Source organism: Phyllobates terribilis, unplaced genomic scaffold (assembly GCF_046119375.1).
Source record: "Phyllobates terribilis strain yellow unplaced genomic scaffold, ASM4611937v1 Scaffold_13__5_contigs__length_258822181, whole genome shotgun sequence".
Taxonomy (NCBI): Eukaryota; Metazoa; Chordata; class Amphibia; order Anura; family Dendrobatidae; genus Phyllobates; species Phyllobates terribilis.
The window spans coordinates 108776468-108848556 of NW_027362773.1; the positions used below are offsets into that span (position 1 = coordinate 108776468).

Here is a 72089-nt window from a genome sequence, read left to right on the forward strand (position 1 = left end):
GATAAATCCCCTGGCCAGATTCTCCTCTATGTACTCAGACATGGCCCGGGTTTCTGCCGCAGACAACGGATAAATACGCCCACGGGGTGGAGTGGCGCCGGGTACCAGGTCGATCGGGCAATCATATGGCCTATGAGGTGGCAATGTCTCTGCTTCCTTCTTACCAAAGACGTCAGCATAGGGCCAGTAAGGAGCCGGAAGACCGGGTAAATTAGCTGGGATAGGTGGAGGACGAACCGGACGAACCGGAACCAGGCAGGTCTTATGGCAGGCCGGCCCCCACCGGAGTACTTCACCGGAATGCCAGTTCAACACGGGTTCATGTGTCTGGAGCCAAGGTAGACCTAGCAATAGGGAGTGGGAGAGTCCGGACAACACATGGAAGGAGATTACCTCAGAGTGCAGCATTCCCACCTGCAGGGTTATGGGTTCCGTGACGAGCAGGATGGTCACCGGAAGGAGTCTTCCATCCACGGAGGCGACTGACAAAGGTTCAGCCAGAGACTTGGTGGGAATACGGTATTTCTCAACCAGGGACTGAGAGATGAGGTTTCCAGCGGATCCAGAGTCCAGGTGGGCGAGTTCAAAGTGACGGTTCTCTCCCCAGGAGATAGATACAGACAAAGTCAGGGTTGGAGAGGACTTATTTTTGTCTAGGGCGACCTCTCCGAGCGGTCCTAGACACTGGAGTTTCCCGGCCTCTCCGGGCAGGAACGAATCAGGTGCTCCTTACTGCCACAATAGAAGCAAATGCCCTCGGCTCGGCGTGACTCTTGGCGAGATTTGACCAACTTGGTCTGGTCGATCTGCATGGACTCGGGTGAGTGCGCCCGGGGAGTGACAGAAGAGGAGACAGGTTTCTGGAAAGTAGGAGCTAGGCGGGGAAACCTTCTCTCACGGGTGGTCTCTTTGGTACGTTCTTGAAACCGGATGTCAATCCGGGTAGCCAGAGACACCAGGTCATCCAGGGTGGTAGGAATGTCCCGACCGGCGAGCTCATCTTTAATCCGACCGGAAAGGCCCTCCCAGAAGACGGACACCAGGGCCTCATTATCCCAGGCAAGCTCAGAAGCGAGGGTGCGGAATCGTATGGCATATTGGCCCACGGTGAGACTCCCTTGGTGGAGACGTAGCAAAGAGGAGGCAGATGAGGTCTTTCGTCCCGGCTCATCGAAGACCCTTCGGAAAGCAGTGAGGAAAGACGACAGGTCGGACACCAGGGGATCCCCTCTCTCCCACAGAGGGTTAAGCCATGCCAGTGCCTCCCCAGTGAGATGGAACATGATGAATGCCACTTTGGCTCGGTCGGAGATAAACTGGTGGGCCAGGAGTTCAAAGTGCAGGGTGCACTGGTTTATGAAGCCCCGAGCTTGAGCGGGGTCGCCTCCGAAGCGAGGAGGTGCAGAAAGCCGGGGACTGGGGCAGGATGCCATGGTATTGGTGGGCAGCGGCGCTGCCGGGTTGCGAGTCATGACACTAGCGGTGGTTGCTGGTGGAGCAGTCAGAGTGTCCAGGCGAGAGTTGACATTCCGCAGGTGGCTCAGGATGGACTACTGTTGGGACCTCTGACGGGATAGTTCATGGCATAGGTCCGAGAGCGAGGGAGTTTGGGTGCCACCGGGTTCCATGGCCCGAGCAAACTGTAACGGGTCTGGGAGGTGGAACCTCTGAGCAACTATACAAGGGGGCAGTCCTTGTAAGGAAACGGGTGGCTCCCAGGGAAGGCGGGCAGGTAATCATGGCTAGTGACGGGGACAGTCTCTGGGTAGAAGGGCAGGAGGACACGGCAGGTGACGGGGACAGTCTCTGGGTTGAAGGGCAGGAGGTCACGGCAAGTGACGGGGAGAGTCTCTGGGTAGAAGGGCAGGAGGTCACGGCAAGTGACGGGGACAGTCTCTTGACAGGCGGGTGGTCACGGCAAGTGACGGCAGAGCCTCCAGGTAGGCTAGCAGGCAGGTAGCAGGTGGACGCTCCCAGGTGAGCGGGCAAGAGTCTCTGGACTGGCCGGTGGTCACAGCAAGTGACGGCTCCAGGTAGGCTAGCAGGCAGGTAGCAGAGAAGCGCTCCCAGGTGAGCGGGCAAGAGTCTCTGGACAGGCAGGAGGTCACGGCACGTGACGGCAGAGCCTCCAGGTAGGCTAGCAGGCAGGTAGCAGGTGAGCGCTCCCAGGTGAGCGGGCAAGAGTCTCTGGATAGGCAGGTGGTCACAGCACGTGACGGCGGAGCCTCCAGGTAGGCTAACAGACAGGTAGCAGGTGAGCGCTCCCAGGTGAGCGGGCAAGAGTCTCTGGACAGGCAGGTGGTCACAGCACGTGACGGCGGAGCCTCCAGGTAGGCTAGCAGGCAGGTAGCAGGTGAGCGCTCCCAGGTGAGCGGGCAGACTGATCCATAGACAGACTGGCAGGGCTGGTAGGCAGACTGTCGGACCGCAGATAGATAAGTAACAGGCAGGAATCTGGCAGGTGACTGGCAGGTGACTGGCAGGTAACTGGCAGGTAACTGGCAGGTAACTGGTAACGGGACCTGAGGGCTGAAGCAGAGTTGAAAGGCTTTGCAACAACATTGCTCAGGCACCTCCATTTTGGAGGAGGTGCCTTATATATGGTGAGGTCCTCCGGCCATTGGCCGGGGACTCCTTAGGACGGCGCGCGTGGCCCCTTTAAGAGAGGGGGAGCGCGCGCGCGCGCGCCCTAAGCACAGAGGCCGGGAAGCAGCGCGCGCTGCCAGCAGAGCGGGAGGAAGCCGCCGGGCACGGAGCGGAGAGGTGAGGGGAACGGCGTCCCTGCCTAGCAGGAGGCAGGGACGCCAACGCTACACTCTATAATCGATACAGGGGCATAGTGAACCGTCTTTCTTTTTTACGAAGAAGAATCTGGCTCCAGCCGGGGAGGTAGATTTCTGGATGAATCCCCTAGCCAGATTTTCTTCGATGTACTCCGAAAGGCCCGGGTTTCGGCCAACGACAACGGGTAAATACGCCCACGGGGTGGAGTGGCACCGGGTGCCAGGTCGATAGGGCAATCATATGGCCTATGAGGTGGCAGTGTCTCTGCTTCCTTCTTGTCGAAGACATCTGCATAGGACCAGTAAGGTGACGGTAGACCAGGTAAATTAGCCGGAGTAGCCGGAGGTCGAGCCGGGGGAACCGGGACCAGGCAGGTCTCATGGCAATCCTGCCCCCAACGGAGCACCTCACCGGATTGTCAATTCAGAACGGGTTCATGTCTCTGTAGCCAGGGTAGACCTAGCAAAAGGGAGTGAGAGAGTCTGGAAAGCACATGGAAGGAGATCCTCTCTGAGTGCAGCATTCCCATCTGAAGGGTTACGGGCTCAGTGACGAGCAAGATGGTCACCGGAAGGAGTCTTCCATCCACGGAAGCGACTGCCAATAGTTCAGCCAGAGGTTTGGTAGGAATCTGATACTTCTCTACAAGGGACTGGGAAATGAGATTCCCAGCGGCTCTGGAATCCAGATGGGCGGTTTCAAAGAAGCGGTTCTCTCCACAGGAAATAGAGACGGTTAAAGTCAAGAACCGAGAGGATTTACTCTTGCCTAGGACGACCTCTCCGAGCGGTCCTAGACACTGGAGTTTCCCGGCTTCACCGGACAGGAACGGATCAGGTGCTCCTTACTACCACAGTAGAAACAGCTCCCTTCGGGTCGGCGTGTTTCTTGTCGAGACTTGACCATCTTGGTCTGGTCGATCTGCATAGGTTCGGGCGAGCGTGCCCGGGGAGTTGCTGGTTGGGAAGCAGGTTTCTGGAAAACCGGAGCAAGATGAGGAAATCTTCTCTCCCGGGTAGTCTCCTTAGCACGTTCTAGGAAACGGATGTCAATCTGGGTAGCCAGTGACACCAGGTCATCCAGGGTGGTAGGAATGTCCCGGCCGGCTAGCTCGTCCTTAATCCGACCGGAAAGACCCTCCCGGAAGGTGGACACCAGGGCCTTGTTGTCCCAGGCAAGCTCAGAAGCGAGGGTACGGAACTGTATGGCATACTGGCCCACGGTGAAATTCCTTTGGCGGAGACGAAGCAATGAGGAGGCAGTAGAAATCCTTCGTCCGGGCTCATCGAAGACCCTCCAGAAGGCAGTGAGGAAAGCCGGAAGATCGGACACCAGGGAATCCCCTCTCTCCCATAGAGTGTTTTAGCCATGCCAATGCTTCCCCGGTGAGGTGAGACATGATGAACGCCACCTTGGCCCGGTCGGAGGGAGACTGATGTGCCAGAAGTTCAAAGTGCAGTGTGCACTGGTTCAGAAAACCCCGACATAATACGGGGTCACCCCCGAAACGAGGAGGCGCAGAAAGCCGGGGTCCTAGGCTGGATGCCGTGGTATTGGTAGGCAGCGGCGTCGCCGGAGCGGGTGTCGCTCGGCTCGAGGCGGGCACAGGTGGGACAGACAGCGTGTCCAGGCAAGAGTTGACAGACCGCAGGTAGGTCAGGATGGTTTCCTGTTGGGATCTCTGACGAGAAACCTCCTGGTACAGGTCAGCAAGCGAAGGAGCCTGGGGGCCACCGGGTTTCATGGCCCATGCAAACTGTTACGGATCCGGGTGGTGGAACCTCTGTGCTGCGGAGCAAAGTGGGACCAGAGGGGGGTAACTAGGTATCAACTCGGACTGACCAAGGTCACACGGCGGCTCAGTCGACTCCGTGAACCAGGGAAGGACCGAGCAGAGGGACCAGGTGCTACTCTGGGCCTGTCCTTGTATGAGAGCAGGTGACTCCTAAGGGTAACTGGCAGGAGCCTCCGGGTAAGCACGGCAGGTAACTAGAAGGTAGGCTGACTGATAGGCACAGCAGGTAACTGGTAGGAGCCTCCAGGTAGGCTGGCTGATAGGCATGGCAGGTAACTGGTACGATCTCCGGGTAGGCAGGCAAGCCAGGCCCATAGACAGACTGGCGGGTTTGGATCGTAGGCAGACCGTCGGGCTGGAGAGTACACTTGGCTGGCGGAGACAGGTAGTCAGGCTGGCAGACAGGACTGGTAGTCAGGCTCGCGGACTGGACTGGTAGTCAGGCTGGCGGACAGGACTGGTAGTCAGACTGGCGGACTGGACTGGTAGTCAGGCTGGCGGACTGGACTGGTAGTCAGGCTGGCGGACTGGACTGGTAGTCAGACTAGCAGCGGGACCTGAGGGCTGAAGCAGAGTTTAGGACACAAAGCTACAACTGTTAGAACACTCCTGTTAGTTTTTTCTATCTTGTGTTTTGCGGTCACGTGACCATCTGCCTATATATTCCAGCTCCGCCCTTCTGGCTTTGCCGGACTTCAGTGTTGTTTGACTGTTTTGCTAGCCTGGTGCTTTGGTGCCTATCTCTGTCAGTTTGCTTGGTCCTCTTGGACCTCTAGTACTTTTTGTCAGTTTGTCTTTTGTGTTCTACAACAATTTCTTTTTAGGAGGTGTCCCATTTTTGTCCCAGTCCTTAGTTCTTTTAGGGACCCCTCCCTTAATTCTATAGGTCTTCGTTCAGACTAGCCGAGGACGAAGGCGGGTCTGTTCACTAGGAACAGGCAGCCTGCTACATCGTAGGGATTCAGCTTAGTCTTACTGTAGGGATAGCTTTCCCCTATCTTTCCTTAGTTCTTGTTGCAGATCATAACAGTAAGTCCAGCCCAAAAAAGACTAAAAGGAAAGAAATTCGGGGATCAGTATGGTTTCCATCCAGGACTTGGCTCAACGCCTGCAGGGATTGTCTCTGGAGGTGGTTGAGCTTCAGCAACATGTGAGTAGCTGTCCTGGAGCGCATTTTGTCGAACCCAAGGTAGGACTGCCTGATGTTTTTTTATGGTAAACAGCAAGATTTTTTTTTCTTTAAAAATGCTTGTTTGTTATATTTTTGTTTGAGACCAAGATCCTCTGGGAATGAATCACAGCGCATTGGTTTTATTATGTCACTTTTGCGCAACGAACCACAGGGGTGGGCCTTTTCTCTCCAGCCTAATGATCCGTGTTTAAGTTCTGTTGAAGAATTTTTTGCTGCTATGGGGCTATTATATGACGATCCTGATTGAATCTCATCTGCTGAATCAGAACCTAGGCGTTTGAATCAGGGGTCAGATGATGTTGAAAATTATTGCACACACTTCAGGAGATGGGCCTCAGAAGTTAAATGGAATGATTCTGCGCTGAGATGTTTATTTCTTGCTGGTCTGAGTGAAAGGGTTAAGGATTTGCTAATTGCATTCCCTGCACCTGAGACTCTGCAGGAAGCTATGCAGTTAGTTGTTCGTGTGGACAGGAGACTGAGGTCTAGGGTGAATGATGTAAAAACTCCTGTAACGTCAGGTCCTAGTTCCCAGAAAATCTGCTCTGACAGCGGAGAACCAGTGGAGGTGGGGGCGATGTCACTCCGCTCTCAGGAAAAAGACCGGAGATTCGCCGAGGGATTGTGTCTTTATTGTGGTAAAGGTGACCATTTGATTAAGTATTGTGAGCGTAGTTTAAGTAAAGAAAAAAAAAGGTCAGTTACGCCTGTATAGCTTGTTTACGCTCTGCAGGAGTATTTCTTTCTGGGAGTACTACTCTGCAGGGAGATTTTATAGAATTTTAGGTATTTGTGGATTGTGGTTCAACACTTAATGTGATTGATAAAGGGTTTTTGGAAAACATTAAATTGAAATCCAAACCTTTGTCATCACCTATTTCTGTGGTTGCAATTGATAACACTCCTTTGAAATGTATTACTCACAAGACTGCTGCATTTCCTCTCACTATCAATGGAGTTCACCAAGAAATTTTGGATTTGGTTGCTTTGGATAATTTACCCTCTCCAGTTGTTCTAGGATTGCCTTGGTTAAAACTGCACAATCCTTTATTGGACTGGTCTACTAATGTGATTAAGTCTTGGAGTCCGAAGTGCTATGATAAATGTTGTAATAGTCGCATTGCGGCTGTGGAAAAAGTGGAATTACCTGTACCTATTCAAGATTTTTGGAGGGTTTTTTTGGAGGAGGAGTCACGAGTTTTACCTCCTCATAGGGATTATGATTGCGCCATTGAGTTTGTTCCAGGAGCTACTCTTCCCAAGAGTCGCTTGTTTAATCTGACTATCCCTGAAAGAAAGGCCTTGGAGGAGTACATACAGACTAGCCTGGCTGCTGGTCACATTAGACCTTCTAAGTCACCTGTGGCAGTTGGATTCTTCTTTGTTAAAAAAAAGGACGGCAGTTTACGTCCATGTCTGGATTTTCGTGAAATTAATAAGATTACCGTAAGCAATTCCTACCCGTTACCGTTAATTCCTGACTTGTTTAACCAGTTAGTGGGAGCCAAGTGGTTCTCCAAAATTGATCTCTGGGGGGCATACAATTTGTTACATGTGAAGGAGGGTGATGAATGGAAAACTGCTTTTAACACTCCGGTAGGTCATTTTGAGAATTTGGTGATGCCTTTTGGTCTTACCAATGCACCTGCATTTTTTCAGAACCTTATTAATGACATCCTGAGACCTCTGACTGGTAAGAATGTGGTTATGTATTTGGATGACATTTTGATTTATTCACCAGATCTGGAGTCCCATTGGCAGAGCGTACGTGAAGTTTTGCAGTTATTGGGTGATAATTCACTCTTTGCTAAGCTGGAGAAATGTGAGTTCGCTGTGCAGAAAATTAGTTTTTTGGGCTACATTGTCTCCAGCGAGGGCTTTGAGATGGACCCTGTGAAGTTTCAGGCTGTGCAGGAATGGCCTAGGCCTATTGGTTTGAAATCTATACAGAGATTTTTGGGTTTTGCCAATTATTACAGGAAATTCATTAAGAATTTTTCTGTAATTGTTAAACCTCTAACCGATCTCACCAGGAAAGGTGCGAATACGGCCCAGTGGACTACTGAGGTCATTGAAGTGTTTGAGTATCTCAAAGAGAGGTTCAGTTCTGCCCCTTATGCAGCCTGATGAGACCAAGCCTTTTTTGGTCGAGGTCGATGCTTCATCGGTGGGGGTCGGAGCAGTTTTGTCTCAGGAGAGACATCCTTGTGACTTCTTTTCGAAAAAAATTTCGGAAACCGAACTGAATTATGATGTTGGAAATCGGGAGTTGTTGGCTATTAAACTCGCGTTTGAACATTGGCGTCATTTTTTGGAAGGCGCTAGATTTCCTATTCAGGTTTTCACAGATCATAAGAATTTGATCTATCTGGAGGCTGCCAAGCGCTTGAATGCCCGTCAAGCTAGGTGGGCACTTTTTTTTTCTCGGTTTCATTTTTCTGTTACCTATATCCCTGGTACTAAGAATGTTAAAGCCGATGCTTTATCTCGCAGCTTCTCTCCTACGGTCGGTGCCGAGGAGGAGGAGAGCATTTTACAGAAAGGAGTTGTGGTGGCGGCTTTGGACTCCGTTTTGGAGAATGGGATTCTGAAAGCTCAAGATGATGCTCCATCTAACACTCCCCATGGGAGGTTGTTCGTGCCTAGAGCCTTTAGGAGAGATTTGTTTGTGGAGTGTCATGAGTCTCTGTTGGCAGGCCATCCAGGAATTTCGAAGACTAAGAGATTGATCAGTCGCAGTTTTTGCTGGCCTGGTGGCAGAAGGAAGTCATCAAGTGGGTGTGTCAGTGTACTTTGTGCGCTAGGTCAAAGGCTTCACATACTCCTGCTGCGGGGTTGCTTTGCCCTCTGGAGGTTCCTAGTGCGCCTTGGACGCATCTCACTATGGATTTTATTACTGATCTTCCTGTGTCCGAGGGTTTTACTGTCATCTGGGTGGTCGTGGACCGTTTTAGTAAGATGTGTCATTTGGTTCCATTCATTAAGTTGCCCTGCGCCAAGACACTCGCTAAGGCGTTTGTTAAGGAGATTGTCAAGCTCCATGGCGTTCCCACGGATATTGTTTCTGATAGAGGACCTCAGTTTGTGGCTCGCTTTTGGCGTGCTTTTTGTGACAGGTTGGGAGTCCATTTGTCATTTTCGTCTGGTTATCATCCTGAGTCTAATGGACAGACTGAAAGAAAGAACCAGGATGTTGAGCAGTTTTTGCATTGTTTTGTGGCGGACAATCAAGAGGTGTGGTCGGAGTTTCTGCCTCTCGCAGAATTTGCTCTTAACTATTATACATCCTCCTCTGCTGGGTGTTCTCCTTTTTTTTGCTGTACTGGGAGACATCCATCTTTTGGTTCGTTCTCCAAATTGGGGTCGGCGGTGCAGGAGGAGGAGAATTTTTTCGGTGATTTGGAGAAAGTTTGGACTAATGTACGTTGTAACCTTCAAGAGGCTAACAAAAAGTCCAAGAAGTATTTTGACAGGAAACGTAAAGAGGTTTTGTTTACTGTGGGTGACATGGTTTGGTTGTCCTCGAAGAACCTGCGGTTGAGGTTTCCTTCTAAAAAACTGGGTCCTAAGTTTGTGGGTCCATTTAAAGTGCTTCAGGTTGTTAACCAGTCTGCTGTTAGGTTGGATGTCCCTACTTCCTGGAAGACTAATCCTGTGTTTCATGTTTCCTTGTTGAAAAAGGCTGACGTATCTGATATGGTCGTCACTGTCACAGTTCCTCCTGTGGTGGAAGACGGCGAATATGAAATTTCTCGTATCTTGAATTCTAGATGGCATAGAGGGAGATTACAGTATCTTGTCTCCTGGAAGGGTTTCGGTCCCGAAGACAACTCCTGGGTAAGAACGCATGATGTCTCTGCTCCTAGGCTTGTTAAAGCTTTCCACAGTAGGTTTCCGGATAGGCCTGGGCCTGGAGAATCCGGAGGATCCTCATAAAAGAGGGGGTACTGTTAGAACCCTCCTGTTAGTTTTTTCTATCTTGTGTTTTGCGGTCACGTGACCATCTGCCTATATATTCCAGCTCCACCCTTCTGACTTTGCTGGACTTCAGTGTTGTTTGACTGTTTTGCTAGCCTGGTGCTTCGGTGCCTATCTCTGTCAGTTTGCTTGGTCCTCTTGGACCTCTCATACTTTTTGTCAGTTTGTCTTTTGTGTTCTACAACAATTTCTGTTTAGGGGGTGTCCCATTTTTGTCCCAGTCCTTAGTTCTTTTAGGGACCCCTCCCTTAATTCTATAGGTCTTCGTTCAGACTAGCCGAGGACGAAGGCGGGTCTGTTCACTAGGAACAGGCAGCCCGCTACATCGTAGGGATTCAGCTTAGTCTTACTGTAGGGACAGCTTTCCCCTATCTTTCCTTAGTTCTTGTTGCAGATCATAACAACAACCTTGCACGGGCACCTCCATTTTGGAGGTGCCATTTATATGAGAGGTCCTCCGGGTATCGGCCGGGGACTACTTAGGACGGCGCGCGCGCGCTCCCCCACTCTTAAAGGGGCCGCGCGCGCCATCCTAAAGAGTCCCCGGCCTAAGCACAGTGCCCGGGAAGCTGAGCGCGCCGGCAGCAGCAGCAGGAGAGCCGGAAGACGCCGGGCCGGGAGCGCGGCGGTAAGAGGGACGGCGTCTCTGCCTCTCAGGGGGCATAAACGCCGATACTACACTTCTGAGGATAAGTTTATCCGAGTCACCAGCCTCGGAAATCGCAGGTTATCAGCAGCTCAGATTAGAGACCAGGTCAATGCCACACAGAGTTCTAGCAGCAGACACATCTCTACAACAACTGTTAAGAGGAGACTTTGTGCAGCAGGCCTTCATGGTAAAATAGCTGCTAGGAAACCACTGCTAAGGACAGGCAACAAGCAGAAGAGACTTGTTTGGGCTAAAGAACACAAGGAATGGACATTAGACCAGTGGAAATCTGTGCTTTGGTCTGATGAGTCCAAATTTGAGATCTTTGGTTCCAACCACCGTGTCTTTGTGCGACGCAGAAAAGTTGAACGGATGGACTCTACATGCCTGGTTCCCACCGTGAAGCATGGAGGAGGAGGTGTGATGGTGTGGGGGTGCTTTGCTGTGTTATGCACAAGCCCGGACTGACTGGCGTGAGCATGATTAGTGATCCCATTGGACCATGAAACGAGGAGTGCCTGGAGGGGTGTAACTAAGTATCAACTCGGACCGACCAAGGTCACATGGCGGCTCAGTCGACTCCGTGAACCAGGGAGGAACCGAGCAGAGGGACCAGGTGCTACTCCAGGTCAGACCCTGGTCACAGCTGTTGACCCACACCGGGGAATGCAGGAACAGGCAGGTTAGGCTGGCATACAGACAGGTGGGTACTGGCAGGCACGGCTGGTATGCAGACAGGTGGGTATTGGCAGGCACGGCTGGTATGCAGACAGGTGGGCACTGGCAGGCACGGCTGGCATGCAGACAGGTGGGCACTGGCAGGCACGGCTGGCATGCAGACAGGCGGGTACTGGCAGGTAGGAACGCAGGCAGGATAGGGACCAATACAGACTGGGACACAGGAACGGAGCCGCAGGTGCGGTAGACAAGCAGAGCAGAGCAAAACCTGCAGATGCGGTAGACAAGCAAAGCAGAGCAAAACCTGCAGATGCGGTAGACAAGCAGAGCAGAGCAAAACCACAGGTGCGGTGGACAAGCAGATCAGAGCGAAACTGCAGGTGCGGTGAACAAGCAGGGCAGAGCAAAACCGCAGGTGCGGTGAACAAGCAGAACTAGATACACACAAGGTACTTACAATGAAGTAGCGAGTGTACACAAAACTCACAAACAGAAGTTCAGAGACAACGAGTTGGAGTTAGGTGCAGGTTCAGACACTGCAGGAAAAGGGAAGGTTCGGACATAGAGAGAAACAGGTAACGGGCTATGACACAGTTCAGACAGGAGCTGAACCAGTAATAAGATATAGGAACGAGCCTGGGAACTCAGCCCTCATGGTGGCGGAGACAGACTAGAAGTCACAGATACAGGTAACAGGCCTGGGTATACAGCCCCCAGGGGCGGAAACAGACAAGATACAGGACAGGACCTGGCAACTCAGTTGCACAGAACACACTGAATCAAAGTGTTGCTCAGGCACCCCCTACTGTCTGGAGGAGGTTTAAGTATCCAGTGACTCACAGCAATAGGCTGGGGAGGCATTAGGAGTGCGCACACAGTAACTATAAGAATCAGGCAGTAGCCGGGCCGCCGCCCTAAGCAATCAGACAAGAGACACAGTCAGTACTGGAGCAAAGTGGGCAGCCTGGATTGATAGGTAAGATGGCGGTCTTGCAAGGTGAGAGGTGGTAAGCCATGCCAGCACGCCGCCAGGGATGTTACAGTACCCCCCCCTTGAGGTTGGGAAGAGATGTATTCTATGGAGCATTGTCATCCTGTGTGGATTCTGTGTGGGCAGAAGCCTCTTCTGGCTGGGAAACTGGTGGGCTACCTACACGCATCACCAATGGGGACTGCTCCAGGATATTGGGAAGGGAAGCTTTAGCAGAAGCTTCAGGGTTAGGGTCATCGAAGAGCATTAGAAAGGCCACCAGGAAGGCCTGCAGGTCGGAGGCAATAGGATCCCATGCTTCCCATAGGGGGGGGGGTGATCCACTTCAAGGCATCACCCGCTAAGTAGGACATCATGAATGCTACTTTAACCCGATCAGTGGGAAAATAGTGAGCATAGAATTTGAAATGCAGCATACATTGCTCCACAAACGAACGGCTTTGTTTTGGATCCCCATAGTACCGTGGTGGATCCGCAGGAACGAGTGCTGATTGCTCCATTTGGGCTGGTGCGTAAATCGCCTGGACCTCAGCGTGAGAAAAAATTTTTTCCTTGGTGCATGTATTCGCCAGACAAGAATTCAAATGTCTCCGAGAGCGAAGGATCGTGGGGCTCAACGGGGACCATGGCCTGAGCAAACTGTTACGCACACGCCCGGACTGACTGGCGTGAGCATGATTAGTGATCCCACTGGACCATGAACTGAGGAGTGTCTGGAGGGGCGTAACTAAGTATCAACTCGGTCCGACCAAGGTCACACGGCGGCTCAGTCGACTCCGTGAACCAGGGAGGAACTGAGCAGAGGGACCAGGTGCTACTCCAGGTCAGACCCCGGTCACGGCTGTTGACCCACACTGGGGAATGCAGGAACAGACAGGTTAGGCTGGCATACAGACAGGTAGGTACTGGCAGGCACGGCTGGTATGCAGATAGGTGGGTATTGGCAGGCACGGCTGGTATGCAGACAGATGGGCACTGGTCGGCACGGCTGGCCTGCAGACAGGTGGGCACTGGCAGGCACGGCTGGCATGCAGACAGGCGGGTACTGGCAGGTAAGAACACAGGCAGGATAGGGACCATGACAGACTAGGACACAGGAAAGGAGCCCCAGGTGCAGTAGACAAGCAGAGCAGAGCAAAACCCGCAGATGCGGTAGACAAGTAGAGCAGAGCAAAACCCGCAGGTGCGGTTGACAAGCAGGGCAGAGCAAAACCCGCAGGTGCGGTAGACAAGCAGAGCAGGGAAAAACCCGCAGGTGCAGTAGACAAGCAGAGCAGAGCAAAACCCGCAGGTGCGGTAGACAAGCAGAGCAGAGTAAAACCCACAGGTGCGGTAGACAAGTGGAGCAGAGCAAAACCCGCAGGTGCGGTAGACAAGCAGAGCAGAGCAAAACCCGCAGATGCGATAGACAAGTAGGGCAGAGCAAAACCCGCAGATGCGGTAGACAAGCAGAGCAGAGCAAAACCCGCAGATGCGGTAGACAAGTAGAGCAGAGCAAAACCCGCAGGTGCGGTAGACAAGCAGAGCAGAGCAAAGCCCGCAGGTGCGGTAAACAAGCAGAGCAGAGCAAAACCCGCACGTGCGATAGACAAGCAGAGCAGAGCAAAGCCTGCGGGTGTGGTAAACAAGCAGAGTAGAGCAAAACCCGCAGGTGTGGTAGACAAGCAGAGCAGAGCAAAACCCGCAGGTGCGGTAAACCAGCAGAGCAAAACCCGCAGGTGCGGTGAACAAGCTGAGCAGAGCGAAACCGCAGGTGCGATGAACAAGCTGAGCAGAGCGAAACCGCCGGTGCGGTGAACATGCAGGGCGGAGCAGAGCGAAACCGCCGGTGCAGTGGACAAGCAGAGCGGAGCGAAACCGCAGGTGTGGTGGACAAGCAGAGCAGAGCAAAACCGCAGGTGCGGTGAACAAGCAGAGCAGAGCGAAACCGCAGGTGCGGTGGACAAGCAGAGCAGAGCAAAACCGCAGGTGCGGTGAACAAGCAGGGCAGAGCAAAACCGCTGGTGCGGTGAACAAGCAGAACTAGATACACACAAGGTGCTTACAATGAAGTAGCGAGTGTACACAAAACTCACAAACAGAAGTTCAGAGACAACAAGTTGGAGTTAGGTGCAGGTTCAGACACTGCAGGAAAAGGGAAGGTTCGGACATAGAGAGAAACAGGTAACGGGCTAGGACACAGTTCAGACAGGAGCTGAACCAGTAATAAGATATAATAACGAGCCTGGGAACTCAGCCCTCATGGTGGCGGAGACAGACTAGAAGTCACAGATACAGGTAACAGGCCTGGGTATACAGCCCCCAGGGGCGGAAACAGACAAGATACAGGACAGGACCTGGCAACTCAGTTGCACAGAACACACTGAATCAAAGTGTTGCTCAGGCACCCCCTACTGGGTGGAGGAGGTTTAAGTATCCAGTGACTCACAGCAATAGGCTGGGGAGGCATTAGGAGTGCGCACGCAGTAACTATAAGAATCAGGCAGTAGCCGCGCCGCCGCCCTAAACAATCAGACAAGAGACACAGCCGGTACTGGAGCAAAGTGTGCACCTTCTCATTTAAAGATTTTTCTGTATTTTCATGACTATGAAAATTGTACATTCACACTGAAGGCATCAAAACTATGAATTAACACATGTGGAATTATATACTTAACAAAAAAGTGTGAAACAACTGAAAATATGTCTTATATTCTAGGTTCTTCAAAGTAGCCACCTTTTGCTTTGATGACTGCTTTGCACACTCTTGGCATTCTCTTGATGAGCTTCAAGAGGTAGTCACCGGAAATGGTTTTCACTTCACAGGTGTGCCCTGTCAGGTTTAATACATGGGATTTCTTGCCTTATAAATGGGGTTGGGACCATCAGTTGTGTTGTGCATAAGTCAGGTGGATACACAGCTGATAGTCCTATTGAATAGACTGTTAGAATTTGTATTATGGCAAGAAAAAAGCAGCTAAGTAAAGAAAAACGATTGGCCATCATTACTTTAAGAAATGAAGGTCAGTCAGTCCGAAAAATTGGGCAAACTTTGAAAGTGTCCCCAAGTGCAGTTGCAAAAACCATCAAGCGCTACAAAGAAACTGGCTCACATGAGGACTGCCCCAGGAAAGGAAGACCAAGAGTCACCTCTGCTTCTGAGGATAAGCTTATCCGAGTCACCAGCCTCAGAAATCGCAGGTTAACAGCAGCTCAGATTAGAGACCAGGCCACTGCCACACAGAGTTCTAGCAGCGGACACATCTCTTCAACAACTGTTAAGAGGAGACTTTGAGCAGCAGGCCTTCATGGTAAAATAGCTGCTAGGAAACCACTGCTAAGGACAGGCAACAAGCAGAAGACTCTTGTATGGGCTAAAGAACACACGTCTTTGTGCGACGCAGAAGAGGTGAACGGATGGACTCTGCATGCATGGTTCCCACCGTGAAGCATGGAGGAGGAGGTGTGATGGTGTGGGGGTGCTTTGCTGGTGACACTGTTGGGGATTTATTCAAAATTGAAGGCATACTGAACCAGCATGGCTACCACAGCATCTTGCAGCGCCATGCTATTCCATCCGGTTTGTGTTTAGTTGGACCATCATTTATTTTTCAACAGGACAATGACCCCAAACACACCTCCAGGCTTTGTGAGGGCTTTTTGACCAATAAGGAGAGAGATGGGGTGCTACGCCAGATGACCTGGCCTCCACAGTAACAAGACCTGAACCCAATCGAGATGGTTTGGGGTGAGCTGGACCGCAGATTGAAGGCAAAAGGGCCAACAAGTGCTAAGCATCTCTGGGAACTCCTTCAAGATTGTTGGAAGACCATTTCCGGTGACTACCTCTTGAAGCTCATCAAGAGAATGCCAAGAGTGTGCAAAGCAGTCATCAAAGCAAAAGGTGGCTACTTTGAAGAACCAAGAATATAAGACATATTTTCAGTTGTTTTACACTTTTTTGTTAAGTATATAATTCCACATGTGTTAATTCATAGTTTTGATGCCTTCAGTGTGAATGTACAATTTTCAAAGTCATGAAAATACAGAAAAATCTTTAAATGAGAAGGTGTGTCCAAACTTTTGGTCTGTACTGTATATTCACATATATGCTTGAAGGACAAACGTTGTCAGATGATTTACAATGAGGAAAAAGGGTACAATTTATATTAAAGAGTGTAGGTAACATGCAATATATTCATCATAAGGCTTCTAATGGGAATATCAATGTAAGCTCATGGAGTCACTGATCCCATATGGTGTCATGGTCCGTCATAGAGTTAGTTACAAGAGGAGTAGCAGCAAAGAAACTCTATTACAGGTAAGTAGGAACAATTAGACACAGAACAAACGGTTCAAATAGCAAAAATGGCGTAGGGAACACTGAAGGATTACATACCTGGCGTGAAGGGAATAGTGCATGGACTAGGAACCGCGAAAAAGCGCCGTGTGGTGGAAAGAAGGAAGGACTATATAAAGGACTATATATATAGGACTATATATATATTATATAGGACTAGTGCGTTGGTGGAAGCGGTGAAAGAACGCCGGTGTATATCCGGTCATGCGCAGTATGGCCATACTGACTTCCGGTGCGCGTGCTGGAACGCAAAGGGAGACAGTGGAACGCAAGTCACTTCCGGACATGCGCAGTATATACGCTACACTGGAAGTAAGTGGATAGACTTTACTTAAGGTGTAAATCAGTGGAAAGAGGTTATACTCAATCAAGAGCAGAATAACGCAGGGTGAGCCAACCTTAGGAGGGGCTATAGGAGATGAATACTTGAAAAACAGATTATATTATATTAAATTGCAAAATAAGGAGGGGGATCCTGAAGAGTCAAAGAAAAAAATGCATGGGATTCGTTACGGAGGTCCCTGGGAACCTTAATTAGTAACCTACAAGACAAAGAAAAATAATCAGTAACATGAAATATATTCAATTATTATAAAATGGCAAACAATCTAGTCATCCATACTGAAAGCCCAGTGAATGACCCACAACTTAAAACTTTAATCAGTAGCATAGAATTATCCGCTAAACCCTGGTTTATTATCCTATCCAATAGACACTGGACAGAGTGAGTTTTATGTCATATAGGTAGAGGGATTTTTGGGGGCGATATAGGAATTTTTTATTCATCTTGTGCGTCATACTCCCTATTAAGTCCTTTCGGAGTGAGGATCTGTAGCGTATGTATCCAGTATAGCTCACGTTTTTTGAGGTTTTGAATCCGGTTGCTCCCCTGTCTATTTGGCGGAATGTGATCAATTACTTGATACCTTAGTTGTGAAATGTTGTGGGACATAGCTAGAAAATGTGCTGGTATAGGTAACATCGTGCGTCCACAACGAATTGTCGATTTGTGTTGTGAAATACGGTCTCGGATATGTTGGGTGGTCTCACCAACATATGCGAGACCGCATGGACACTTAATTAGATACACCACATACGTGGAATCACAAGAGAAATATTCTTTAATAGAATAACGTTTGCCAAAATGAGGATGTGTAAAAGTAACATAGTTTTTAAGGTTGAAGGAAGACTAAGTCCATCTAGTTCAACCCATAGCCTAACATGTTGATCCAGAGGAAGGCAAAAAAAAAACATGTGGTAAACACTAAGCTCCACATTGGGGAAAAAAAATCCTTCCTGACTCCATACGACAATCAGACTAGTTCCCTGGATCAACGCCCTATCAAGGAATCTAGTATTTATAACCTGTAATATTATACTTTTCAAGAAAGGCATCCATGCCCTTCTTAAATTTTAACAGTGAATCACTCATTACAACATCATGCGGCAGAGAGTTCCATAGTCTCACTGCTCTTACAGTAAAGAATCCCCGTCTGTGATTATGATTAAACCTTCTTTCCTCTAGACGTAGAAGATGCCCCCTTGTCCCCGTCTCAGGCCTCAGAGTAAAAAGATCAGTAGAAAGCTCTTTGTACTGTCCCCTCATATACTTGTACATAGTAATAAGATCACCCCTAAGCCTTCTTTTTTCCACAGTAAATAACCCCAAGTGTAATAACCTGTCTTGGTATTGCAGACCCCCAGTCCTCTAATAACCTTGGTCGCTCTTCTCTGCCCCCGCTCTAGTTCAGCTATGTCTTTCTTATACACCGGAGACCAGAACTGTACACAGTATTCTAAGTGTGGTCGCACTAATGACTTGTATAGAGGTAAAATTATGTTCTCCTCATGAGCATCTATGCCTCTTTTAATGCATCCCATTATTTTATTTGCCTTTGCAGAAGCAGCCTGACACTGGCCACTACACTGAGCTTGTCGTCCACCAATACACTCAGGTCTTTTTCAGTAACAGTTTTGCCATGTGTTTTACAATTAAGCTTATAATTATACATTTTATTTCCTCTGCCCAAGTGCATTACCTTACATTTATCCCCATTAAAGCTCATTTGCCATTTATCAGCCCAAGCTTCTAGTTTACATAGATCCTCCTGTAATATAAAATTGTCCTCCTCTGTATTGATTACCCTGCAGAGTTTAGTGTCATTAATAAATATGTTAAAAAGAAGTGGGCCCAATACTGACCCCTGTGGTACCCCACTGTTAACTGAGACCCGGTTTGAGTGTTTTCCATTAATAGCCACCCTTTGTTTCCTATCACTGAGCCAATTCTTAACCCACATACATATATTTTCCCCTATCCCCATTGTTCTCATTTTGTGTATCAACCTTTTGTGTGGAACCGTATCAAAAGCTTTTGAAAAGTCCATATACACAACATCCACTGCATTTCCTTGGTCCAGTCCGGAACTTGCCTCCTCATAAAAACTGATCAGATTAGTTTGACAGGAACGGTCCCTCGTAAACCCATGTTGATATTGGGTCATGAGGTTATTCTTCTTCAGATACTCTATTATAGCATCTCTTAGGAAACCCTCCAGGATTTTACCCACAGTAGAGGTTAAGCTTACCGGCCTATATCTATGACGTTACTTAATTCCTGCAGTACTCGCGGGTGTATCCCATCCAGGCCCGGTGATTTGTCAACTTTAGTGATTTTTAGATGCCGCCATACTTCCTGCTGGGTTAAGCAAGTGACATTTACTGGAGAATTTTTGTTATCACTAATCATGTTTTCTGTCATGCGATTTTCTTGTGTAAATACGGTTGAAAAAAAATCATTTAGCATATTGGCTTTTTCCTCATCCTCATCCACCATTTCACCCAGACTATTTTTAAGGGGGCCAACACTATCATTTTTTAGTTTTTTACTATTTATATAGTTAAAGAATATTTTGGGGTTATTTTTACTTTCTCTGGCAATAATTCTCTCTGCCTAAATCTTTGCTGCCTTGATTTGTTTTTTACATAATTTATTTAATTTTCTATATTTATTTAATGCCTCATCACTACCTACTTGCTTTAGTTCTCTAAATGCTTTCTTTTTGTCACTTATTGCGCCCCTTACAGCTCTATTTAGCCATAGTGGTTTCCTCCTATTTCTAGCATGTTTATTCCCAAGGGGTATATATTGTGCACAGGTCCTATTCAGGATGTTAATAAATGTCTCTCATTTGCTTTGTGTAGCTTTATGTCTCAGGATATCGTCCCAGTTTATTGCACTAAGATGATCTCTTAACCGTTGGAAATTTGCCTTCCTGAAGTTTAGTGTCTTTGTAACCCCTCTACTACACATCTTATTAAAGGTTACATGAAAACGTATTATTTTGTGATCACTATTACCCAAGTGACCCCCAACTAGTATATTTGATATGCGGTCTGGCCTATTGGTTAATATTAGGTCTAGCAGTGCCCCCCTTCTTGTTGGGTCCTGAACCAGTTGTGAAAGGTAATTGTCTCTCATAGTAGTCAAAAACCTATTTCCTTTGCTTGAACTACATGTTTCTGTCCCCCAATGTATTTCAGGGTAGTTGAAGTCTCCCATAATAATGACTTCTCCTTGAGTCGCTGCTTCATCTATCTGCTTTACGAGGATATTCTCCGCTACTTCCATTATTTTTGGAGACTTATAACAAACCCCTATCAGTAATTTATTATTTTTTCCCCCTCCCCTTATCTCCACCCACAGGGACTCTACATTTTCATTAGATTCACATATATCCTCCCGCAAGACAGGTTTTAAGGATGATTTTACATATAAACACACACCCCCCCTCGCTTGTTTGTACGGTCATTTCTGAACAGACTATAGCCCTGTAAATTAACTGCTCAGTCATGGCTCTCGTCCAGCCATGTCGCAGATATCCCTACCATGTCATAATTATTTTCCAACAAAATTAATTCTAATTCCTCCATTTTGTTGGTGAGGCTTCTGGCATTAGTGTACATGCATTTTATGTATCTCTCTGTACCTCTATTCCATCTTACTTTATTGACTGTTCTAACCCCACCCCCAATTTCTTTATTTGTGCCCAGGTCACTATCTGCACTATCTTCCCCACCTATAAAATGAATACCCTCCCCCCCAATCCCTAGTTTAAACACTCCTCCAACCTTCTAGCCAATTTCTCCCCCAGCACAGCTGCACCCTCCCCATTAAGGTGCAGCCGGTCCCTAGCGTAGAGTCTGTAGCCAACTGAGAAGTCGGCCCAGTTCTCCAGGAACCCAAATCCCTCTTTCCTACACCAGTTCTTGAGCCACTTATTTATCTCCCAAATCTCCCGTTGCCTCTCTGGCGTGGCACGTGGTACCGGTAGTATTTCAGAGAATACCACCTTGGAGGTCCTTGCTTTCAGCTTGCAGCCTAATTCCCTAAAATCATCTTTAAGGACCTTCCACCTACCTCTAACTTTGTCATTTGTGCCAATGTGCAGCATGACCGCTGGGTCCTCACCAGCCCCTCCCAGTAATCTGTCAACCCGATCAGCGATGTGCCGGACTCGAGCGCCAGGTAGGCAGCACACTGTTCGACGATCCCTGTCTTTGTGACAGATTGCCCTATCTTTTCCTCTAATAATTGAGTCCCCCACTACCAGCACCTGCCTAGCCTACCCTACTCTCCTATTTCCCTCTTTACTGGAGCTGACACTCGTCCCCTGAAAGCCGGAGATGCCTTGCTGCAGTAGTGCTACCCCTGTACCATCACTCCCCTCATCTGCCAACTTTGCAAACTTATTGGGGTGTGCCAGATCAGGACTAGCCTCCCTGGCACTCTTCCCTCTACCACCCCTTCTAACTGTCACCCAACTAGCGACCTCACTGTCCTGCAGCTCCCGACTACCACCCTCCCCCACATCTACCCCAGTAAGCTGCTGCTCAGTGAGCAGCAGACTCCTTTCCATGTTGTCAATGGATCTCAGTGTTGCCAGCTGCTCATTTAGATCCAGTATCTGGGCTTCCAAACGCACAACGTGCACACATCTCGCGCAGCAGTAAGCAACCTCGACCTGCTGTTCAAGGAATACATACATGTGGCAAGATGTACACTGGATAGCATTGTCAATAATGGAGCTCATTTCCTAATGGGGATTGCAATATACAGAATGTTAAGTAAAAAGTAAAGTAAAGAATTAATGAAATACAGTCAGCAATTCAGTCCAAAGTCCTCCCTTCCAAACTCCCTGAATACAAAGTCACTGAAAAACAAGTCACACACTTACTTTCGTTCGCACTTACGCTCCGGACTCACGCAGCTCGTTCACACTCGCAAACTAAGATATTTAAAGAGTTTTTTTTTTTTCCCTTTTCCAGCAATGCACCCTTCACCTCAATGCACTTCCAGTGTCACCCTTAGTAATATTTGAACACTGTAAACATCCTAGACACGGGAAAGTTCCCCTCCGGGGGGTGGCCAAGGTGCGTTGGATTGGTCCCTTATTTGTAGATCCCACGTCGGCTCTAACCAAATGGTCGCGAATGTTTCGGGATCTTTTATGACATAGTAGGGGGTAAATTTCTCTATATCCGGATAAGATTGCCGTAACAGGGACCAATATTTTTAATGCACTTGAATATCTGTCCCCCAAAGGGGTGATAGGTGTTCACGAAAGTCAGTCGTGAGTTATTATTCCGTCGTGAAGTAGGTTGGGTGACCTGGTTCAAGATATGTGATGGGTAACCCCTCTGTCGAAATTTGTCGTTCATCTCCTCATGTCTAATTTTTTTAGAATCTGCAGTAGACACTATTCGATCCACCCTATTATGTTGTGATTTTGGTAATGACCTTTTAATATGGCCCGGGTGAGAACTGGAATACAACAATAGACTGTTTTTATCTGTTGGTTTTGTGTATAAGTCACTGACTAGATATCCTGTGTCAACGAGTGTAATCCGTGTGTCCAAAAAACGTATGGAATGTGGGTCTTGGTGTATGGTAAATGTCAGATTAGTAACTTTGCTGTTAAGGTCATCAAAAAAAGTTTTTAAGTTTTGTCTTGTGCCAGTCCAAATAAAGAAAATATCGTCAATAAAACGTCTCCAGCATAGCACATGCTTTTCAAACAGAGGGTGAGTATATACATGATCTATCTCAAAATTCCCCATGAAGATATTGGCATAGGGGGGTGCCACATTGGAGCCCATCGCCGTACCCCTCTTTTGAAAGAAAAAACGATCTTCAAACATGAAAAAATTTTTGGTGAGGATCAAAGTTAATAAATCACTGCAAAAGTCAATCTGATCGGCTGAGAATGTAGTATGGGCTCTTACAAATTTTATTGTGGCACAAATGCCCTACTGGTGATTGATACTAGTATAGAGACTGTTGACATCCATTGTTGTTAGGATGCTGTTAGTAGGGATTGGTCCTAATTCTCTTATGCATGTCAAAAAATGGGTAGTGTCCTTAAGGTATGAGGTAATCTTCTGAATATGGGGTGTTAAAATTTTTTCTAATGTAATAGCCAAGGGTGACAAAATAGAATCTGTAGAGGCTACAATAGGTCTTCCGGGTGGTGCCCATAGATTCTTGTGTATTTTGGGTAAGGTATAAAATACCGGCATTATTGGGTTTGGATTGACCAAAAATTCTGACAGTTTGGAATCGATTGTGCCTCTCTGAGAATGATGTGAGACTAAATTTTTAATTAAATTAGCTACCTCTGTGGTGGGGTTACGTGTTATAGGTAGATACGTTTCAGTATCATTCAATTGAGTGTATATCTCTGATATATAATAAGACCGGTCCATAATAACAATTGCTCCCCCCTTATCAGCTGGTTTTACAATAAGTTCTTTCCTTTTTTTCAATGAGGAGAGGGCCATACTTTCCTCAGGGTTGAGGTTATTTTTGTTATGCAGATCGCCTCTCTTTATGGCTTGTAGGACTTCATTAATGTCTTTCTGGACCAAGTCAATATATGTCTCTACATGATAATATGTACAAGGCGGTTGGAAATGGCTAGGAATACGCAGTTTCAAGCCATGTAAAGAGAACATTCCATCATTCTGGCTGCTCTGAGAGGCACCTGGAGGATCAGTAGTAAGCCCCCTACCAGAGGAAAAATGGACTTTCAATCTTAAGGTTCTATAAAAGCGTTGTAGTTCTTGCTCCAGTTGGAATGTATCAAAGGCAGGTGTAGGGCTAAATGAAAGACCTTTTTGCAATAGGTCTAATTCGGCCGGTGCTAAGGATTGTGAGAAGATGTTATACACGATGTTAGTCCTACCCGAGAACGAGTTGTCATCCGAGCGTTGTCTGTCTGTCGATCGCCTCCCCCGCCTCGTCTTATTCTTGGTGGACGGTTTCTGCGTTGATCCAAAAAATAATTTGGTTGATAGGTACCTCGTTTGCTGTCTGTAGAGGAGTGTCGGCCTGGAGAAGAGTTGTATCCTCGCCTGTATGATCTGCTGCTTCTGCCTTGATCTGAAGAGCGCCATCTATACACTTGATTATTGAGGTAGTTTTCAGTGTCACATAGAAATTTAGATTTTTTCTGGATCTGGAGTTCGTTGCGATATTCAGAAATGGTTTTGTCCACTTTGTTTTTCAGTGTTGTAAATTCTTCAGATGAAATCGTATTACTCAATTGTTGCTCAGTAGAGGCAATCCTAGTATGTAGATTGGTTATTTCCTTCTGGAGAAAATCAATTGTCAACACAATAATGTCCATTGAGCATTTGTTGAGGATCCCCTCGAACTTACTGCAATAATCAGAGTTATCATTAAATAGAGTAGGACGTAGGTTGACTCTTAATCCTCGTGGAATTCGTTGTGTTTTGTGATATTCTGCGAGAGTAACGCAGTGTAGATCCAAAGCGGTATACCTCCTTTGTTCCTTCTCTAGGTCCCTTATGCGTACTTCCTCAGTGGGGGTGTGGAGAAATGTAACGGGAGTTGTGACATGTGCAAGTATTCCACTTGCTTCTTCCTGATTAAAGGCAAAGGTTGTGAACGACATTGAAGCCACAGGAGCGTAATCCCAAGAAACAGTCAATTGAAAAAAAGAAGGATCGCTTCACTGTATCAAACTTTTAGGGTGCTCTGAAGAAATAGGTAGTATAGATATCAAAAAAGAACTTCGGCACTCCAATATGGATGCAAAAAATTGGTTTTTATTAGCAGAATTCCCCATAAATGAAAAGCAGTCCGTTTCCACCTAACATGGTCTTTACCCATCACATATCTTGAACCAGGTCACCCAACCTACTTCACGACGGAATAATAACTCACAACTGACTTTCGTGAACACCTATCACCCCTTTGGGGGACAGATATTCAAGTGCATTAAAAAATATTGGTCCCTGTTAGAGCAATCTTATCCGGATATAGAGGAATTTACTGATGTCCCCCTACTATGTCATAAAAGATCCCGAAACATTCGCGACCATTTGGTTAGAGCTGACATGGGATCCACAAATAAGGGACCAATCCAACGCACCTTGGCCACCCCCCGGAGGGGAACTTTCCCGTGTCTAGGATGTTTACAGTGTTCAAATATTACTAAGGATGACACTTTTACACATCCTCATTCTGGCAAACGTTATTCTATTAAAGAATATTTCTCTTGTGATTCCACGTATGTGGTGTATCTAATTAAGTGTCCATGCGGTCTCGCGTATGTTGGTGAGACCACCCAACATATCCGAGACCGCATTTCACAACACAAATCAACAATTCGTTGTGGACGCATGATGTTACCTATACCAGCACATTTTCTAGCTATGTCCCACAACATTTCACAACTAAGGTATCAAGTAATTGATCACATTCCGCCAAATAGACGGGGGGGGGCAACCGGATTCAAAACCTCAAAAAACGTGAGCTATACTGGATACATACGCTACAGATCCTCACTCCGAAAGGACTTAATAGGGAGTATGAAGCACAATATGAATAAAAAATTCCTATATCCCCCCCAAAAATCCCTCTACCTATATGACATAAAACTCACTCTGTCCAGTGTCTATTGGATAGGATAATAAACCAGGATTTAGCGGATAATTCTATGCTACTGATTAAAGTTTTAAGTTGTGGGTCATTCACTGGGCTTTCAGTATGGGTGACTAGATTGTTTGTCATTTTATAATAATTGAATATATTTCATGTTACTGATTATTTAGGACTATTCAGTAGGACTATGAGCTGTGTATCCACCTGACTTCTGCACAACACAACTGATGGTCCCAACCCCATTTATAAGGCAAGAAATCCCACTTATTAAACCTGACAGGGCACACCTGTGAAGTGAAAACCATTTCCGGTGACTACCTCTTGAAGCTCATCAATAGAATGCCAAGAGTGTGCAAAGCAGTCATCAAAGCAAAAGGTGGCTACTTTGAAGAACCTAGAATATAAGACATATTTTCAGTTGTTTCATACTTTTTTGTTAAGTATATAATTCCACATGTGTTAATTCATAGTTTTGATGCCTTCAGTGTGAATGTACAATTTTCATAGTCATGAAAATACAGAACAATCTTTAAATGAGAAGGTGTGTCCAAACTTTTGGTCTGTACTGTATATATATATATATATATATATATATAAATAAATATATATATACTTTATATTCTTGTGGCAGCATGAGGTCTCCTACTATATCATTATTCTTGAATTTATATACATATATAAACATTTTTTTAAAAAAACGCACGCTATTTGCATATTCTACTGTACCTTACAAATTTATTTCACAATCTTTTGTGGGTTATTCCACATCATTTATAAGTAGATGTATGTGTATATTTTGTTTTTCCTTATTTTCTGTTTATATACAAATGTTGATGGGATATATTCTTTTGATGTTTAGCATAGGCCCTGAGAAAGACCATGTTAGGTCGAAACGTTGGCCTGCTTTTCATTTAAGGGGAATTCTGCTAATAAAAACCAATTTTTTGCATCCATATTGGAGTGCCGAAGTTCTTTTTTGATATCTATACTACCTATTTCTTCAGAGCACCCTAAAAGTTTGGTACAGTGAAGCGATCCTTCTTTTTTTCAACAAGCTTCCATTGCTGATAGACCCAGAGGCTGTTGTTAGGTCTCAGCTTGCCATGATAACCATCGATACACCGTGATTGTAACATGGGGGTAATAATGAAGGTACAGAGGGGGCCCCTTCCTTCTGTCCACCATATTGATGCGGTGGTCGCTATTGACCGCATCATCTAAAGGGTTAAACTGTCGGGATAGGTGCTAACACCAAAGTCGGCAGTTGCAGCCAACTCTCCTTGAAGTGCGGGCTCAGCTGCTAAGCCTGCACAGCACGACTACCATGAAAATAGCACAGTTCATGTTTAATCCCATGTGCCCATGATGTAATAGTATGTCATAGGGCAGTAAGGTGTTAGACTTTTGATTGGTTGTTTCTATATTTTCCATTTACCATAATGGAGGACTGATCACATACGTGAGCTCAGGACATGGAATGCAATGTGTGGACCTGGGGAGGAATCATTGACCAGACCTGAGGCTCCTATGATTTGTTGGGTTGACCCCCAGTTGCCTCTATTAAGCACTGTGAAGACCCATACAGAGGCTCAGATATGTTATCATACACTGACTATTAGCTTCATTCAAGGAGTCAAATATAAGAATTTTCAATAATAGTTGAAATAATATTTAATTATTTATTTATCAATTTCCTATCAGTATGTCTTTGGAGTGTGGGAGGAAACCGGAGAACCCGGAGGAAACCCACGCGAACACGGGGAGAGCATACAAACTCCATGCAGCTGTTCTCTTTGGTTGGGTTTGGACCCAAACGCTGCAAAGCAACAGTGCTAACCACTGAGCCACCGTGTTGCCCAATAGTCTTCAATGTGGCACTAATCATGATAGGACGAGAACAGAGACCGAGCCCGGAATCTGTCTCCTTATGCAGCAGGAAGCTCACTTTATTCCGTGAGTTCATCTGACTGCGGAAAGTCCAGTAAATGTCGTATCCAGAAGTGAGAACAGAGACCGAGCCCGGAATCTGCCTCTTGATGCAGCAGGAACCTCACTTTATTCCGTGAGTTCATCTGACTGCGGAAAGTCCAGTAAATGTCGTATGCGAGAACAGAGCCCGAGCCCGGAATCTGTCTCTTTTTTCTGACTTGTTTTCGCCTTGTGGAAGAGTCGTCACATCCGGCTGGATTCTGTATTCATTGACGGATCACAATCAGGCTTCTCTCCGGAATAGTGATCTGTAGAAATAATAAATATGACTGAAGATGAAACAACTGGATATCATATATAAACGGCAGGCAATGTACTCCTGGTTACTGATTTCTAGCCTTGTGAGAAAAGATTTAAGATAAGTGATATTGGCTTATTCTTAGTTTAGGACTGTACCCCCCATTCATATAGAGGGGGCTGACAATCACTATGTGAGATCTGAGACCACCCACTGGACTCCTAAACCCAGAATGTTTCATATTGGCCGGCACTAAGCATTTCATGGATATCTAAGAAGTACATGAGTGCAATTTTTTAAATCTATAAATTTAAATTAAAAAATAAATTATTGATTATGTAGCGTTAATAAAGCTAGATCTAAATAGAACTATTTTTACTGTAAAGGATCTTCTCCCCACTATTTTAGCTTTAGTAAAAGATCAAGTATTTCTAAAACATTAAAAGACATCCAGGAACTTAAAGATGTCAGACAAACCCCTGCAGATCCCCAATGAATCTAGGACCTCCAGCAAGTTGTCATAGCCGGAACGGACATTGAATGTACAACGTGATGATTCGTGCCGCAAAGCTGGAGCCACTGTCTCCAACAAAAGAAGCAAAACGTAGTTTAACAAGTGTACAGTTTTATACGATGATTTATATGGTTGTATAACTAATATATTTCCCATCTGGTATTATCACTCATCCCCTTAAAAAAATAAAATTGGTACTTAATATTTTATCTCCTCTTGTAAAAGGATTGAATAGTTCTAAGAAGAGATACCTGGCCTGGAAAGAAACTAAAAATTCTAACTCTGAAATAATAGGATCTGAAAACCCACTCAAATTATATTCTCAAATTATATATTCTCATTACCAAAAATTAAAAAAGTTAAAGTTGACTATTCCCATCTTATCTTACCTTTCATTTTTCCTCAGGTCCAGCTTTAAAAAGTTCTAATTTATGGAGCTGTAGATACTACCTCCTTCAGGACAAAGTCTATAAAGATGAAATAAAATTAAATTATTTGATATAAAATGATACAGAAGGATTATCTACATGTACAGTAAAGCATTAAACCTGACATATTGTGCCACTACGTGTTTCCAAGAGACGCACTATAACATTATGCTGCGGTGCTCCTTTACTCCAATGAGACCCCGCAGAGCATTTCCTTCCCAACCTCCTCTATGCTGGAGAGGTTGTGCTAAACCGGGAGACATTTTACACATATTTTGGAGTTGTCCATAAAGGAATTATGGAAAGAAACTTTGAACTTACTCCTATGAATTTCTAAACCCAATATTCCACTTACACCACAATTAATATTATTATCACAAGGTCTAGAAGAAATCCCACCCAAATTTCAACATATCTCTTGTCATATCTTTTTGGTGATTAAACATTTAATCGCAACAAAATGGAAGCAAATAATTCCTCCATCAATATTAGAAGTAATGGAAAGGCATCAACGCACAATATTAAAGTTCAACTTTGCGATTAGTGAAAAAATGTTGTAACTGATATTTAGTTAGATGAATGCCATAGTGGAAGAGTTTTTTTTTACTCAGGCTAAACCCAAAACTTAAAAACTAAAATAGTTGTATAAACAAACAATACTGGATATATACCAAACTAATTGTTTACACATATTATGGTCAAAGTTATAATAGTTGTTTATTACTAATAATAATGACTAGCCTTGCCTTTACTTTCTCTCCTGTAACTTCCCATTGTTACCCCATTACTCCTTTTTCCCCTCCCCAATTTATATTCCTTCTTAATGTTATTTTTTTTGTAAATGTTAAATAAAAACAATTGAACGAGATGATCCGACATTTACCATTTTTTACCTGTTGTAAATCCTGTTGTTCTCCTGAATCTGGCATTGTTCATCCTTTGTTCCTCAAGATTCTAATTTCCTGAGAAATTGCCCCCTTTTCCCTTTATGTAAATCTAGTATTTGTATTTATTTTTGCCAAGTGGGCGTGACCCTCAAAAACTTCTCTTTTTGAGAAACATCTTGATGACAACGGCCAGTTGGCTAAAATAGTGGATAAATGTATAGGGAGCAGGGAGACCTATCAGGAACAAGGAGATTTGAGAACAAGAGACAAACAATGCCGTATTCAGGAGAATAGCAGCATTTATACCGGGTTAAAATAAATGTATATTTATGGCGAGTGACAGGTTCTCTTAAAAGTAGATTCCACCAAAAAGACATAGCAGATTTTTTCAAATACAATTTATGTCATATAATCAGCCCCATATCAGTAGGGTAGGGTCACACTTAGGCTGTGTGCCCACGATGCGTTTTTTAAGCGTTTCCGCAGCGGCAAAAACGCTGCAGAAACGCTTAAAAAACGCATGGTAGAAGGTCTGCCATGTTCCCCAATGATAATCCGTATGTGCTGTGCACATGCTGCAGAAATTTCCGCTGCGGATTATCATTGCGTAAAAAAAATCAGCACTACCAATTATTTTGCGGAAGCGCTGAGTTTTCTCCGCCATTGACTTGCATTAGACCGCATGGACTCCGCATCACTGTATATGTAGATGTATGCGTTCCATTGTGGGGATGGTACCCGGGTGTGGAGGAGAGGAGACATCCACACCCAGGTGCCATAGTACCTGTAAAAAAAAGAATAAAATAAAAAATATATGTTATACTTACCTTCCGGCGGGCCGCGGTGCGCTCGTCCTCCCATGCCGGCAGATCGCGGTGGACTGAAGGACCTGCGCTGACGTCATAGCCATGTGACGGGTCACGCGATGCTGACGTTGGCAGGTCCTTCAGTGTACCGCGATCTGCCGGCAGCCAGGACGGAGTGAAGCAAGACTGCCGGGGCCATCGGAAGGTAAGTATATATTTATTTTTTTATTTTTAACCATTCTTTGGGGTCACACTATATAAATCCATGCCGTTTGCATGGATTTATATAGTGTGACCAAGTTGTCAAGCACTTTCCAAGTGATGCTAAAATCGCTTGGAAAGCGCTTATCAACCCGCATGCGGAAATGCATGTGAAGAACGCTTCACTTCCGCATGTCCCTGGCAGGAAAACGCATGTACAATCCGCATGTACAATCCGCATGCGTTTTTTTTTCCAGGGGAGATGCAGAAACGCTCAGGAAAAATCCTGAGCATTTCTGCATCGTGGGCACATAGCCTTAGGATAAAACTATTTATGTCATAATAATAAGTTAATTGCAGCTTTGTTAATGTTATGTTATGCAGCTTTGTTAATGTTATGTTATGGAGCTTTGTTATGGGGATGGATGTATTATACAGATGCTGGGTATTACATTTACTAATTATGGAGCTAATGCTAATCCAATTCTGTAAGAGATATGATCGGATAATTAACTTATTTCTGCACGTACCTTCAGACTCTGTCTCTGCCTTCTTACGATCATTTTCAACAAAGAGGGCGCATGCGAAAAAGAATCCTCCTCCGAAAACCAGCACAAAGGGGCAAACCATGAGGGCGTACTGCAGACTGCGGAAGTTCGAAAGAGCCGAGTCTGGATTGTAACTTTTGATGCGGTCGGATATCTGAAGATGAGACGAGATAAATAATTATGTATGGTTAATGAAAGTAAAAAAACATAATTGACTGGACACGTTTATGCTGACAGCAGTCAATGGATACCAATGAAATCTGGTGATCATAGAAAGAGAAGGTGCCTCACTGCAGATAGCGGCTCCTCCAAACTATGAACAGCAATGCTTCCAGTATTCGCAGCTCCAGTACTACACATTGTCTGGGAACAGGACACTTGTGACATCCTTCTTCAGCAGATAATCTGTGACGTAACTCCAGGACATCTTGTCTTTGGAGTTCTGCCACCCCGTCAACAGAGCGGAAGAGAAGATGCTGCTCTGTCAACGTGATATCAGGGGAGGCCACTGAATCGCGGGTGTTGGCAGAGATCGGTCCCGGGCACTACAGGCAGGTATTTAGCAACGACGTGCCAGTTAGCCCATAGTAAAAAAAATCAAATAGTCCTGGTGAACCCTTTTAAGTATGTTATGAATAGGCTACAGCGAGTTTTAAAAACTCCTCTGTGACAGAGCATGTCCTATTCTCATCCGTTCTGCGGATCAGACTTGGCCAGTAAAGAGTAACTGTCGTTATAAAATCAATACAGTACACGTGAAAATAAGCAACTTTGTGGTAGATCTTATCAGATAAATCTGCTTATTTTTCCTCCATTAATTTATAACATTCTTAATTCACAGATAAAATCTGTAATCAGTGAAGACAGATTTTTACATTACTGAGATAGGAGATGACAATTGCTGTTGATCAGATTCTATGTACATGGGGGGAGCCTGCCTCTAGCTCCTCCCTCTTTCCTCTCCATAGAATGTTATAAGCACCAACTGTCATCTCCTATCCCAGTAATGCTTCACTGAATACAGTGAGAACTTTGAGAATAAACGATCAGTTCGAGAGGAGAAAGAAGCAGATTTCTCTGAAAAGATATATTCCAACGTTTCTTATTTTCATGTGTACTGTACTATTGATTTATGAAATAAAAATTAAAACTGGGGTTACTATTTCTAGTCTATAGGAATCTGTTAAAAATGGATGGAGAAAGGATGATATACTTTGTACTTCAGTTTTCCATCTGTGTTTCATCCATTTTTCATTGATCCATTATTAAGAGTCAATGGATAAATAAAGTTTGGACAGTCTACCACCTTCACTTTTTAAAAAAACAGATGACACAAGAGAAAAATGGTCTGTTTTGCGACAATGTACAAATGGAAACAGATGTGTGAATGTAGCCCTAAAGTGATGTGAGAATATGTAACAGCTACTTACTAGCCCGATGAAATAGGAGCTTCCAGCTTCCCCCAGCAGGTGGGACCCCGCCATCGATAACGCCTGTGCTGTTGATCGCCTTGTGGGAGAAACCACATACTGAAACAAGAGAATATTCTGAATGAGCAGAAGGAGTCACTGAACCCAACGAGACAAGAGAACATGGACAAAGTGAACATACTTGAAGCCTAAGTTAAAGAAGTTGTCCACTATGGATAGGGCATCAATGTATGATCGGCCGGGGTCCCGCATGCGGCATCCCTTCCGATCAGCAGTTATCGGTGCCGGCGGCGGCTGCCACCAGCCGGAAGTCCTTACCTATTCAAGTCAATTGAATAGGAGGTGGATGTGCAGTACACCGCGGTGACCACTATAACTTGACGGCCAAACACCGCAGGTAAGCCCCTCCGGCCGGTGGCAGCCGCTGCAGATACCAATAACTGCTGATCGCCGGGGGTGCCGCGTGCGGGACCCCGGCCATCCTACATTGATGCCATATCCTACGGGTAGGGCATCAATGTGAAAGTAGTGGACAACCCCTTTAAATGCACAATCAGCCAGGATAGATAAGAAGCCCAGACATGTTGTGGACTGAGATTTTACTAAAGAAGTTTTTAATCATCTTGCGCCAGGTTTATTTTTAGTTGGGAATTACCCAACAGACGCTTGGGCACAGCCAGGATTATGGGGCATTTGATGGGTAAAAACAGAACATAGAGACTGACTACATACATATAATTATAGCTATGATAAGTTTAGCGCTTTTCTCCACTCACCAGGCGGATATCAGTTGAAACTGAAAAGTTCAGGCTCAGAAATATGGTCCCGATGAATATAAACACCTGCAGAGAGTAAAGAACAATACATATAAACATTTGTGTCTTGCACGCTTTCCTATCCCCCATAGGTTTTGTCTTTATAATCCATTCATCCACCCCAGTCTCCGTACATTCATAGACAGCCCCCGCCATAGTCTATGATTTCTACTGCTCGGTCCTATAGCCGAGACCCAGTAAGGGGATGAAAGCAATCTGTACTCCAGGTACTTACATAAGTGGCCACAAGGCTGATGTCTGCAAGAATAATAGCCAACAGCAGGAAAATGGCGGAGCCCAGCAATCCAACCGCACAAACTATAGGGTCAGCACGAGGGTTGTACTTCCTGCATCTCTTGGCTATCTCCGCCCCTGTTCCAACTCCAAGGATGCCTGAGATGACCGTAAGTCCTCCGAAAATTAGACTGCAAAGAAAAGCGGTAAAGAGATTAGTAAAGTAGCTTGAAGAAATGAAATATAAATAATTTGATATAATAATAATTTGAAATATAAATATTTTTTTTTAGAGAGAAAACGGTCATAGGGGGAATTAAATTCCCACCAGTGAATGTCAAATTAAAGTTTGCTAAACTTGTACCTGTCATCATAGTTGGATAGTTGAGTCTGATATGGCGCCTTCTGTAGCATGAGAGCCCGGGCACGCTTCAGGAAAGTAACAGCCCAGAAGCCGAATGCAGCTGCCACAAATTTTACCATAATAGTCCCAAGAGTAGAAAACAGAAGACTTCGGCTGCAGAGAGAGAAAAGGGTAAAAAACATGTAAATGACGCAGAAGTCACGGGGGAGATCAGTGACATAAATCAATGCACAGAAGACACCTACTTTTTACGCAGTTGGTTGGCATCCATAAGCCATCCTTTGAAGCTCAGTGGTTTGTTCTTTTCCTCTGCAGCTCCTCTGGACGGTTCTTTTACAAATGCAGCCATGAGCAGGACTCCTACCAGGCCCAGAGCAGAGATGATCTGTGTAGATGAAGAAGGAGACATCACATATCACATATACAGAGGTTTCATCACAAAAAGGACATGAGCACAGACTGTTGTGGAACTGGTTCCATTAAAGGGGATCTGCGACGAGGTGTTTGCTGCGCATCTGAGAGCAGCATAATGCAGGGACAGAGACCCCGATTCCAGCGATGTGTCACTTGCTGGTGTGCTTGGTGAAGTATTGATAAAATCCCAGTTTTCTCTGCTGCAGATCTAGCAGTACTCTGAATGCTGAGCTCTGTATACCCTGCCTACACCACTGATTTGTAGATTTTTCTGTGCACACTGTACATAGGCAGAAAGCCACCAATCAGTGGTGGGGTCGGGGTTACACAGAACAGGAGGACTACATGGCACGAGACAACTAGTCCCCTCGTCATAATCTCCTGCTAATAAAACAGTGATTTTTTTTTTTAAAGCATCTACAAGGAGCAGTAAGTGACACATCGCTGGAATCAGGTGCTCTGCCCCTACAGGGCCCCTGCTCTCAGATCAAATGGAAAAACATACTGCCAGATTCCCTTTAATACGATTCAGGAATTATAATTAAGATTCACAGTTTGTCCACAAGATCCCTCAGACCTATTACTTACCCGGAAGGCCCATTGCCAGGCGCCACCAAATGCACTTGTCACTTTAGACCCAATGATGTAACCAAGGCCACTGTAAAAAACAAAAACAAAGTTGTCATAATTTCTGCACACATATAAACATATACATTTTTGAGTGCCTTTTTCCGGCTCCTCCTTCCTACTCCACCCCCTCCATAGACTTCTATGAGCAGCAACTGTTACCCCATGCCGCATAAAGCTACAATCTGTCTTGTCACTGAAGATGGATTTTTATCAGTGAATTAATGAAGGGAAATAAGTATATTTCCTGATAAGATATATTACAACATTTCCTATGTCCATTTAAATGATTTATAAAAAAACAATAAAAAGTGTAAGATCATTCTGAGTCTTCACATTCTTTGAGGAGCTCTTGTCATAAGTGCTAAAAGTCAAACTGTCTAGCAGAAAACTTTTTTGCCCATAGCAATCAGTGCAGTTTTCTGTTAGGGAAAGTCTTGACATTGCTGAAAAAATATTTCCATTTAGAGTCTTGAATCAATTTCCTAGAAATCTGCAGCAATTCCAGAAATGTTTGCTGGTTCACTGCTGATCCTCCCCCTACGTGTTGCGACACCATGATCATTACTTGCGGAGGGGTTTTTGAAACGCCATCCATATGTATTGTACATGCATCTGTAGAGCAAAATCCGTACCGAAAAAAGTCCACAGCAAATCCGCCTTGTCGGACTTACTCTTAGACAGTTTGGCTATGATTCCCTCCTTAAAACAATAAATAGATCTACACTCACCAGCCAAAGGGTGCTGCTAAGTAATACAAGTTAAGCGCGCGGCTGCGCCGATCTCCCACGAAGACGTCGGCAATGATGGAGGGGGCAGTTATTTTAAAACTTGCCTCTGCAGCTCCAGACAGTCCATTAATTAGGAGAAAAACTGTAAAATACTGTGAAAACACAAAAAAATATTCAGTGACCATTTATGAAAGTTTTCTAAGACACCTAAAGAAATACGGTAATGGAAAAATTATAAACTTTTCCTAATTTTGGACCCGCTCTCACTTTTGTCTTGCAAATACTAATGCAAAATACTGATCTACATATAAACTAGTGAGAGGCTTTAGGGCTCATGCAGACGTCGGTGGATCCCGGTCCGATCTCTGACAGCGTGATAGCGATGCTCGGGTCGGAAGACCCGCGGCCAGTCCGTGCATTATTGTCCATGATGGCACCGAGATCCACAGACGTCTGCATGAGCCTTAAGTCTTTATGCTTCTACCAATTAAATCAGTTACCTCTTTGGGAACGTAGGACTTGCAGAGAATGATGGCCGACCAGAAGGACATCCCTGCACACATGATGTATTTTCTGTTCCAGCGGTCACCCAGGTATCCATAGATTTGACCAAACAGGACACTGCTGATCGTGAATACTAGAAGGGGAAAAACAAGAGGTCACAGTTAATAGAAATGATTTCTTTAACATATATTTATTTATATTTGAGGATTATTTAAACTGTTGCACTGAAAACACTTCTCCCGTCCTCATCACTGTTTGCATTTTTGGTAACTATAAAGGCGGCCATCATGTGAACGTTACAAAATTGGAACCTTATGATGTCACGAGATTCCAGCCGTCCTCACAAGTGACCTATAGAATAGGATTTTATGTTAAAAGTTTACCTAAGCTTATAAGGCCGGATTTGCTGTCGTCCATTTTAAATGCGCTTTGTAGGTAAGAAATCGCTCCTGCCAGAACAAAAAGAAGAACACGAATGATTATTGTAATTAGAGAAGTGCAGGAATAGACATCACAGCAGCTAACGAGCCTTCTCGTTGGCCATGAAGATTTTCTTCTTTTTTTGCAGTTTTGGGCCTTATACACCTTGCCCCCGACATAAGCCGGTTTACGCCTACTTACCTACAAAAGTGAAGGCAGCTATGAAGGTGACCAGATTGATGAAGGTTAGAACGCCTACAATAATGAAAGAGCGGACTATGGAGACTCCAGTCCGGGCGTGCAGGTCCTGTTCTTCGCAGTTTTCATCCTCATCTTGCTGGTCTTTTCCTTTTTCCACATCTTCTAATAGAAGTGGCATTTTTGGGGTGGAATTGAAGAGAGATGCCATGTTCAACAGAGCCCTGCAAACACTGGAGAAAAACACAAGACGGTAAAAATATTGCATTAGTCTCAGTCAATTCCGTGGTAGTGCAGTATATAGTGTAATAAGCAATCGAACAACAATAAGTTTAAGTCCCCTAGAGGGACTAAAAATGAGGTCAAATTCAGCAAAAAAATTTTTCTTTAATATGAAAAAAATAATAAAATATAAAGATTTCAAAAATAAAGAGAAAAAAAACAAGCATATATATATATATATATATGTATTTTTCAGATTATAAGACTCACTTTTTGTTCTCCCAAATTTGGGGGGAAAATGGGGGTGCGATTTATAATCCAATTGTAGCTTACCGGGCTGGGGGGGTATCTGCGGTGGAGCAGGGTCCCAGGAGTCAGGGTCACTGCTGCAGGAAGTTGAAGGTGGTGGGGCGATGCTGTGGGCCCCAGACTGGGAGGTGGGGGTGGTCAGCGATGCGAGGCTGCTTCGGGCACCAGGCTTCCAGAAAATGTCAGTGGAGCCCCCGCACTGCCCATCGTTTTCACTGCTGTGGACTTCGGGAAAATGGACGCCTCCAGCGGAGCATGTGTAGATCTCGGCTCCCGAGATCTCGATCTTGGGAGCGGAGATCTCAATCTAAACATGCGCCATTTTCCCAAAGTCCACTGCAGTGAAAACGATGCAAACGATGGGCAGTGTGGGGACTTGTTTGATATTTTCTGAAAGCCCGTGGCCCGGAGCAGTCTCGCACCGCTGAGCACCCCAACCTTCCAGCCCGGGCCCTGCAGCATCGCCCCACTCCTGCCACCATTGAAAGCTTTCTGCAGCAGCGACCCTGCCTCCTGGGATCCCGCTTCACCGCAGCCCCCTCGACCACCCCCGGGTAAGCTATCGTAAAAGGGGATTATAAGACGCACTATTTTATTAATTTCATTTTTTTCCCATTTTCCTCCCCAAAATTTGGGGCGCATCTTCTAATCTGCAAAATACAGTCTCTGGCATCAATATATCCATAAAAGTAAGAGAAACAATCAAAACGCCAGAATGGCTTTTTTTTCCCTTGTTTTTTTTTTTTATTACGGCACCTTCCCCGAAAAATGCAATAAAAAGTCACCCAAACTGTGTATGTTCCCCAAAATGGTGTCAATAAAAACATCAACTTGCCATAAAATGGTGAAACAAATCAATTTTTTTTTTAAATTCTAAAACTATTGTTGTAACCACTTACGGTAAGTAATAACAATAATAATAATAATAATAAAACAATATGAACCCTGAATCATCTTTCCAGATCAATCGTACCACAAAATGAACGTGGTAAAAAGCACAAAAAACAGTTTTGTTTTTCTGTTTTTTTTTCACCATTTCACCATAGTTATTATTTTTTTCCCCATTTTTCAGTATAATATAAGGTAAAATGAATGCTGTTCTTCTAAGCAACAACTCGTCTCACAAAAAAAAAAAACAAGCTTTCACCTGACTATGTGATCAGAAAAATAAAAAAGTGGAGGAAATATTGGCCGTGCTTTGAAAGGGTTAATGACAATTTACAAAAAACGTGTCTATACTGTTATTGGGGATAATTCTATAGGGAAATCTATATATGTCCCCCTATAATCATCTACAGGTTGTCTCCCCCTGGGAAAGACTCCCATTACTCATTAGATGAAGTTCAGACTTACCTTTCTCTCTTTCCACCGGAGGGCGCTGATAATAACAAATAAATATCACTTTCTATAGCAAATTTTGCAACACAGAAATCGTGAGTACAACACACGATAGTGAGTGGCTGGGATCCGGCCGGCGCCCATAGTTATACACAGGGGCCGATTGTGACATCATCAGTCGGTCACTGGGGGTTCTAAGCCATTGTGATGTCATCGATCTATCTAATCATCCGTCCATCCATGGATTCTGTAGTACTACAACACCCAGTATGTACGTCTGGAAAAGTATAGAACTAGCATGCTCCACCCTCACATTTTTCATTGTGCTGTGGTCTATATTGAAATTCATGTCCCTCTGGATGGATGGATGGACATGCTGAGTTTTGTAGTACTACTGAATCCATCCATCCATCCATCCATCAAGAGGAACATCAATTTCATTATAGACCAAAGCACAATGAAAGACTTGAGGATGGATCTTGCTAGTTCTATACTTTTCCAGATGTATATACTGGGTGTTGTAGTACTACAGAATGATAAGGACTCTGATGACAGGGCATGCTGACACCTGTAGTCCTATACTTTTCTAGAAGTGCATGCTGAGAATTGTGGTACTACAGCACAATAAGAACATAAATTTCAATATATACCACAATACTGTGCTATTGCTGTATATAGTATAAACAATCAAACAATCATAGGTTCAAGTCTACCAGGGGGAGTAAAAAAATAAAAATAAATATCAACAAAAATTTAAAAAAATATATATAAAATATAAAAAGTTCAATTAACTCCTGTTCCTAATTAAAAACTAAAGAGATAAAAATATACATATTGTGCATCAATGTATCCATAAAAGTAAGAAAAACCATCAAAACGCCAGAATTGCCTTTTTTTTTCTATCGCAGCATCTTCCCCCCAAAAAATGCAATAAAATATCATCAAATCTTTGTATGTTCCCAAAAATGGTGTCAATAATAATGACAACTCGCCATGGAAAAAAAACAAGAGCAGAGGCTCATAAAATGGTGAAAAAAACTTTTTTTTTTACAAAGTTCTGAAATTGTTGTAACCACTATAATAATAATACTAATGATAATGATAATAAAAAAGCAATATGTTTGATATTGCTGTAATCACGCTGACCCTGAATCATATTTCCAGATCAATCTTACCAAAAAATGAATGCGGTGAAAAGGAAGCACAAAAAACTGTTGCAAAATTTCTTTTGCTTTTCACCATTTCACCGCACTCGTAATTGTTTCCCCATTTTTCAGCAACAACTCGTCTCACAAAAAGAAAAAAACAAGCTTTCACCTGACTAAGTGATTGGAAAAATGAAGAATAAGAAGAGGAGGAAATATTGGCCATGTTCTAAAAGGGTTAATGACAATTTACAAAACCGTGTCTATACTGTTATTGGGGATAATTTTATAGGGAAATCTATATATGTCCCCCTATAATCATCTACAGGTTGTGTCTCCCCCTGGGACAGACTCCCATTACTCATTAGATGAAGTTCAGACTTACCTTTCTCTCTTCCCACCGGAGGGCGCTGATAATAACAAATAAATATCACTTTCTATAGCAAATTTTGCAACACACAATAGTGAGTGACTGGGATCCGGCCGGCGCCCATACTTATACGCAGGGGCCGATTGTGACATCATCAGCCGGTCGCTGGAGGTTCTAAGCCATTGTGATGTCATCGTGCGGTGCATGCATATACACTCAGTGTACTTTGATACAAAGAGTCACCTAATGAATCTTTTCATTTGAAAATGTTGAACCCTGATAAGATAAAAAAAAAAAACAACCTATAGGCTATGTGCCCACGATGCAGAAATGCTCAGGATTTTTTCCTGAGCGTTTCTGCATCTCCCTGGCAGAAAAAAACGCATACGGATTGTACATGCGGATTGTACATGCGGATTGTACATGCGTTTTTCCTGCCAGGGACATGCGGATGTGAAGCGTTCTTCACTTGCATTTCCGCATGTGGGTTGTGATTTTAGCATCACTTGGAAAATGCTTGACAACTTGGTCACACTATATAAATCCATGCAACCGGCATGAATTTATATAGTGTGACCGAGAGAATGTCAAAAAATAAAAAAATAAATATACGAGGGGCGATCCAAAAGTAATGATAATCGGTTATTTCTATTGCACACAGAAATTAAAATAAAATGTTTTCTTCTCTCTTAGGTACCCACTAGTCCAGGAAAAAAAAATCACTTAAATAGGCCACGATTCACGGGAGCTACATTCATTTGAGTAGGAACTGCCGAGGAGTGAACATCAAAATGGAAAAAAACGAGCTCAGAGCTGTCATCAAATACCTCTGCTTGAAAAAAATTACTACCAAAGACATACACAGCGACTTGGTGGAAACGTTGGGGTCTTTTCTCTTCCATATTCCACAGTTGCACGCTGGGCCAAGGAATTTAGGCTGGGAAGAACATCGACGGAAGATGAACATCGTGAAGGACGCCCATCCACGTCCCTCAATGAAGAAAACATGAAAAAAGTTGAAGAAGTTGTATTGGCCGATCGAAGAGTGACTATCAGGCATGTAGCGGAGGTCACAGGGATCTCATATGGCAGTATTCAAAGAATCCTTGCAAAAGAATTGCATATGAGAAAGGTCTCGGCGCGTTGGGTGCCAAAAATGTTAACCGACGAGCAAAAGAAGAAACGAGTTAACATTTCAAGAGCACGTCTCGAAAAGTTCCAAGCAGACAAGGAGAAGTTTTTGTCACGTTTTTTGACCATGGACAAGACCTGGATCCACCACTTTGATCCCGAAACGAAACAACAATCGATGACATGGAAACGAGCCAACGAACTGACACCGAAGAAACTCAAAGTGTCAAGCTCAGCAGGGAAGGTTATGGCGTCCGTTTTTTGGGACGCTGAAGGAATTATTATGGTGGACTATTTGGAGAAGGGAGCCACTATTACGGGCTCCTACTACACAGAACAAATAAGAAGATTGCGGGAGGCTATCAAGGAGAAAAGGCGCGGCAAACGGCAGGCTGGAGTGCTGTTTCACCAAGAAAACGCGCCGGCTCACAAAGCTGCAGTTGCCATGGCTACCATACAAGAAGCGGGCTTTGAACTGGTGGAACAACCCCCCCCCCATTCGCCAGATCTAGCCCCCAGTGACTTCTTTCTCTTTCCTTGGCTCAAGGAACACCTCCGGGGCAAGAAATTTGACGACAATAGCGACGTGATAACAGCTGTTGGGGATTTTTTTGAGGGTCAAGATCAAGAATTTTTTTCGAAGGGAATTCTAAGTTGAGAAAAGAGATGGACTAAATGTATAGACTTGTTAGGAGACTATGTAGAAAAATAAAAAAAAATTTTGACTATATTCATTGTGTTTAGTATTGATTATCATTACTTTTGGATCGCCCTCGTATATTTACGGCCCGCGCTGTCTTGCTTCACCGTCCCGGCTGCCGGCAGCGGTGGATTGAAGGACCTGCCGGCGTCAGCGTCGCGTGACCTGTCACATGACTCTGACGTCAGCGCAGGTCCTTCATTCCATCGCGAAGTGCCGGGAAGTAAGGAGGAGCACAGCGCGGGCCGCCGGAAGGTAAGTATATATTTATTTTTTATTTTATTCTTTTTTTTACAGCTTTTTTTTAATGGTACCTGGGTGTGGATGAGACTCTCTTCTCCTCTACACCCGGGTACCATCCGCACATTAGAACGCGCCAATTATGCAAGTACAGATGCAGTCTTGCGGAATTGGCGTATTCTAATGCAAGTCAATGGCGGCGAAAATGCAGCGCTTCCGCAAAATAATTGATAGTGCTGCGTTTTTTTCCGCAATGATAATCCGCAGCAGAAATGTCCGCAGCATGTGCATAGCACACGCGGATTATCATTGGGGATCATGGCAGGCCTTCTAACATGCGTTTTTAATGCGTTTCTGCAGTATTTTTGCTGCTGCGGAAACGCTTAAAAAACGCATTGTGGGCACACAGCCTTACTCACCTCCCATGATAAAATAAAATAAACTATATCACCTCCCTTGCTGGCGCCGTTCCCACGCTGTCGACACTCGCGGTCCCGGGGTTCTCGTGCAGTTATTGTGACATGTGACACTCGTGACCAATCAGTGCTGGCGTCACTGTCTCCGCCTTTGGACAAATCGAACATGAAGAGGAGACCCTGGATGCGGCTCATCTCTGCCTTCCTTTTCATGTCCCATTTGTCTGAACGCAGAGATATTGACGCCTGCGCTGATTGTCACCGGTGTCACATGTCACAACAACAAGACAATGTGAGCCCCGGGGACAGCGAATTCTGACACCACGGAAACGGCGCCAGCACTGGAGGGGAGTATAAGTTTTATTATTTTACGGGGGCCAAGCGTGGGGTATAAACAGGAGTTGTCCAAGTAGTGGATAACTTCTTTAATGCATGTAAATAGAGCTAAAAATATTGCTTGAAATTGGATTTCCTTACAAATTTTACACTGTGTGGCTTTTACAGACTCTTTATTACCCTGCACATCTGGCTGCAGAGTGAGTTAGCTGAGAATCTGTCAGTGAGCTTGTTCTAATGTAAACAACTCTTGTGCGTCTCACAAACAAACTTCAGTTGCAATCACATGGACACAATCATACACACACATATACAGTGGCATGTAAAAGTTTGGGCATCCCTGTTGAATATTTCAGCTTTTTCTTTGCCCTCTATAATTATTTTATTATGATCTTTTGAAGGGCCGATACCATCCATTTTTTTCTTTTTGGCATTGATATATTTGTAAAAATTTGGGGGAATTTACTTTAATGTCACTGGCGATTTGTGTTTTGGTAGATAACTTTACTAGTTTGATTACTTTTTTACATTTCTTATTGAGATCTTTATACTCCTGAAACGCTATTTCTGTATTCTCAGCCATCAAGATTTTGCAAGTGTCACGGCCCACCCTCCCTCACATTATTGAGTACATTCTTATGACATTTATTATTTTTATCCTTATTAGGGTTGTTACCATATGTACATTACTGTTACATTTTATATGAATCTAGCTTGTGAGCCCCAATGGGGACAGTGATGATAATGTCTGTAAAGCGCTGTGGAATTAATGGCGCTATATAAGTGAGTAAAATAAAAAAATATGTATTGATATTATGTCTTCTGCTTTCTTTATAATTGTCACAGTTGGAGGATGGATAATCTTGCATGAGAAGATAAGAAGACACTTGGCAGCGACATGGTAAACAGGCAGATCCAGACTTGCCCTCCGCAGGAGCAGTGGCGATGGCTGGTGACTTCTTCATCATCCATTCTAAAATGCAAGATCCTCCTGTATTTTTGTGTGAGCTTTATATCATTTGTTAATAAAGGTCATCGCCTACCCCCAGAATTCAGAAGATTTGTGTCTCTGAATATGGTTTAGCGACATAAGATATTGGGTTCGAATGGAGTGATGAGACCAAGTAGTTCAAGGTATATAACTTGCATTGCATGCCGAGTGTCCATCTGGCCGAGCGCTGGTATGGATCATATATAATACATATACAATACTCACATAATAGTGCTATACTGTACCAACATTATACTGCCTTACAGTGAGTACCTACATAATAGTGCCATACAGAAACTATATAATAAACCATATAGAGCCATACAGAATTTTTTTTTATTTCAGACAAGTCACGTTTTGGGCTTCTGTATAATTGTCCTTTGGCAGCTTCAGAAGTGGCACGTGTGACAGCACTATATAAATATAAGGGGCGATATGGTGAAACCGAGTATTTCAGGAACACATGTATGGAACTCTGGGTCCAATATGAAATATAAAGAATGTGTTCAAATCAAACCAGCATGTGCTCTGGTTTGGTTATATACTGACAGATAGATAAGGCTCATTCTGTTTTCATTTACTTTGTATTTACTTGAAGTTTAGACACAAGACTATGTTAGGACCTGCTTATTCATTGTCTGAAGCATCTATCACCAATAGTCTTCTGTTTATGGAGGGTTATTGTAAAACATGAAGATTTACATAACCTTTTGTGTTTAATTACTTACCGTATTTTTCGGACTATAAGACGCACCTAGGTTTTAGAGGAGGAAAATAGAAAAAAAATTAAAGCAAAAAATGTGGTCACGATGCCCTGTTAAGGGGGAGGGGGTCTGTTGCTGACACTGCTATAGGGGTAATGTCCCCCGATTCTGATAATATCCCCCATCCTGGTATATATGCCCCCCCCCCCTTCCTATTATACCTGGTCCCCATCCCCATCCTGGTATGCACTGCACCCCTCCATCCTGATATGCATGGCACCCCTTCATCCTGATATGCATGGTGTTATGAGTCCGGGAGGTGGAACCTCTGTGCTTCGGTGCAAGGAGGGACCAGAGGGGCGTGACTAAGTGCCTACTCGGCCTGACCAATGTCGCACGGCGGCTCAATCAACTCCGTGAACCAGGGAGGGACCGAGCAGGGGGACCAGGTGCCACTCTAGGACCGACCTTGTGTGAGAGCAGGTGACTCCCACGGGTCAGATGGGTACAGCGGATGAGCACAGCAGGAAGGCTGATGGGTGGTCCGGGTAGATAAGCAGGCTGGTTCGGCAGATAGCCAGACTGTTGCTCCGGGTAGGCGAGCTGGTGGGCACGACAGGTAAGAGGTTGGTGCTCCAGGTAGGCTAGATTTAAGAGGGAGGGAGCGCGCGCGTGCCCTAAGCACGGTGCCCGGTTGGCTGCACGCCACAGCAGCAGGGGAGCCGGAGGACGCCGGACCTGGACTGCGGCGGTGAGGGGAACAGCGTCTCTGTCCGCCAGGAGGCAGAGACGCCGATGCTTCACATGGCACCCCTCCATCCTGATATGCATGGCACTCCTCCATCCTGATATGTATGGCACCCCTCCAATCTGGTGTGCATGGCACCCCTCATCCTTATCCTGGTATGCATGGCACGCCTCATACCCCAATCCTGGTATGTATGGCACCCCTAATCCCTATCTTGGTATGCATGGAACCCCTAATCCCTATCCTGGTATGCATGGCACCCCTCATCCTTATCCTGGTATGCATGGCACCCCTCATCCCTATCCTGGTATTATGGCACCCCTAATCCCTAACCTGGTATGCATGGCACCCCTAATCCCTATCCTGGTATCCATGGCACCCCTAATCCCTATCCTGTTATGCATGGCACCCCTCATCCTTATCCTGGTATGCATGGCACCCCTCATCCCTATCCTGGTATGTATGGCACCCCTAATCCCTATCCTGGTATGCATGGCACTCCGAATCCCTAACCTGGTATGCATGGCACCCTAATCCCTATCCTGGTATGCATGGCACCCCTAATCCCTATCCTGGTATGTATGGCATCCCTCATCCCTATCCTGGTATTTATGACATCCCTCATCCTTGTCCTGGTATGCATGACTTCCCTCATCCTTATCCTGGTATGCATGGCACCCATCATCCTTATCCTGGTATGCATGGCACCCATCATCCTTATCCTGGTATGCATGATTCCCCTCATCCATATACTGGTATGTATGATCCCCCTCATCCTTATCCTGGTATGTATGGCCCCCTCATCCTTATCCTGGTATGTATGGCCCCCTGATCCGTATCCTGGTATGTATGACCCCCTCATCCGTAACCTGGTAAGTATGGCCCCTTCATCCTTATCATGGTATGCATGGCCCCTTCATCCTTATCCTGTTATGTATAGCCCCCTTACCCTGGTATGTATGGCCCCCTCATCCTTATCCTGGCACGCATGGTCCCCCTCATCCTTATCCCTTTATGTATGCCCCCCTCATCCTTATCCTGGTATTCATGGTCCCCCTAATCCCCATCACACTGCACATAAAAAAATAAACACTCCTACTCACCTTTCTTCTCTCTCCTCCAGCGCTGTGTTCTGTCTGCCCGCACTGATCTTGCCATGTGAGCCGCGCATGGGGTCACTGCCATGCGCAGCTCACAGGGAGAGATCAGCTGCCGGAAGTCACTGCTCCTCACGCTGGGACTGTGTACTCCCATGGGTGTGGAGAGGGAGTGAATATCCATGCCCTTTGACAGCGGGCAAAAGCGATTGCCCGGCAGCAGCAGGAGCCGCACTGGGAATACACTGTGTGCCGCTATTAAGGAGCATGAATATTCAGTGCTCCGTAAGCCCATTTTCCTCCAAAATTTTGTAGGAAAAAAGTGCGTCTTATAGTCCGAAAAATACGGTACTTGATCCCTAAGAGCTTTTTGAATTGTGTACCATTGTCTATGTAAGAGCCTGTATCTGATTTATCTTTCTTCCTACAGCCAGCCACTGTCGGGGCAAAGGTGAATTAGACTTAGTAGTATACATTTACTATATAAGGCCAGAGAGAATATTACTGAGCAGAAGCCATAAGTTGTACCTGCACTGGTGTGTAGTGTTGTGATACCTGTCCATGCAGTGTTATGAAGATTTCTAGGAGTTCTCTGTCTTGGTGAAATTGCTTCTCTGATATTCCCGACGGATGATGTTTAAAAGCTCCTTGGTGATGAAGTGAGTATATATATGTACTTAACATTTGTATTATAACATATACAAAAGTGTTCGCAATATCATCATATCATACTATTCCTTTAATTATGTATTTTATCTTTTAAATCAACTATTATAAATAAAATTGCGTAACATCGCAAGTGGTTTCCTTCTTTAAAGCCATATCCGAACCTTAGCGTTAAAAAAAACTTGGCAAAACATTTGGCGTAGTCAGCAGGATACGCAGAAGGTTCAGAAGTTCTTTTTGTTCAAAATTCCAATCATCTAGAATTTATAAGGCCTCTGTGTGATAAGGTGTGATAGAGTGACATTGCGTTAAACATGTGTTACACGCACGCTGCTAGGTTCAGATAGGGCGAGACAGGTTTCATGAATTCTTTGGAATCCTCGGGGAACCGTTACTCAGGGCGACCATAGGCTGCAGCTTCTCTCAGGCACACGATAGATTCAATTGCTGACCAGACACATCTGACAAGAGTCTTTTTCAACAGTTTAACAGTGGAATTTAATCTGAAGCATGGCCAGTGCAATTCAGGGATATTACAGCAACAATCTTCATTACAGTACAGTCTGAGTTTCTTGAGCAACCGGTTCCAGTAACAATACAGTAGTTTCTTCACAAGGCATAGTATTACAGTCTCTTCAGTAGCATAATTCAGCATAGATTAGATCTCTTAGCAGCACACTTCTATGCATACACAACCACAGGCTTTTCCTTCACAAGGACACAATAGTACACAGCATTATTTATCCTGCATGGAAATGGAGGGGGGGAGGATTTGATAAGGGAGATGATCTCTGTGATACAATTCCTTCCAGTTCTTATCTTCCTGCCCGATAATACTTTGCACTGTTAGTTCAAGGAGTTTATCTCACCTGTGTTTAGTTTCTTTCCTGATCTGAATCCTGTTCAGTTGCTTTCTGTCAGATCCAGATAACACACCACCTTTCTCTTCGGCTTCAGCCAGACTACAATAACAAGTTCCCCACAATCCCCCTGGGACTCTGCTGAAACACTCCCTGGCTCCTGTGACTGTGTTAACCCCTCTAATTGCTGGATGCTACCGAAGCACAACACTTCCTGTCTCCTGTGCTTGTGTTATTTGTAACAGTTATAATAATAATAATCTTTTTATTTATATAGCGGCAACATATTCCGCAGCGCTTTACAATTCAGACAATTTACAGACATTATGGGCACTGTCCCCATTGGGGCTCACAATTTAGATTCTGTATCAGTATGTCTTTGGAGTTGCTGGATGCTTTTGAAGCAACCGCACTACTTCTGCATGTCACACTCTCCCTCCTTTTTGAATGTCGTCCTCAACATTCTTCTTAATTGGTCAATCTAACCAATTCTGAGACAGTGGTGAAAGTTGAGTAACTTTATATACAAATTGGCATAACATTTATAAACATTTATAACAATCTATTCTACAACCTTTTTCTTGTAGTACTCCTGTAAGAAATAAACAATTAACACAATTAACACAATCTCTTCAGCTTCAGCTGGAGCTTTTCGTACATCTTCAACAAGCTGTCTCTCTCACTAGGCCTTAACAGTTCTTTATTTCTACAAAGTCTTTTAAGGAAAATCAAAGCATGAAAACAAGTCTTTCCACCAGGCAACATCTTCCATACTGCCTCTCAGTGGTGAATACCACTCCAGTGGGCTTACCTGGTCCGTAGGCAAAGATACCTGTTTCCAGTCGACAGTCCTTGGCACTTGACTCGGTTCACCAAGTGTCTCATACATCAGTATCACGGGCCTCTTCACTTCTCGAGTCGACATCCTCCTGGAGGGTTGTTCCTCAGATACCACGGGTTCTTCGGTCACAGGAGTTTCTTCCGCCGCACTCATTTCCCGTGCTTCCTCAGATGCTCCTGGAACTGCCTCTGTAAGTTCCTGCACTTCTCTGGAATCGCTTGGTTCTACATGGTCTGGTAATTCTGCTTCTCCTGAGTGTCGATCGGTCTCTCCAGTGACCGGTGTTCGATCATCAGATCTGAATTGGACTTCATCTGTACTCCTTGGTACAAACTCTGGAGCCTCTGGACTTAGTTCACTCTCCTGAGGATGGTACATCCCTCTCCTTGCCGGTCCGAGAAATAAAACGGTGTGCTCTTCTTCATTGGAACTTTCAAGGTCACTATCTCCCACCGGAGCTTTAATCTGTGGTGGTCTCTTAGTCGATCTTGGTCGATGTCGCTCTGCTTCTGGGAAGTCTTGTTGTGGTGGGAGATAATGACATGGTAGTAATAAATTCTGATAGACTATTCTGGTTTTATTGTCCCCTCCTTCCAATCGGATTTCATACACTGGACTGTCATCGACTTTCCTCTTTACGACCACATACACCTTGTCTTCTTGACTAGCACCCAGCTTACTGGTGCCACTTCTGTTCCATAACATTTTCGATGATAGTACTCCTTACTCTTGCTCTGTCCTTGCATAACCACTTTGGACGCTATGTTGTATGCTTCTGCCATCCGTTCCTTCCATTTCCGAACGTACTCCGGATACGTTCTGTAAGTCTCTGACACAGTAGTATCGAACATGATGTCGATTGGCAGTCTTGGCCATTTAATAGGAAGAAGGTTGAGTAACCTGTTGCATCACTCTTTGCACAGTTATAAGCATGTACCACTTTTGACAGAGAACTCTTCCAGTCTTTCTTCTCGTCAGCTGTTAAAGAAGTGTCACAATTATAGTGGATAACTAAGGAAAGTGTTTGCGTGGAGCAAGACACAACAGTACACAGTTTATAGGTGAAAAGTCTATATTAAAGCACACAGTGTTTTGCACAAAAATGCAGAGAAATCTCAAAGTCTTAAGTTCACAGAATAATGAGTCTTTGCAAGGTTAGTTCACCATTATATATCAGCAAGTCCATACAATGCAGAAGCAATCAAAGAGGCCCGGGTAAAGTCTCGGACAGTGCAGACCAGTCCCATGCTCAGCGACCATCCGAATAAGGAGACTGAGAACTCAGAGCAGCTTACTTGAGAGCCAAAGCAGATGGAGGGCAGAGGTGCAGAGGAACCTGCACAAAACAGCCAGGATCTCAGGCAAAATACTCTAGCACTGGACTAGAGGCTGGGGTGGAGTTATAAGGGCAGGAGGTAAGGGCACATGATACAGAAGATGCCATCTTGAAAAAGGGCAGAAATGTCCCAAAAGAAAATGAAACATTCAGAGTCCTGACATTACTCCCTCCTTACTAGCAGCCTGAGGATGATCCTGGACCCGGTTTCTCAGGGAATCTTTGATGGAAACGAGAAATCTTTTTATGGGGATTGATGTTTTCCACAGGTTCCCAAGAGTCTTCTTCAGGGTGATACCCCTGCCATCTTTTCAAATACTGAAGCCGATTCCTGCGAGTCCTAGAGTTAATCACTTCCTCCACCACAAATTCCTCTTGCCCATCAATCACTACAGGCTGTGGAGGTGGCACAACACGTCCCTGGAAGGTATTAGGAGACACAGGCTTCAGTAAGGAAACATGAAAAACTGGATGTACCTTCATATTCCTAGGCAGCTTCAGACGGCAGGCCACAGAGCTCACAATACCGTTGATCTTGAAAGGACCGATGAACTTCTATCCAAGCTTCTGTGAAGGAAAGTTCAACTTTAGATTTTTAGTGGATAACCACACGGAATCTCCTACCTTAAACATGGGTGCTGGTTTACGGAATCTATCAGCCGATCTTTTGTAACGTTCCTGAGCCGAGGTCAGAGATTCCTTCAGAACCTCCAAATTTTGCCTCATTGCAGTCAGCCTTTCCTCTACAGCTGGAACAGGAGCATTAATCGGAGACCTAGGAAAAATACTCGGATGAAAATCCAAATTGGCAAAGAAAGGTGTTAACTTAGTGGAGGCACTCTGAGAGTTGTTGTAAGAGAATTCAGCTAATGGAAGAAGCTCCAACCAATCATACTGAAGATCGCTGATATAGCATCTTAGATATTGTTCCAAAGTCTGATTGGTACGCTCGGTCTGGCCATTTGTGTGAGGGTGATAAGCGGAAGAAAGACAGACATTAATATTGAGTGCAGAGCAAAACCCCTTCCAAAATCTTGAGGTAAACTGCACTCCATGGTCAGAGATGATCTCATCCAGGACCCCATGCAGCCGAAAAACATTTTGTATAATCAACTTCACTGTATCCTTAGCTGAGGGGAGGCCAGTGCAAGGAACAAAATGGGCAGCCTTGGTCAGACGATCAACTATCACCAGGATCGTATTCATACCACCCGATGAAGTTGTCGCGCCCCCGGGGCCGTGGGGTACTCGGCAGCCGGGCCCTCAGATGTTTGGGGGATATCATGGTGGCTGGCCCGGTTCGTGGCCCAGGGCGGACAACTGAAAAGAGGGGAATGTCTATTGGGATAATAGGTTTGTAAATGTTCGTGACGCCACCTGTGGTGCCTGGTGAGGATCACCAGCGCTGCAGCAGTCCACTGAGGCCGGTGTTGTGGCAGCTTAGATGGTATTGCTCCCCACAGGTGGAGCAGGGCCTCAGGGCAGCGTAGGAGGGAGGGGGATGCAGGACAGAGGGGACCCAGCCGGGTCAGAGCAAGAATAGGAGCACACACGAAAGTCACTTCAGTACCTTTTACTGATGGAAGTTCAGGCACATCCTGGAGCACTGTAGGGTGAAGGGTGCATATCAAGATCCTCCCCAGTGAGCGGGTGTAGAGCCTCCTGTCTCTTGCCTCTCTGTAGTAAGTTTCTGACCTGCCTGGAGCTAGACCTAACCTGGTTTCTGCTCTGCACCTGCTGACTTGGTGATAGGGCCTTCTGTTGGAGATCACTCTCCCTATTCTTTGGGGTCTCCGTGATTCCTGACCCTTGTACGTATCAGCTTTTGGTGATCCTGGGACATGTAGTTCGCCAGGGGTTCCGGTTGTTTTCTACTGGTCATGAAGATCCACGTAGACTCGGACCCGGTGTCCGGTATATGCTTCGGGGTGAGCTGGTTAAGCTTCTCTGCCCCCTATGCCACTCCCTTTCCACTCGCCTTTGGCCCCGCTCAGCCCCTCACTAGGCTACACACACTGCAGCCAGGACGCTGCTCTTCTTCGCCGCTCTCAGAGTGTCGGCACACTCCTAGCTCTCTATCCTGAGCTCTGTGAGTTCTAGTCTGGACTCACTCTACAGACTATACTGAACTCTTTCTGCAGGAACTGCTAGGCTCTGGCTCGACTGCACTGACTACTTCTGTGTCTGAGCAGGAACTGCTGAATCACTGAGCTGCCTAGCTCCACCTTCCCTATTTATATCTCTAACGGGCTCCCTCTGGTGGTCTGAGGTGGAAGGTGGAGGTGTGTGTGTGCTGTGGGGGCCTCTTGTGGAGAAATCCTTCTATGCAACCCTCTAGGATCTGTAGTACCAAGCGCAGCTGGGCGCCACATAGGCAGCTCCACGATGAAGTCCATTGAGATAGACCCCCATGGACGAGACGGAACAGGTAATGGTTGAAGAAGACCCGTAGGTGACACACGAGGAGTCTTGTAATGAGCACATACCTCGCAAGAGAGCACATAGTCCTTAGTATCCTTCAGGCAAGTCGGCCACCAGAAAAATCTGTTTAGGAATTCTTGTGTCTTCTGTACCCCCCTGGGACCAGCCAACTTGGAGTCGTGGACCAACTTGAGGATCTGTTGACGAACGGCCTCAGGGACGTAGATACGTCGATCTCTGAACCACATGCCACTCCTAAGAACGAGATTGATATCAGCAGGAGGATTGGCCAGAAATACATCACTGTCATAGGCCTCCTTGAACTCCTTCCATAAGTCTTGATTGTGGATCACTCCGATGAAGTTGGCATCAGATAGAATGGTCTTGGACGGGGCTCCATGTACGGAATCCGCAGCATGGAATCGGGATAAAGCATCAGCCTTCCCATTACGAGAACCTGGGTGGTACGAAATAACAAAGTTAAATTGATTTAAAAATAGATTCCAACGAGCCTGCCGAGGAGAAAGACCTCTAGCGGATCTAAGGAACTCTAAATTCCGATGGTCAGTCAATACTACAATCTGTTGTGTGGCTCCTTGCAGATGGTGCCTCCATTCCTTGAAAGCTACAATAATAGCCAGCAATTCCTTGTCTCCCACAAGCACAAGGATGTAGCAGACTCTTCTCTCCAGTTCTTTGGGAGAGAGTAGCCCCCAAAGCATTATCAGAAGCGTCCACCTCCACAATGAAAGGCTGTGCTGGGTCTGGGTGGATCAACAGCGGTACGTAGGTGAAACGGGTCTTAAGCCGATCAAAAGCTTCTTGAGCCTGTGATGACCACTTACAGGGCTTTTCTTTCTTGGTCAAGGAAGTGATGGGCCGAACAATATCAGAAAAATTTTGAATAAAACGTCTATAGAAATTTGCAAAACCGATAAAACGTTGGACCTCTTTAACGTTCTTAGGTACCGGCCAGTCAAGGATTGCCTGAATCTTACCAGATTCCATGTTCAGCCCCTGAGGAGAGATGATATAACCTAAAAACTGGATCTCAGAACGATGGAACTCAAATTTCTCCGGCTTGATATACAGATGGTTCTCTATCAGACGTTTCAAAACAGATTTGACATGTTCCTCATGTTCCTGCAGAGAGTCAGAAAAAAATAGAATATCATCCAAATAGATCACCACAAACTGATCTAATAGATCTCTAAAAATGTCATTAGCAAGATGTTGAAACGTCGCAGGGGCATTACAAAGCCCAAAGGGCATCACGAGGTATTCAAAGTGTCCATACCGACATCTGAATGCTGTCTTCCATTCAACACCGGAACGAATACGCACCAGATTATAAGCCCCACGAAGGTCCAGTTTAGTGAATATCTTGACATGATGAACTCTGTCCAATAATTCGGGAATCAACAGCAAAGGATAGCGATTCCGTATGGTTACCTTATTAAGTTCCCTATAGTCAATACAGGGTCTCAGGGTCCCATCCTTTTTCTTCACAAAAAATATAGGCGCCCCTGCTGGTGAGGAAGAAGGGCGTATGAAGCCTTTAGCCAGATTTTCATCAATATATTCCTTCAGGGCCTGAAGCTCAGGTGCCGCCAAAGGGTATACATTACTGAAAGGAATAGCTGTCCCAGGAAGCAGCTCAATGGGATAGTCATAATGCCTATGTGGAAGAAGATGATCTGCTTTCTTCTGGTCACAAATATCAGAGAAATCTTTATACACAGAAGGTAAAGAAAAAACCTGTGCAGGAGATTCTTTATCTCTGGACTCAGGAACGGCTTCTGTAATCGCTGAGTTGCTCCTTGTTGGGAAGGTAATCTCCTTGGTCTCCCAGTTGACAATCTGGTTTCAAGCACGCAACCAAGGGATGCCTAAAATCACAGGAAAATGAGGAGAAGAAATTAATAGAAAAGAAAGTTGCTCCTGATGATTAGGCTCCAACAAAATTTCAAGGGGTACTGTTTCCTGATCCACAGGCCCAGAGACTAAGGGTGACCCATCCACTGTTTCCATGGCAATTGGTGAGGCTCTACGCTGTATCTCAATGCCATGTTCCTTGGCGAATGTAATGTCCATAAAGTTGCCCCCAGCGCCAGAGTCAATCATAGCCGCACTGGAAATCCACTGCCCTGTACACAGAATCTTAATAGGGAGTGAAGAGTGAGAGTTCTTTTCCTGCAGCTCCCTGGGAGGTGTAGCCAGAGAGACAGAATGGAAAACAGCGTTTAATGGCAGGCTACATTCAGAGATGTCAGACTCATCGTCACAGTTATCATACTCCCCTACCGCTGCTAGCACCTTGTCAGACAGCTTAGGACAGTAAATTGGGAAGTGGTCTGACTGACTGCAGTAGAAACATAGCCTCTCTCGCAGACGGTGCTCTCGGCGCTCATTACTCTCACGCCTCTGCACAGAATCAATCTGCATGGCCACCTCCTCTACCTCCCGAGATGATTTACCTGAAGGCTCTTTTGGAGGAAAGGAAAAATTAGACATACGGTTAAATACAGCCAATTTCTCCTGTCTACGCTCAGTAAGACGAATGTCTATGCGTACACAATGCTGTATAAACGTTTCTAACTCTTGTGGTGACTCTGAACGGGCTAGTTCATCCTTCACAATGCTAGACAGACCTTTCTTAAAAATAGGCAATTGTGCATAACTGTCCCAATTAGTATCAACCGCTAATCTCCTAAATTCAGTCGCATATTCAATAACAGAGCGTTTACCCTGGCGTACAGATAATAAAGCAGACTCAGCAGTTGCGCGGCGATTAGGGTCATCAAACATTAATGCCATAGCGGCCAAGAGCTCATCCAAATCATTTAACCGTGGATCACGAGACTCGATCATCGGATTCGCCCAGGCGAGCGCTCATGAGGTCAGCAGCATAATTACACACAATACTTTAGAGCGATCAGTAGGAAAACGGTCAACATGCACATCAAAATATAGCATACACTGGTTCACAAAACCACAAAATTTGTCACGATCACCATTAAGCCTGAATGGTGGCAACTTAGGTGGACTGGCTAGTGGCGGTTTACCAGAGGGTAAAGTCACTTGTGCCGCTATTTGCGTGTTTAAGTCCTGGAAAGCCCGTCCATATTGGGACTCCAAGCCAGCAAGTTTGTTTTCCTGAGCCGCCATACGGATACTTAAGTCCTGTAAAGTTTGTCCAAACACTTGTTGATTGTGCACAAGGCCTCCAAGTCTCTTTTGCACACCTTCCACATCTTTCTGCAGAGATCTAATTATGGCATACACCTGCTCTAACTTGCTTTCTGCAGTCATTGCTCCAGCAGTCTCCTAAAGGGGCTAGAGTATCCTGTAACAATTATAGTGGATAACTAAGGAGACTGTTTGCGTGGAGCGAGACACAACAGTACACAGTTTATAGGTGAAAAGTCTATATTAAAGCACACAGTGTTTTGCACAAAAATGCAGAGAAATCTCAAAGTCTTAAGTTCACAGAATAATGAGTCTTTGCAAGGTTAGTTCACCATTATACATCAGCAAGTCCATACAATGCAGAAGCAATCAAAGAGGCCCGGGTAAAGTCTCGGACAGTGCAGACCAGTCCCATGCTCAGCAACCATCCGAATAAGGAGACTGAGAACTCAGAGCAGCTTACTTGAGAGCCAAAGCAGATGGAGGGCAGAGGTGCAGAGGAACCAGCACAAAACAGCCAGGGGCACGAGAAATGCTGGAAACTAGAGTATGAAGCAGGCTCTCAGGGAACAGATGATTCCAGCAGAATTTCGGGAGCATGCAGAAAGCCAGGAAGCCACCAGAAGGAGGATCTCAGGCAAAATACTCTAGCACTGGACTAGAGGCTGGGGTGGAGTAATAAGGGCAGGAGGTAAGGGCACATGATACAGAAGACGCCATCTTGAAAAAGGGCAGAAATGTCCCAAAGGAAAACAATATGCAAATTGCCTCTTCAGAGTCCTGACAAGAAGTTGTCCACTACTTTTACATTTATGTCCAATCCGTAGGATAGGGCATCAATGTATGATCGGCCAGGGTCCCACACGTGGCACCCCCACATACCAGCTGTTATCGGTGCCGGCGGCGGTGGCCACCGGCCTGAAGTGCTCACCTGTGGGGCTCCGCCGTCAAGTGGTAGTGGCCGCCGAGGTGTGCTGCACATCCGCCTCCCATTCAATTGAATAGGAGGCGGATGTGCAGTACACCGCGGCGGCCACTACCATTTGACGGTGGAGCTCCGCTGGTGATCACTTCCGGCCTGCGGCCACCGCCGCCGGCGCTAGTAGCAGCTGATCGGCCGGGGTGCCGCGTGCGGGACCCTGGCCGATCATACATTGATGCCCTATCCTACGAATTGGGCATCAATGTAAAAGTAGTGGACAACCACTTTAAAGTGCGCAACATCGACAATAATGTCCGCTTAAAACGTTCCACTTGTCCATTACCCTCTAGGTGATAGGGCGTTGTGTGGGATCTCTGAATTCTACAGTATTTTCCTAGCTTGTCTACGAGCTGGTTCTCAATTTCTTTTTCTTGGTCGTGGTGTAACCTCGTAGGGAAACCAAACCTCAAAGCAAAATCATTGAAGAACTTCTCTGCCACTGTTTGACCAGCTTTATTGGTGGTGGGATATGCTTGGGCAAATCGAGTAAAATGGTCCATCACCACCAATATGTATTCGTAGCCACAGGGCCGGCCTTAGGGTATATGGCGCCCTGTGCGAAATCCCTCTTGGCGCCCCCCCCCAAAGAAAAAAAATTAAACTCATGTAGGTGAAAACAACAAGTGCATTTTTTATTAATCAAATGATCAAGTAATAACAAGCAACAAAAGTTGAAAAGTTTTAAAGCCGCCACCACGATAAGGTAGACTCTTCTGGCAGGGCCCTACTCTAACCTATTAAAATTTTCTTAAAATATCCAATACTCTTTTTAGATATATTTTTATTTAGTTTTCTTTAAGGGAATGTGTCATATACATTTTTTTTTAAAAATGACCAATAATACCACATACAGGGAATACTGCCACACCATGACCAGACCACATATTACCACAACATAGTGACCGAATAATACCACACAGAAGGGGGAAAAACTGCCACACCATGACCAGACCACATATTACCACCACATTACTAATATTACCACCACATTACTAATATTACCATAAGTGTCATTATGCACGGGAGCTCTATACATGGTATGTATAATGTAAGTGTCCAGGTAATCTAGTGATCACCAGTGACATTATACACAGGAGCTCTGTATATAGTGTCAGTGTACAGGTAATACAGTGATCATCAGTGACATTATACACAGGAGCTCTGTATATAGTGTCAGTGTACAGGTAATACAGTGATCACCAGTGACATTATACACAGGAGCCCGGTACATAGTATATAGTGTAAGTGTACATGTAATACACTGACTCACTGGTGACGTCTCTAGGTGAAGTCCTTCAGCTACGCTTTTCTCCTTCATCCAGCACAGACCGCCATTACGTCTTCCAGCCAGGACTCGTCTCTGCATAAAATAACACAGTTATCTAGAGCACATTCCCCAACTTCTACATTACGCAGCTGAATACAGACGTGTATCCACCATCAATATATGGTTAGTTATTATACAACCTACCATTCCAAATATAAATTGTAATCCACCACGGTGCCCCCATTAACTGTAAATAGGCACTTAATATATAATTTAATTAGAACCTCTACTCTTTCCGCCAATTTGTTACCAGTTACACTCCTGCATCCGCAACGCCCCCTACTCTATACTTCCTGCTCCCCGCATTCATTATTTACATGCACCCCCTGCCCCAATTCATTATATCATGTCCTGCTCTCCCCACCCCATCATCATTTACTGTCCCCCACCCCACATTCATTATGTGCAGCTCATTATCCCCCTACTCCCAATTCCCCCATGTGCAGCTCATTTTCTCCCAATTCCCCCATGTGCAGCTCTCACCCCCCCATGTGCACATCTCTCATCCCCCTCCCCCACATGTGCCCCTCTCTCATCCCCCTCCCCCACATGTGCACCTCTCTCATCCCACTCCCCCACATGTGCACCTCTCTCATCCCCCTCCCCCACATGTGCACCTCTCTCATCCCCCTCCCCCACATGTGCACCTCTCTCATCCCCCCCATGTGCACATCTCTCATCCCCCTCCCCCACATGTGCACCTCTCTCATCCCCCTCCCCCACATGTGCACCTCTCTCATCCCACTCCCCCACATGTGCACCTCTCTCATCCCCCTCCCCCACATGTGCACCTCTCTCATCCCCCTCCCCCACATGTGCACCTCTCTCATCCCCCCCATGTGCACATCTCTCATCCCCCTCCCCCACATGTGCACCTCTCTCATCCCCCTCCCCCACATGTGCACCTCTCTCATCCCCCTCCCCCACATGTGCACACCTCTCATCCCCCTCCCCCACATGTGCACCTCTCTCATCCCCCTCCCCCACATGTGCACCTCTCTCATTCCCCTCCCCCACATGTGCACCTCCCATTCCCCCCACTCCTAGTAAATTGTATTTAAAAAAAAAAAAAAACTTGTTATACTTACCCCCATGCGATCCCTGCAGAATCCTCGTCCAAATCGATGACACCAGGTTCTCCTGACTTCCGGTCATGTGACGGTGCCGTCACATGACCGGAAGTCAGAGAAATCATGACAGAGATGTTCCGGCCCCGGCGCTTAGCATGGGGCCGGGGGCCCCATGAGGAGAGAGACACACAAGAGGGGGGCCCCCAAGGGGGCCCCTACCGGCCGGGCCCCATACTGGAGTCAGGGCAGTCATGCCCTGATGGCGGCCCTGCTGGAGGCTGAAGGGGCCCCCTCTCCCTCGGGGCCCCCGTTCAATGAACCGGCTGCACGGGCGGTAGTTCCGCCCCTGTGTGTGAGGAGGAGAGAGTGCAGCGCGCCCGGGTCCCGGCCGGACATTTCAGAGCAGAGAGGGGGCGCCGGCGCCTGAGCACAGAAGAAACGCTGGGCGCTCCCTCTCTGCTCTTCCATAAGAAAAATACCGACGGGGAGGGAGCCAGCGCAGCGCCCCCCTTCACTCTCAAGTTTGAGGCGCCCTGTGCAGTTGCACAGCTGGCACGCCCCAAAGGCCGGCCCTGCGTAGCCACCCTTGCACGTCTCGAGATGTAGAAAGTCTATTGAGACCATCTCAAACGGATACATACTGTAGTTGCCCATAAGTGCCTGGGTTGATGTGTTGGGATGTTTATCTTTCAGACACCCACACTCCCTGGTCACATACCTCTCAATATCTCTCTGCATGTACGGTCAGAAGAAATATTCACGGATCAAGTTGGTGGTCCTTTCCACTCCTAGGTGTCCTATGTTTTCATTGAGTTCTTTGAAGATCAACCTACGGAATACTCTGGGTAGTACTAACTGCCGGTTTTGTCCTCCTTTACAATACAGGATACTGTCTTCACTGAGGTAGAGCTTCGTCCATTCTTTAACTAAAACATACTGCTGGTGATTCATTATCTCTCTCCCGTTTACTTGGAAACCGATCTTGGTCCACATAAAGTAGTATTCTACCAATTATCTGATCTTTCCGTTGTGCTCTATGGATTTTTTCTTTTGGTAGTTGTTGAATAGACAGGGGGTGATCTTATTCTCCCGCTTTTATGGTGGTTTCCACCGTCAACGGACACCACAATGGTGTGTCTTCCTCCTGATAAACTTGTACTGCTTGGGTAGTGCTCTCAATTGCTTCCAGACTGACTTCCTCCGAGAATTTTTGCATGAACTCCATAGGCTCTAGAGGCATTCTCGACAATCCGTCAGCATCCGCATTGCATTTTCCTGGCCTGTACTTGATGCTGGAATTGAAGTCAGCTACTTCAACGACCCATCTCTGACCCGTTGCATTCCTTGGCAAAATGTCCTTCCTCACCACATCTTAGACAGTGGACACACACCGTACTCTGATTTGATGAACGGCACACTTCACAAGTCGGGTATCTTCTGTTCTGGAACCCACTCCTGGGTCTGAGGGATACAGGTTCCAGCCTGGTACGAATCAACTTTTTTACCGAAATCAACTCGGCTCGCAGACCTATTACTTCCTCCCAGTCAGCGTTGGCGGTCCTCTCTTTTGTTGGTGATTTAAAGTTCCCTCTCGGAGGTGGCACTGGAGGGTCTCCATGATGATCTTCGGACTGGCCACCGGGGGTCCCCAGCTTCAGCTGACTCATTTTGGTGATTTTAGGAGCAGAGCCTATCTGTAACTTCTGTTCGCTCTCTGACTCCAAACAAGTTGCCTCATTCATTTTTTCAATTAGGACTTGGTCCAGAATGCCAGGATCTTCTAGGTACTGTTTCAGCTGCAACTTGATGCCTTTGCTGATTAATCTCGTTCCCAATGTTCTCAAAAACTTCTTCTGGAATAGTCTAGCATCAAACCTCTTCTCCGCTTCTACATCTCTGGATGCAAACAACAATCTCTCCTTCAGTTCAATTGCTCTGAACAAGAAACTTTGGGGTGATTCATTATTTTTCTGTGAGAGGTTAATGAGTCGGTGGAACAATTCTGAAGTACTCTCTTCTTTATAGTGCCCTTTTAAAATCATCTTCAGCTGTTGCAAGGTCAATTGACTCTTCATTTCTAGCATACTACGGAGGTTCAGTCCTGGGATGATCGCTTTCACCACCCCCTCAATGATCTCATCTGGCTTGTAGCCTTTCTGTAAGCCAGCATCGATCTGGTGCAGCAAGTTCATATAAGACAGTTTCTCTTTCTGTTCACACTCTCAAATCTGTCCCAGGATCTTGAATTCTTTCCTTATGGTGATTTGTGGTGTTACAGAGGACTGTCTTTCTGATTTATCTAGTCCGAGCAGGGTAAAGGTTGTGTCTGAGTCTGTCACCCGTTCAGAGGTTTTGATTGATTCCTGTAGGGCTGTTGTTAGGGCTTTGAATTGTTCTTTAAATTCCTGTAGTTCTGTCTGCGGATGGAGATTCCTGCTTTTGGTAATTGGTGCCACCCCTCCATCCTCAAACTTCAGCCAGGTTAGAAACTGTGTTAGCTCCTGGAGGAATGTCCCCATGACGTCTTCAGCTTCTTTCTCCCCAGCTCATCCATTTTTGCATTAATGGCAGCTAACAGTTACCTGCGGTTGTGTGCTTTAGAAATCTGTTCTTCTGACATCTTTATATGTTCTGCTACTGTTCTCAATTTTTCACAGGTTAACTGAAGAAGCAGCTCACTAATTCTGTCCATTTGTATTTCCACATCCATTGCTGCTAGTGAGTTTTCTTTAGGTCTGGTCCCCTTTAACTGGTGTAGCAGAGTTGAATTGATGTGTTTTGCTGCTGTGTTTTCCAGACACTTTTCCTCTTCTCCCTCTACATGCTAATTCCCACTTAGGATTCCCTGTACGGGCCACCAATGTTACACGCACGTCACTAGGTTCAGATAGGACGAGACCGGTTTCATGAATTCTTTGGAATCCTCGGGGAAATGTTACTCAGGGCAACCATAGGCAGAAGCTTCTCTCAGGCACATGATAGATTCAATTGCTGACCAGACACATCTAACAAGAGTCTTTTTTAACAGTTTAACAGTGGAATGTAATCTGAAGCACGGCCAGTGCAATTCAGGGATATTACAGCAACAATCTTCATTACAGTACAGTCTGAGTTTCTTGAGCAATCGGCTCCAGTAACAATACAGTAGTTTCTTCACAAGGCACAGTATTACAGTCTCTTCAGTAGCATAATTCAGCATAGATTAGATCTCTTAGCAGCACACTTCTATGCATACACAACCACAGGCTTTTCCTTCACAAGGACACAATAGTAAACAGCATTCTGTATCCTGCATGGAGATGTAGGGGGGCAGGGTTTGATGAGGGAGATGATCCCTGTGACACAATTCCTTCCAGTTCTTATCTTCCTGCCCGATAATACTCTGCACTGTTAGTTCAGGGAGTTTATCTGACATGTGTTTATTTTCTCTCGTGATCTGAATCCTGTTTAGTTGCCTTCTGTCAGATCCAGATAACACACTACCTTTCTCTTCGGCTTCAGCCAGACTACAATAACAAGTTCCCCACAATCCCCCTGGGGCTCTGCTAAAACACTCCCTGTCTCCTGTGACGGTGTTAACCCCTCTAGTTGCTGGATGCTTCTGGAGCACAACACTTCCTGTCTCCTGTGCTTGTGTTATTTTGTAACAGTTGCTGGATGCTTTTGAAGCAACAGCATTCCTTCTGCATGTCACACATGCCTTTATTTAAGAAAAAGATAGTTGTTACTGAGTCTATTGAGATACCAGGTTGGGAACAGACTCCCTATAATATTTTGGCAGCCAAATGGTCCCACAGTGTTGGTTTGAGTGAACCATGGGACAAATGTCTGAAGGTGTAAAAAAAATACTTCTTTCAGTATATTTTTCTATTGAGGACTTCTTATCAGATGCGATTGATCAAAGTATCAATATCACGATATTCTTATAAAAAAATATATCGATTTATTCTTGGATTGTCCATTATAAAGAATGATTGCAATAGTTACATAAAATAGTTAAATAGTTAGAGTGATTGTCCATTTATCCATAATTAGCTTAATAGTTGAGATTCACTCATCTTTTCCTTGGATCCTGGATGGTAGGTTGCGTCTGTCTGTGTCCAGCACGTGTGTTAGGATGACACCATGTGTCGTCCAGTGTCCTGTGAAATGGACTAACTAAAAATAAACAAATAGCGCATGTTACCTAGAAACCCTAGCACAATGGCTGATGCAATCTTATGCAATGTATGGTACAGAATTCAGAATAAAATTAATATCCGTAATTAATATTTAACAATTCCCCCTTTTGAGGATGACAGACATCAACTGAAATCCTCAAAGTAGATAGGTTCATCATTAGGATAATAGGATCATTTTTCTTTTCTTCTTCCTTGGCAATATCATTTAATGTCCATAACAATATTAATAATAATAATAATAATAATAATAATAATAATATCAATATCGGATTATTGTTATATGTATTCAATAGCATAATGATGTGAATCCATGTTATGGTAAGCCGTGACTAATATTCATTTAACTACATTGGTCGCTTCAACTACTTCTAACGGCGAACAAACACCGTCAGAAAACCCAGGTGGCAACCCAGGTGGCCGCCCTGGTGTGGATGGCTTCCTATCTTCAAAGATTCAAACAAGACCCAATAATAGAAGAACACGTGCCACACCTTACCAGGTTAGTGCTGCTTGCGGGGGGCTCCGCATTGTTAACTTATCCAACCACGTACTAACTGACAAGCAGATGGAGGTCCTGGGGCTGGGACTATCTTTTGCACCCACTAATGCATTTAATTTTTTTACTGCCCTGAAGGACCTTCACCTGTTTGCACGTAAACTTATTCTTAAAAAATTACATTCCAGGCCACATGGTGAGGATGGCCCTGTAACCACGACAGAGATGGAGGCATTGAAGGATTTGTAGGACCTCTTGATGGAGCAGGACCAACCCCCAAATACAGGTGGGTTACCACAGTCGAGGTATCCTAGATCCACAAGGTTCCCTCACTTGTCCCTGAGTCCGGCAGTTGAAATATTTGTGCGTCTAGTGACGGAGGATTTGAGACATCTCTCCACACGCAGACGCTTTGACAATCTTACTCATTCTCAGCGTACTGCGATAGAACGGTTGAAATCACTTCGTGATGTGGTTATTAAACCAGCGGACAAGGGAGGGAACATTGTACTGTGGCCCTGTTCTAAATATGAGAGGGAGGCGTTACGCCAACTAAGGGATACCAAGACATATTCGAGGTTACCCTTTAATCCTACTGCCTCCTTCTCTGCCGCGCTCCAGGGGATCCTGGGCAGGGCCTGTGATCAGGGAATTATTAACAAGCAAACAGTTGAAGCTTTACCTGTTCGATTCCCTAAAACTGCTACTTTTTACCTACTTCCAAAAATTCGCAAGGACGCCCTCAACCCGCCGGGACGTCCAATCGTGTCAGGCCTAAGTAATTTGTGTGGTCCTATTTGCCAGTATATTGACAGCCACCTTCGCCCATTAGTGGAGACACTTCCTTCATACATTCAGGACACGATGGACGTCTTAAGGCGCGTTAATGGCGTCCTTGTGACGGATGGTATCCTGCTAGTCACGGCCGATGTTGAGAGCCTCTACACATGTATTAGCCATGATCTGGGCCTTTCTGCAGTCCGCCTCTTCCTTGGGGCGTCCGATCTGGACGGCCTCTCACGAAATTTTATCCTTGATCTCCTCCACTTCGTCCTCCACCACAATTATTTTTTATTCAAAGATACGGTGCATCTACAAAGGCGTGGCACGGCGATGGGGGCGTCTTGTGCGCCCTCGTACGCCAATCTCTTCTTGAGGTCCTGGGAGAGAGACATTTTTGGCGACGAGGGCGTGCGCCGCGCCGACCCCGTCGTGTCATGGCTTAGATACATCGATGATATTTTGTTTCTGTGGCGGGGGACGGTGGAGGAGCTTGACGATTTCATGGTGCAGCTTAACTCAAACAATCGTTCCATTAGGCTTACCTATACATACCATCATAAACAGATTGACTTTCTAGACATCAGTCTGGAGGTGGGTGAGTACCACACCATCCAGACTGATGTCTTTAGAAAACCCACCTCGGTCAATTCCTTAATACATGCTGCCTCTGCACATGATCCCTCTACAATTCGTGCCATCCCGGTCAGACAATTCCTGAGGATGAGGCGGATCTGTTCCACCGACTACAAGTTTAGGAGACAGGCTTCGGATCTGGCAGAACGTTTCAGGCAACGTGGGTATAGCAACCACTGCATCGGCCGTGGCTACTCGAGAGCACGGAACACATTCCGTAACCATCTGATTTATTCCTCAAATTCATCCAAACGGGTGACAACGGAAAGAATCCGCTACATCTCCACATATAATCATGAGTGGGGGAATATGCGGCGGATCCTTTCCCGTCATTGGGATGTGCTCAGCGCGGAGCCCTCCCTACGTGAATCTTTAGGAAGCTATCCACAAATGACCCCCCGGCGGGCCAATAACCTGGGTGACATACTGGTATCCAGCCACTATATAACTCCCTTGACGAATCCATTTGTGTCCCGCGGACCCACGTTTGGCTCGTTCCCCTGTGGCCACTGTGCCGCCTGCGCCAATATCCTGCGCAGCTGGGTGTTCACGTTCTCTGATGGCTCTCGTGAGTTTAAAATCCGCAATTACATCTCATGCGGTACAACCCATGTTATATATTATGCTACATGTGGTTGTCAATTAATTTATGTAGGACTCACTACGAGAGAGCTGAGGATCAGGGTTTGTGAACACGTGCGGGACATTGGCGCGGCTCGGACGGTGGCCGACCCCAGGGAGCTCAAAACATTGCCGCGTCACTTTAAGGCTGTCCACAATTGCGATCCGAGGACACTAAAGTTTTGCGGCATTGATGTCATACATTTGGGCTCCCGGGGTGGAAATGGTAAGCAACTTCTGGCCCAAAAGGAGGCCAGATGGATCGTCACTTTAGACACCATGGCTCCGCGGGGCCTCAATGAGAGTTTGGGGTTCTCGTCCTTCCTCTGAAATGAAGTGACGGATTGTATGATATGTTCTGTGTTTCTGCTCCCCTGTGGACCATGATATGTCTATTTCTGGACCATGGCTTTAGGTTTTTAGTTTTTATATTCTTTTCTAATTTTTATATTTTCCCTTTTATTCTCTTTGTACTCACATTTTCTCCGACAGTGACTGTGCCCCAGGACCTCTTCTTTTTGATGTACATCTATGGCAGACGATCTGTCTTTTGAACTCCTTCGTCTTTTGATGTCTACAAGAGATTCTGATACAGATACTGCTACTGCACTCTTGATTCTTGACCGGGATGTACACTTTACTTGTGGATTCTGTTTGATATCTGGTACTTGTGACTGATTGAAACCATGTTGAGAAATCTATAGTTGTGCACTTTTTGGCACTATATGTCCCCTTTTGCAAGGGGACTTATGCTGTTATAACGCTAATTGTATAGACATATGTACCTCTTTTTTTGACCTAATGCACCATCCCCTCCTTTCATACCTTTCTATTGAGCTGTACTTCCATGACCAGCATTATTTGCTACTATTAGTATCATGATATTAACTTTTATAGAACATTAGTATTGTGCTGGCTGGCTGGAATAGCTACCGGGTTTTGATTGGTGGGGATATTGTTGCTCCCTTTATGTGGTTTCATTTCTGTTATTGGCACTCAGTCCCAAGCTCACCTCCTACATGGATGTAGTGCACATGCGCCCGGTCCGTCCCGTGCCGTGCTGCGCTCGGCTGTCTTTATGCCTTCGGCGCGCCGCCGGGAATAGCATTCATTTGCATTTCGGTCCGCGCGCCGACGTCATGACAGCTGGGGCGCGTGCGCGGGATATGTGATGGCCGTTGCGCATGCGCCGCCCATCATCCAGTACTTGGCGGCCATCTTGGACGACCACATGATGTATCATGTGACACTTCTGGGCGTATTTAAAGGTCCTGGCAGCACCCTCACACACGCCTCTTGATAAAGCTGATCTACACCCGGCGAAACGCGCGTCGAGGCCTTTCTCATTCACTATCTGGTCCCTGTGTGGTCTCCCAGAGGTCTGGGGCCCCTTACATTAGGGTAAGTTTGGTACAATATGACCTTTGGGTCTTTCTGGACCGCATGGTCCATATGGGAGTGACCTTTTTGCTTGCCCTGATTGTGCGTCCCTCTCCCTGTTTTAGTGTAAGCATGCACCCTTCTGACTCTAGGGGTGAACCTCTGGAGAGACCCACTTACAAATATGCGGGACCATTTGTCTGCTTGTCTTAATTTTGTGTCATAACTATTAATGCTATGTATTGTCTTTTAATGAACTATGTCTACAATAAAGTCTTTTCATGCGATTTCACTCAGCTGTTCTCCTAGTTTTATATAAGTCTTGAGTGGGCTATGTGGAGACGGGGTCGGAATTTTTCTGGGGACCATTAACCCACGTCATTTATTATGCGGGTCGCAGTCTGTTTATTCATTTAACATATATAATTATACTTCCCTAAATCTAAATCGAAATAATCACGGGTCCAATCGTCATCATCTGATGTCATCGGTTCTTGTCTCGTCTTCTTCTTGGTTCTTTTAAAACACAGTCTTTAGATGAAAATTCCTTTGAAATAAATTATAGCGTGTAGATATTGTACAGTCCATAATTGTGTTCATTATTGTTCAGTCTTTAAACTGTACTCTTTATTAGAAAGATCATGTGTGTCAATTGATAAGAAAACAAAGTCCATGGATGAAATGTAGCTTTAATATCTGTGCAGTGTCACCTGGACTTACGTTGGATTGTCTTTGGATAATTCTGGAATCCTCCGTGTCATCCGCACTGGTCTCCTGTCACTTTTGGAACAGGTGTGACGTCTTTGGTCAGAAAAGCAAGGGTTAACTTGACACTTCCCTGCTCTATATAGCACCATAACCAGTACTTAATCCTTAATGTACAGAACACATATATCAGGCTGGCAGAATCCTGACACTCCGTTATTATTCACCAGCTTTCAGGTGATAGGAAACCACTGGAACATGATGAAACTTGAACACAACCCAGTTCATATAGGATCATCGTCCTCTGCAGTCGTGGTTATCAGTGGTGTGAATGTATTGTAATTGACACAGTCTATTATCACTCAGCATTCACAACATCTTTACCTTCTGAGATTTCCGTATATCGGTTGCTTCTTCTTGTAACTTTTGAGAATCTCTTTAATTTATAAATATGAAAAATCTTTATTAAGATAGAATTAATAATTGCAATGTCTTGATTGAAGTCTTCATTCGCTAATCTGATACCAAATCTGGCAACTTTCCTAACCTATAATATCATAGGGTACCATAGCAATCAATAATGTTCATCTAATTATTATCAAAATATTAAAATAAATTATGTTTGGAATAATAAAACAATAATAGATAGTAATTCATTATTAATCAAGTTCTTCATGTGATAGAACATTTTTATGTCATAGGTGTAATTACCTTTTCCAACCCATAGGTGTCAGTGTGTTTTGAAACAAGTGTTTATTAGTGATGAGCGAGCACTAAAAGGCTCGGGTGCTCGAAGCTCGGGTTGAGCAAATTGGAATACTCGGGTGCTCGACCCGAGCAACGAGCCCAATGTAAGTCTATGGGAAACTCGAGCATTTTTCTGGCGGTCCCCCCGGCGGTCTGCAGAAGGTCAAAAATTGCCCAAATCGATGGGAACAGTGCTCAATTAAACGTCAGGCTGGCAGAATATATAGGCAGACAGGCAGGCAAGGTATATAGGAGGGTGCGTGAAAAACATAGCAGGGCAATTGGAACACACTAGTGCCCTCCGATTTTCATGCACCCGTCTCTTTAAAAAAGCCGGCTGGCAATTCATCAGCGGCATACACCGGTACCTGACAATTTAGAACAGAAAGAAAAGAGCATCACACATAGATTAGATAGATAGAAACATGACAGTCACATATATAATAAGTACAGTGATAGTGTTGGTTACTGTACTTGTCATTTAGTGTTAAAATAAAGGATTTATTAAAAAAAAATAATAGTGTTTTTGTCTCTTTAAAAAAGCCAGCCGGCAATTCATCACCAGCAGCATACACCGGTACCAGACAATTTAGAACAGAAAGAATAGAGCATCACACATAGATTAGATAGATAGAAACATGTCAGTCACATATATAATAAGTACAGTGATAGTGTTGATTACTGTACTTGTCATTTAGTGTTAAAAGAAAGGATTTATTTAAAAAAATTGGCGTGGGGTTCCCCGTAATTTTAGTCTCTAGCGGAGGTTAAGCAGACGGCTAGGGCAGATGTTTGAAGCCTGGGAAGGGGGTAATACCCACAGAGCTTCCCAGGCTACTAATATCAGCCTCCAGCTGAATACCTAGCCTTTGCTAGCTATTAAAATGGGGGACCCCACGTCATTTTTTTTGGGGTCCCCCATTTTAATAGCTAGTAAAGGCTAGGTATTCAGCTGGGGGCTGAATACCTAGCTAGTAAAGGCTTAAAATGGGGGACCCCCCCAAAAAATGACGTGGGGTCCCCCCTATTTTAATAGCTAGCAAAGGCTAGGCAGACAGCTGGGGGCTGATATTAAAAGCCCAGGAAGGGTGCCATGAATATTGGCCCCCTCCCACGCTAGAAACACCAGCCGTCAGCCACCCCATAGGATGCGCCAATTCTGGCACTTAGCCTCGCTCTTCCCACTGCCCTGTAGCGGTGGCAGTGGGGTAATAGGGCTGGGGTTGATGTCAGCTTATAATGCCAGCTGACATCAAGCCCAGGTTAGTAATGGAGAGGCGTTTATAAGACACCCCCATTACTAACCCCATAGTCAAAGTTAAAAAAAAACACAAACACCCAGAATAGAGTCCTTTAATTGAAATAAACGCACAATTCTTTAATGTTCTAAATTAAACCATACTTACCATCACGCCCATTCCAGCTAAAGCCAACGATCTCCTGCAATAAAAATAAAATAGTAAACCAACCTCATCCTTACCTTTCCATGGTTCCCAGGCCGGCTCCAGCTCTGCTACATTCACATGACAGGCTGGATCACAGCCGAAAGCTGCCATCCAGCTTGCCATGCCGCAGACACTGAGAAGCGCAGGTATGCTTGCGCTCCTCAGTGTCTGGCTGTGACGGCATCCAGATGAGCCGAGTTAATGTCCAATGAACTCAGCTCACCTCATGCACGTCACTGACAGCGTGGGAAAATTCTCCTGCGCATGCGGTGAGCGTGAGAGAATTCTCCTGCGCTCACCGCAAGCGTGGGAAAATTCTCCTGCGCTTGCGGTGAGCGCAGGAGAATTCTCTCACGCTCACTGCATGCGCAGGAGAATTTTCCCACGCTGTCAGTGACGTGCATGAGGTGAGCTGAGTTCATTGGACATGAACTCGGCTCATCTGGATGCCGTCACAGCCATACACTGATGAGCGCAAGCATGCCTGCGCTTCTCAGAGTCTGCGGCATGGCAAGCGGGATGGCAGCTTTCGGCAGCGATCCAGCCTGTCATGTGAATGTAGCAGAGCTGAAGCCGTCCTGGGAACCATGGAAAGGCAAGGATGAGGTTGCTTTATTATTTTACTTTTATTGCAGAAGACATAGGCTTCAGCTGGAATGGGCGTGATGGTAAGTATGGTTTAATTTAAAACATTAAAGAATTGTGCGTTTATTTAAATTAAAGGACTTTATTCTGGGTGTTGTGTTTTTTTTAAATACTTTACTAGAAATTCATGGCGGTCATGTCTAATATTGGCGTGACCCCATGAATTTCGGGCTTAGGGCCAGCTGATAATACCAAGCTGACCCTAACCCCTTTATTACCCAGTGAGCCACCGCACCAGGGCCCTAGATGAGTTGGGTACAGCACCAGAAGATGGCGCTTCTATGAACGCGCCATTTTCTGGGGTGGCTGCGGACTGCAATTTACAGCGGGGGGGGGGCAGAAAGCTTGGGCCTCCATGCGCTGCGGATTCCAGCCCCCAGCTGCCTAGTTGTACCTGGCTGGACACAAAAATAGGGCGAAGCCCCATGTATTTTTTTTTTTTATTATTTCATGAAATTCATGAAATAATAAAGAAAAAAAAGGGCTTCCCTATATTGTTGTGTCCGGCCAGGTACAAATTGGCAGCTGGTGGTTGGGGGCAGCCCGCTCCTGCCTGCTGTACCTGGCTGGACACAAAAATAGGGCGAAGCCCCACGTCAATTTTTTTTTTATTATTTCATGAAATTCAGCTTTCGGCTGCGATCCAGCCTGTCATGTGAATGTAGCAGAGCTGGAGCCGTCCTGGGAACCATGGAAATGTAAGGATGAGGTTGGTTTATTATTTTACTTTTATTGCAGAAGACATTGGCTTCAGCTGGAATGGGCGTGATGGTAAGTATGGTTTAATTTAGAACATTAAAGAATTGTGCGTTTATTTCAATTAAAGGACTTTATTTTGGGTGTTTGTGTTTTTTTTTAACTTTGACTATGGGGTTAGTAATGGGGGTGTCTTATAGACGCCTCTCCATTACTAACCTGGGCTTGATCTCAGCTGGCATTATAAGCTGACATCAACGCCCGCCCTATTACCCCACTGCCACCGCTACAGGGCAGTGGGAAGAGCGAGGATAAGTGCCAGAATTGGCGCATCCATAGGACGGCTGACGGCTGGTGTTTCTAGCCTGGGAGGGGGCCAATATTCATGCCACCCTTCCTGGGCTATTAATATCAGCCCCCAGCTGTCTGCCTAGCCTTTGCTAGCTATTAAAATAGGGGGGACCCCACGTCACTTTTTTGGGGGGGTCCCCCATTTTAATAGCTGGTAAAGGCTAGGTATTCAGCTGGGGGCTGATATTAGTGGCCTGGGAAGCTCCGTGGGTATTACCCCCTTCCCAGGTTTCAGACATCTGCCC

The 72089-nt window shown here is 45.4% G+C and overlaps 1 protein-coding gene across 1 annotated transcript; it reads right to left on the minus strand.

Moving 5' to 3' along the window:
* Positions 1-27546: 27546 nt before the first annotated feature.
* LOC141173611 (protein spinster homolog 1-like) lies at positions 27547-36933 on the minus strand. Its single transcript, XM_073657913.1, has 12 exons — positions 36726-36933; positions 36488-36553; positions 36101-36237; positions 35601-35752; positions 34831-34900; positions 34074-34213; positions 33829-33981; positions 33466-33655; positions 33192-33257; positions 32416-32514; positions 30968-31139; positions 27547-27611 (listed from the first exon to the last, which is right to left on the minus strand). The coding sequence occupies exons 1-12, from the start codon at positions 36931-36933 to the stop codon at positions 27547-27549; spliced, it is 1518 nt and encodes a 505-aa protein (XP_073514014.1).
* Positions 36934-72089: the final 35156 nt, after the last annotated feature.

Coding starts and splice junctions, on each gene's coding strand:
- LOC141173611 (XM_073657913.1), bottom strand. CDS start 36,933: ATGGCATCTCTCTTCAATTCCACCCCAAAAATGCCACTTCTATTAGAA. Junction 35,753..36,100: donor AGTCCTACGTTCCCAAAGAG/GTAACTGATTTA, acceptor GTGTTTTCACAG/TATTTTACAGTTTTTCTCCT. Junction 31,140..32,415: donor GCTCCTATTTCATCGGGCTA/GTAAGTAGCTGT, acceptor TCTCATCTTCAG/ATATCCGACCGCATCAAAAG.